This window comes from Bicyclus anynana, chromosome 9 (assembly GCF_947172395.1).
Source record: "Bicyclus anynana chromosome 9, ilBicAnyn1.1, whole genome shotgun sequence".
Classification (NCBI taxonomy): domain Eukaryota; kingdom Metazoa; phylum Arthropoda; class Insecta; order Lepidoptera; family Nymphalidae; genus Bicyclus; species Bicyclus anynana.
The window spans coordinates 3,731,330-3,803,418 of record NC_069091.1 but is presented as its reverse complement, the minus strand read 5'-3'; the positions used below and the strand labels follow the sequence as shown (position 1 = coordinate 3,803,418).

Below are 72,089 nucleotides of genomic sequence, written 5' to 3'. Positions count from 1 at the left end.
GAAATATCGCTGTAAATACGATACGATTCTTTTTGGAAGTCGGTTAAAATTCTTGTCACCAATGCCAAGCTGAACAAAAGTTTTATGAGCTTGCACATTAAAGTGCATAAAATCCGCCATTTTGATTTTTTAAGAACTAAGTTACCCAGTGACACTCGGCCTATCTAGACGAGTCTAATGACATATCATTTATCAGTATGTGTGCTTGGCAAATTTGTTCGTAACACTCCCGAAGGTCGGCGCGGTCCGGGAGGGGGGTAACGATGCCCAGCGCGTACGACTTCACACCCGCGCAGTCCTTTCCTCCCGTCGCCCGCATACAACAACAAGTCATAACATTCAAACACATACTCCTCCTTTGGGCTTCGCCGCAGTCGGGTAACAAAACACAAATGATCCGAGCACAGTCACACAATACATTGTACAAGCAGTCGAGGTTTTAATACAAGCTTATCGTACCTACTGTATCGTGATTCATGAACCGCGTATAGCTACATATTTCAATCGTGTCAATCACTTTCCTTTACTCTATTCACTTTATTTACTAATCCAGATACCTACCTTTATTCTGGAGATAAAAGGAAATACCTTATCCATTAAAAAATACAAGATTATGTACCTACCTACTAATAAGTAAATTTATTTTAAAGTTAACCTTTCAGAGTTTCCAGGTAACTTAAAAAAAGTTATCTCTGGATGGGATAATTTTGAATTCATGCATCCAAAAACGGCACAGTATTTCCTACTGGTCATAATTAAAAAAATCTAATACTATTAATACACTTTACTCTGTTAATACACCGTGCGTTCGTTCGTCACCGCGGCACAGTCGCGACTGTCTTCACCCTACGATCACCCCATGTTCAAGGAGCGTAGGTATAGCTCGCGTTTCGACCTCTAGTATGAAGTCCAACTACTGGTTGTAATATCTTTTCTGTGGCGATAGATAGAAAGCAAAATAATGATGGAAAAAACAATCTATACTAATATTATAAAGCTGAGGAATTTGTTTGTTTGAACGCGCTATTCTCAGGAACTACTGGTTCGATGTGAAAAATTATTTTACTGTTAGATAGGCCATTTATCGAGGAAGGCTATAAGCTATTATTACCGTACTTCTACGAGAACGGGAACCACGCGGGTGAAACGTGGCGTCAGCTAGTTAAAATTAAAAAAAAATATTTATGAGAATGTTGTAAATGAGTAAAATAATATATTTTGTAAGACAAACTTATAGCGTCAATCTTTTACCCGAGTTATCAAACAAAGTTCAGGAAAATCATTGAAAACTACTATAAATAAAGTACTATAATATTTTCATGTAACAAATCTTAATTCAAAAGGTTTCAGTGCCCTGAATTTTATTACTGTCAACAATATTCAATAACAAAAAGTATTTTGTGCAATCGAATACTGTTGAGTAAACTTCTGTAAAGTTTTCGTGTTGTAGTAGGTAAAATGAGCGCTATTTCCAAAATTCCTGTTATTATAAAATTGTAGGTAGGGTCGTCGTCATCAACCCATATTCGGCTCACTGCTGAGCTCGAGTCTCCTCTCAGAATGAGAGGGGTAAGGCCAATAGTCCACCACGCTGGCTCAATGCGGATTGGCAGACTTCACATACGCAGAGAATTAAGATAGTTCTCTGGTATGCAAGTTTCCTCACGATGTTTTCCTTCACCAATTGTGACACGTTATATATAATTTCTTAAAATGCACACAACTGAAAGTTGGAGGTGCATGCCCCGGACCGGATTCGAACCCACACCCTCAGGAATCGGAGGCAGAGGTCATATCCACTGGGCTATCATGACTCTTAGGTAGGTAGGGTATAGTATGGTAATATCAAATACTTTAATATTTAAAAACATACAAAGTATGTTGTAATATAATAACTTTTGGAAATAAGATTAAAATGTCTTCGCCTCTGCCAAATATGGTCCAATATATTTTTCTGCAAATCGAAAGCTCGTAAGGACGGCCAATGAAGCGTATACCAAGTCGTTTCATGCTGCATGCTTCCATATTTCCATGTTTATGGAGATACCGATATTGGAAAGCGAAATTTTAGGTATCTGGCTAGACGGTCACTCTAAATCTATTGATTATTATTTATTTGCAAGAAGATACTTGCATGTTTTTATCTATTATCTGTATATAATAATTTATAATATTAAAAAAATTACTTTTTTGAGTCTAAGAAATCAACAAAATAATATTGAGAACGTGTGATAAAATCTGTAAGGTCCAATCAGACACAAAAAAATACGGTCCAATAATGAAAAGTTACCTAAAGTTTGGATAGTAACAGCCAATTTAGAGCCAAAGACTAGAATAATTTATTTAGACAGTTAATGCAATTACAATTACAATGGGAAGATTAAAATTAGTTGAGCTTTTTTAAATTTGTTCAATTTTGTGGTGAAATCAAAAGTAGAGTCTATTAAAATCAATGTACTCGTACGAGTACCTATATAGTAAAGCGACATTTAGGTCGTGAAAATTACGTCGTCCTGAAATATACCTTATTTATTGAAGCCCGAATATGTCACATGTCAGTGTACGGGAGGGGTCAACAGTGAATATGCCAGAACCTACTAGCGTCAAATTCGAGCGTCAAAAATAAGGCCAGAGACAGTTGCTATCAGCTATAACCAGAACCTAATAAGAACTAACTGAATCTTATTAATTATAGATACGGTGATTATAAAAATAAACCAAATATCTGAACTTTGGAAAAATATATTTAAAAAATTGAAGCTTTAAAAAAAACAAAAAAATAGTATTTTAAAAGTTAACTACTGTACTGTCTGTATGTTCTTGCTTCTCTCCGGATAAGTTTAGGTAAAGTTTAGAGCAACATAATATTATAGATTTTCTCTTAACAAGAATGTAAGCAAAAAAGATAGGTACATACAAACATACCTAATAATATTCTATTATTTCAAGTTGCCAATGCGGGTTGAAAGGCAACTACGAGTATTAGTTGCCTAATTATTACTTTTGCCTTTGCTTATGTTAATTATATTAAAATATTTTAAAAATCATAGTTTAATGCAAAATATAGACGTGCGCTGATAACGTCATAAATCGAAGCGTTATATTTTTTTTATTAAAAGTTGAAACATATTTCTTCAAAAGTTTGACGCTGACGCTTGTGCAGTGCAAAACAATTCGCTTTGTTGAACGTTGCGGTTCGTGGCCCTCAGAACACGTCGCAGTATATAACAAGTTAATGATAATCTGGAACAGTTGGCCTTATTCGGTTTAACGTTTAATAAATAATAAAATTAACATGGCATTCACAAAGCTCGTTCTAGATGTAGAGACACATCATCATCACCATCATCATCATCATCATCATCATCATCATTTGCAGTTGATGGACGTCCACTGCTGGAAATGGGCATGGCCTTCCGAAAAAGGTGTCGAGTGGCCAGCATCCAGCGGCTCTCAGCAACCCGCTTGATGTCCTCGGTCCACCTAGTAAGGGGTCAACCAACACTGCGATTTCCTGTGCGGGGTCGCCATTCCTGCACCTTGAGACTCCAATGTCCATCGGCTGTTTGAATTATGTACCCTGCCCATTGCTTAGTGACACGCTGAGTTATGTCAGTGACTTTGATTCCTGTGCGGATCTTCTCATTTCTGATTCGATCACGCAGAGAAAGTCCAAGTATGTAGAGACACTAACTATTAAATAGTGCTAAGTGTAATTTGTTTACTAATGTAATAAATAATTGTACTTCAGATGATCTTTTTAAATATCTTAAGGTTAAAAGACTTTAAGGGTTTGTGGATATCACCTCTTTTTCTCCTGTCCATCTTATTTTTTTGGACCATTGCTCGCGCGGTTGCCGTAATTTCTTGGACGTATCTTATTATAAGGTAAAAGGAACATTCAAAATTTACAATAAGTGATCATTTGAGATTTTTATAAGTGAACATTATAGTCAGCATCTGTAATTGTGCCGGTTTCAGAATGACGGCGGTCTTACCTTGATTGATTCGACGGTTTTACGTGAAGAATAGGAAAATCTTGCCTCGTATTTGTTATTTAATTTCATTAAAGCTTAGTTAGGCTTTGTTCAGAAATTTATAACAAATCTATTATAAATCTAAGTCACTGGCAATACACAAGTATATTTCTACCAAACTAGTTCTAATGGATTTTTATTGGGTCATTTGTCACCCGTGGAAAGGTCCTATAAATTATACTATACAATCTGTCACCGCATTGAGGCATTAGGGTGACGGTTCATCAGTAGGGGATTGTATTGCTAATGCTAACATGAATGAAATTCATCCATCAAGCGTAATCAGCCGCATTACCGGGACAGGGGAGAGTCACAGGGGACATACGATTAGACAGGGGACGACACAAAACATTTAAGCGGTTTCATGTGTTTACGAGAGTTATGGTTAAATCTGTGAAATTAATGTTTATTATGAAATATTGTGGCCTTATGAAGAGTGCTTTATAAATATGTTATTAACGTCTCTTGAGGCTGATCGAGTGTGCGTTAAGAGAATATAAGTTTTTGAATTTGTGGAGTCCTTGAGAAACGTAACAATGATAGTTTATCAATTTGTGTATGTATATGGTTGCGAATTTCAAATATTTACGTATGACCAAGAAAAAACTTAATGTAAAATAATTACAAAAGTTTGAGTAGGTATCTATACCTATTACAGTAATTTCATACCAGATTTCTAAATTATATCTCAGAATACGTTCTTGTCCTAATTATGTCATTGCGCTACGAAAACATTAATCTATACTTTTAATAAATCTGTAGAGAGGTCAATTCTGTACATGAAATATATTTTCCAAATAACTATCCGGGGGTGATTAGTGATCGATACTGATGCCAAAAATGCCATCAGTAATTTTTTTGTCTGTCTGTGATGAAAAGTAACTCTTTTAATTTGTTTTGATAACCACATTTCTCATTTCACGCAAATTTCAAAATAGTTTACAGCAACGTAGTATATTGGCCAAAAGTAGCGGAAATAGTTCTAGGAAATTAACTCTACCGCGGAGGGCGTCCTATGCTATACTGATTATTACAGCTTAATACATAGTCTTTTGCTTTATTAATAGCCTATCTTGTAATTACACGAAGATATTCCCCCTGGTATGTCGGATCTGTAATTTGTAATCAAGCAATTAAATATACATTATCTATCCTGATTGACGGTTCAATTCTAATATTAAACCAACTATTAAACCTATAATATAAATAGAAATTAATGTATATAAATAAGTCCAGAGTAACACGTAAAATGTTTGTTATTAACGAACATAACTGGTTTTACATTTTACTGGTAATCTAAAAAACGGTAAAAATATCAAAATATTATTAAAGATATATATAATAATTGAAAGCCGTGATAGCCCAGTGGATATAACCTCTGCCTCTGATTTCGGAGGGTGTGGGTTCGAATCCGGTCCGGGGCATGCACCTCCAACTTTTCAGTTGTGTGCATTTTAAGAAATTAAATATCACGTGTCTCAATTGGTGAAGGAAAACATCATGAGAAAACCTGCATAACAGAGAATTATCTTAATTCTCTGCGTGTGCTAAGTCTGCCAATCCGCATTGGGTCAGCGTGGTGGACTATTGGCCAAACCCCTCTCATTCTGAGAGGAGACTCGAGCTCAGCAGTGAGTCGAATATGGGTTGATGGCGACGACGACGATATCTAAATAAATGACGACTATGCAAAATGTTTGCTTTTATCAGGTACAGAACAAAAAACCAGCTATAGTCAGACTTTCGTAATTTTATAGAAGTTCAAAGTTTGTCTAGCCAAGCAAGCCAAATATAAAGTTTGGCAGGTTAGAGAAGATCCAAGTACTTACCCTTAAAAATATTTTAGATAGCTGCTTCATTTCAAAAGTACCACAAATAAAATAAATGCGGGTAAGTTTTTATCACAAAAATACGATCGTAATTCAAAATTTATCCTGCCCTATTGGACATAAATAAATAGAAACAATCTTCTATAGTTGTATATTGTATGAAAATGTGGGCTTAATCGATACTAAGCTTTTTGAGTTTTTGAAGTGACGGCAACCCTGGATATTTTTATAATATAGGTACAAAATTTTGATAAAATACCTGAATATCAGCATAATCTATATTAATATTATAAATGCGAAAATAAGTCTGTCTGTCTGTTACCTTTCAGTCTAAAATCGTTGGCTCAACGGATCAAGATGAATTTTAGACGTAAATTTTGGTATAATGGTAATTGGGACCTTGGAGCAAAACATAGGTTAATTTTTGACCCTAATGGAAAGTCCTTCATTTTTGGAAATACAGTTCACATTCATAAATCATCAAAAAATACGAAATAAGTACAGTGTGATTCAAAAATTTTTAATATTCAACTCCTAAAGTGATGAAATAGTAGTAATATATACCAGCAAAAAGACAAAATTTGGAATCGGGAGACCATATAATTTTAAGTAACTAAGTACATAAATATGAAACTTTCCCACGGTTACTCCAAAGGTTGACACAGTAATGTTTGCAAAGTATTTGACTGGAGCACTTTGTACGTGTGCAAAACTTTATTTGCTCGGGTAAGTATAGCTGGTTAAACTGAGTATCTTTGCATTTACTAACTTTGTTCTAAGTTATACGATAATGGTGCAGTTGAAATAGAAATTTGATAAGATGTAGTAGGTACCTACTATTATTAACTAGAACTTTATATGGACCTCGTACCTAACTCTTGAATACGCTAGACGTACGAGGTCAACTGACCTCAAACGAGGCAATAGGCGGGGTATATAGTTCGAAGAGATGGACTTTGGGGTTTCAAGATGGTAAAAAGGGCCTATCAATCCACCTACCACTTACAAGTTTGTTTTATTTTATTATTTTTTACAAGCCGTTGACTACAATCTCACCTAATGATGAGTGATGATGCAATTTAAGATGGAAGCGGGCTAACTTGTTAGGAGGAGGATGAAAATCCACACCCCTTTCGGTTTCTACACGACATCGTACCGGAACGCTAAATCTTGGCGGTACGTCTTTGGCGGTAGGGTGCTAACTAGCCACGGCCGAGACCTCCCACCAGCCAGACCTGGACCAATTAAGAAAACCTCAATCGACCCAGTCGGGTATCGAACCCAGGACCTCCGTCATGTAAATCTACCGCGCACGCCACTGCGCCACTGAGGCCGTCATAGGTGGACTAATTCGAGCTTGAACCTAGGATCTTTTTATCTAAAACCACATAGGTCACTAAACCAACGTTTAATATATTAATATAACATAACATACACGCTTCTGTGCAATGTATACAACTAATTACATAACATTAACTGCTTTGATTACAAGCTAATTGATAATCCACGAGATACATATCAAACGATAATTATAATACCCCGGTTTGGTGTATAGAACATATGTTTTGGTTCGCAATTTACCTGATTAATCACATTACAAAGTTCGTGTAATCTCTAGATTTCCCTGGCATCTCGGGTACATATTATAATATTCTCAGTATGTATGTATATCTACATACTCATACCAACCGAGCGGTGATAATTTTTTCTGTAAGGTCGCATTTTTGTATTCTAAATTACCATATAAATATCCTACTAATATTATAAACGCGAAAGTTTGTATGAATGTTTGTTACTCTTTAACGCTGCAATTACTAAACCGATTTGTCTGAAATTTGGAACGTAAATAGATTTTACTTTGGATTAACATATAGGCTAGTCTTCATCCCGGAAAATTTGTGAAATTTGTGAAAAACTAAATTGATTCCCGAGAGATTTGTGAAAAACTAAATTTCACGCGGTCGAAGTCGCGGTTGTGCGCTAGTACTGCATAGAAGGTTGAAGTACTCAATATAAGTAAATAAAGTAAATAAATATACTTAAACAATACACATCACTATCTAGCCCCAAAGTAAGCATACAGAGTAGCTTGTGTTATGGGTGCTAAGATAGTTTATATTATAATATTAATATACAATTATAGACTAGATATAAATACTTATACATATAATGTATAAATACACACAGACACTGAAAAACACCCATGCTCATCACACAAATATTTTCCAGTTGTGGGAATCGAACCCACGGCCGTGGATGCAGAAAGCAGGAACACTACCCACTGCGCCACGCAGCCGTCATATATAACCTTAAATATAACCTTAGTTTTAAGTTTTTGTCTTTCATGTATGTCATGTTTCATAACAACATAACCTAATGTTTCGAAAATGCTTGTAACTAAGCCAATTTGAAAAAATAAATTTTAATTTTGAATTTTGAATTTGTTTGAATTAAGACCAGACTAGCAGACAGAGCCTTGTTCACTGTAATTGTTACTTCCAAAACATTATCAACTATTTTTTTACTTTACAAGTTAGCCCTTGACTACAATTTCACCTGATGGGAAGTGATGATGCAATATAAGATGGACGCGGACTAACTTGTTAGGAGGAGGATGAAAATCCACACCCCTTTCAGTTTCTACACGAAGTCGTACCGGAACGCTAAACCGCTTAGCGGTACGTCTTTGTCGGTAGGGTAACTAGCCACGGCTGAAGCCTCCCACCAGCTACTTTTAACTCAAAGTTATTTAATCTAGTTGTAAAAAAGAGTAAATTATTGCACGCTAGTTAGCAAATAACCTGTAAAAACGGGTAGTTAAAAATACATTTAAGATAACTAACAATATTACGTCACAATTTTTAAGCTGAAAACAACGTGAAAATGTTTATGTAGAGAGATTTTAAAATGTCGGTGACTTAAGGCTAAAAAGCCGTGCCGGGCATAAATTTGTTTTGCGCATTAGTGAAGCCGAGGACATGGGCGTACACAGTTGCACTTTGCATTTCAATGCATCGTGTTACAGAATTCATAATAACAAAATTTGTACGATCCTAACTACGACTAACGAATGTTAAACAAAGTCGATTACGATTTTTGACGTGACAACGTCTTATAATTCGATGTAGCCGGCTGCACACTCGAAATAAGATGACGTCATGTGTCGTTCCCTCGCTCTATCTGGTCTATGAAGATTATTAAACAGTATTTTAGAAAAACAAACATTTTCTTTTGAAAAATGCAACCATTCCATCAGTATTTTCTTATGACGTTGTCACGTTCAACTATCATCAGTAAACCGGCTTTAAAGACAACTTATTTTTAGTTATGAAGACAATTTTAATGCTGCTATTGAAAAAGATGGCGTTATTTTGGGGAACTTCGAGATGTACATACGTGGGCAGGCCTACTTCTTTATAGGAGACACTTTGATTAAATGTATTGGAACAATGCGGGTTGGCGAGATTAAGGTAGTAAAATTTGTCTAACTAACAGGAATGACGACTTACCGTGTTCCTCGAGACATCTGAGTATACTGTCAACTTGAATTAAAGTAAAGCTAAATATTTAATAACCCTTTTTTATTTTGAATGATTTATATTTTACAAACGGATCCCTAAATCAAAAATGTTGGTAAAAGACTTATAACTTTCAAAGATAACCCGCACTATCAAATAAACGAGTAAAAAAAAATCATTCCCACTTTTAATGTAGGGACGGTAACCTAAAAAAAATACTTTTCAACATTTTATTTCACGACTTTGTCCAAATTCTTAATGTACATACAATCACGCTGATTTCAGCTTTCTAATATTAATAGTCTCTGCGCTAAAATCGCGGACGGACGGACGGACAGACTGACATGACCAAACTATTGCATGCATGCATTTTCTACTTTCATTTCTAATTTGTTTGTTGGTAAACAGTGCACACGGAGTATGGTTTTAGTATAAAACTTAATATTTCCTTAAAATCGGCAAATATACATTTTATTTGTGCTACGGTGAGATGTGTGGAGGCGACAGCACCAGAGTACTGAATTAAATATACGACACGCCTCATGTTTTCATCAGCTGCTTCAGCTAAATATTTGACAAAGCTAAAAATGCCAACTTTAGAGTAAATTTAATTTACTCTAAAGTTGGCATTTAGTTTAATACTAATTCGTTAACAGTTTCTTAATGCTTACTAATTAAATACTTTTGTCCAGTCCAGTAGTACTTAGTACTTAATGTCTATTAGTAATACATCTCTATTAGTAGCACAGTAGTACTTAATGTTTATATTTAAACAAACTCAAAATCAATCTTTTTTTATTGGATTAAAAATCTGTAAATATTCATTGACATTATTTCGATGGATCCATAAATTAGAGTTAAAATACAAATTGGCAACTTTTATGATACGTATTTCACATATGCAACTGTCCAGCCATTTTATATAATGGGGATGATGACTAGGTTTGAATATATTGATTTTTATGATGCATTCGGGTAAATAAGGTCAATGTTTTATAATTAAAATTAAATTATTAAAATTTATATATAAATAGCAAAGATTGTCTGGATATTTGCAAAATAAATGAGATTTTAAAATTTCAAAATCTATTAAAAATCATTTATCGTAGTTACATGAAAATTCATACAGTTTTAGCTTCCTTACATTAAATGTGACAATTATTTAAAATGTGGACTATAAACATAAACGCACAAATAACAAAGATATTAGTAATTTTGTTTCAACGCACATACAAATCTAACGATCATTTCATCACCTACGACGTTATTAGTTCGTGCCATTTTGTATGGAGCGTTTTTCAGGGATCCGCGGCAGCGTCGCAAATCTGACCCTTTAAATCCCTGTAGCTCCGAAAGTAATGATCGCAAATACCCTGTTCATTTTACAAAATTGCTTTACTATTAGCATACTCTTAATTTATATACAATTTAAAAAACTGTCATCATCCCTATTGTCCTTCCGCATATTCTACGACAGTTAAGAACCGAATTATTTGTTAAGTATTTCAGAGGAAGAAAAAGACATTGTCTTTTATTTCATTGACGTCATTCTCCGGTGGAAGGTATGGAGCCGACAGCTGCGGGTAGCTCGTGAATATATCAAGTGACATCTTCACGTTTTATCAACCCTGCAATGCGGCCGAACGATGAATTTGCTGAGAAAGGATGAAATACTATAGTAGTTAGTGTTCTAGATGAATTTCCGTCGCATTTTTAAATGACGTGAAAGTAATTGATGTCAGAGTATTCTGAGGGCCTAGTGGCAGTTTGATACTGTTACTATCGCGTTAACGTAAACGCGAATTTTTAAGGAATTGAAACAGCGCCATCTAGTGGCACTACTGCACAACTTTTTCAATTCAATATAAATTCGCGTTTACGTTAACGCGATAGTAAAACAATGAAAATATTGAAAACTCCCTCTAGGCACACTGCACGATTAGGAAAATAATATTCTTTGGATGCATTGCAAAACGTTTTCGTTTCTCATGCCGCACTTTCGCAACAACAAGAATCAATCCAGCTTTCACAATCTTTGCACCTTGCGCTTTTCCTTGCAATATGGCTTTAACTATCTTGAACTGAAGACAAGTCTTATCTTTCCTAAAAATGCCTATATATTCTTGTAGCTTCTAGGAAAGCGTTTTCCATCAAATACTGCATTCCGTACTACTATGTTTAACGTTGTACTGTCGATTAAAAGTAATAAAAAAAATTGTTTTCATTTAATAAGTATATTACAGTCATAGCCAATAGAAAGCACTATATCACAGTTCCATCATTTGTAATTTTCTTTTGCAATAGGTTTATTTTTAACGATATCTCAAATTCTCAAATCAGGAAGTATTTTGGTCTGCAATTATATGGTGTAAATCATCATCATCATATAAATATTTATTATAATTATCCAATGATATTAAATACATTATCATTGGGATAAATTATATATAATTAAACTCGGGATAAGAATTCACAAAATGTAAGAGAATTTTTAAATCCGGTGCTTCTTATCTTTTGAACAATAATGAAATGTCGTGAAACTTAGAGGTAGTAGATAAGGAGTTTGTCTAAACTTAACAATATTGTTTAATAATATTTGATGTTAAAATAAAATAACAAAATACAAATTTCACGCCGACAAAGTCGCTAACGTATACTAGTTCATAATATGTTTAGGGGTAACGAGGGACGATGGAGTGTCAGCCAATCTAAAGATTGCCACTGTAAATCAATGGGATTGGACGCCTTCACTGGCCGATATATCACTTGTATCCAAACTTTCGATACCCTAGCATATTGTATAGCAGTATGACGCAAGTAAGCTCCTCTCTTATAAATGGACTAGCTGACGCCGCGCGGTTTTACCCGCTTGATTTCCGTTCCCGTAGAAATACGGGCATAATATATAACCTATAGCCTTCCTCGATAAATGGGCTATCTAACACTAAAAGAGTTTTTCAAATCCTGAGATTCCTAGTGCCTGAGATTAGCGCGTTCAATCACAAAAACAAACTCTTCAGCTTTATAATATTAGTATAGATCTAAGGAAAAGAGGAAATATTTTAGTAAACTTTGTTTTAGGTGGGTAAGGTGTCATTGAAAATAGCTTTGACAGGTTCTGTCTTTATTAAATATATACCATTTATTTATTATTTAAGAATAGATTTACAATTTTCAATATTGTCACAGCGATAAAAACAACACAAATCTCTTCCTCATTCTCAGCTTAAATTTTCTTTGTTCTACCCATTTTTGTTGTTTTTTTTCTTTTTGCAAGTGCCCGAAGATCTTCTTATATTTTTAAATCCCATCTTCTCACCGCCTTTTTAGTATGAACAAGACAAGGCATTACGGTTAAAAGCTTATATAAAATTTTCATGAAATTCCACCGGTTCAAGGAAACAGGATATCTTGAGCTTATGCTAAGTTCCTCTGTCCCAATTTTTTTAATAAAAGCATACGAAAAGTTTTATACAAAGACTGTGTGGATACGGTTCCTTACACTTATGTGTGCTCATGTTTGCCCTACTTTGTCCTGAATTTTAAGTGAAAGCGGCATGTTCTGAATAATTGAATTTATACTAAAAAAAATAACAACATGGTATGAGGTCTTTGATGTTTCTTTCATGGGTTTCATAATTAAATTATAAGATAACCTAAATTATTCGGCTCACTGCTGAGCTCGAGTCTCCTCTCATAATGAGAGGGATTAGGCCAATAGTCCACCATGCTGGCCCAATGCGGATTGGCAGACTTCACACATGCAGAGAATTAAGAAAATTTCTTCACCGTTCACCTTTCAACGTTTGAGACACGTGATATTTAATTTCTTAAAATGCACACAACTGAAAAAGAGGTTCATGCCCCGGACAGGATTCGGACCCACACCCTCCAGAATCGGAGGCAGACGTCATATCCACTGGGCTATCACGCCCTGATGATTAATATACATAAACAATATTTGCCTAAATCTAACAAATTAAACTAAGTTATTAAAATATTATCTGGTTGTAAATAATATATAGAGCAAATTAAATCAGCGAACATTTTTTTAATTCTTTATTCTCTACAAATTAACCCTTGATTACAATCTCACCTGGTATGTGATAATACAATCTAAGATAGAAGCGGGCTAACTTGTTATGAGGTGGATAAAAATCACACCCCTTTTGATTTCTACACGACATCGTATTGAAACGCTAAATCGCTTGGCGGTACGTCTTTTACTACTACGCCACGGAAGCCGTCAAAGAAAAAAAACGTAAAAACGTTACTGACAAGTAAAAAACAATGTAGTTATTTTGAGTTTTAACAACACTGAAAGCAGTTAATTTTAATGTTTAGTTATCATCAGCCTATTTTGACAGCCGACTTCAGTGACAGGTCATCCTCTAGAAAAGAGGATATGGAGCTTAGACCCACCACGTTGTTCCAATGCGGGTTGGCAGGTTTAGGGTGATCATGTGAAATCCTGTAACGACCACTATTATAATTATGTTAATAATTACGACCGAGGTCAAAAGTTTAACAAGCTCTACGAAGCACGGGGCTGTAAATTCTGGCTGATTTTTTTTTCTACGATTTTTTTAGAGGAATAACAAAAACCCTAAAGTTCAAAGATTGATCAGGAAAAAATCAAGGATCATCATGATGAGCCAGACATGCTAAATCTATACTAATATTATAAAGCTAAAGAGTTTGTTTGTTTGAACGCGCTAATCTACCTACAATTCCGATTTGTAAAATTCTTGTAGTATTAGATAGCCTATTTATCGAGGAAAGCTATATATTATCCCCGTACGGGAATGGGAACCACGCGGATGAAACTGCGGGGCGTCAGCTAATAATATAGCAGTTGTTATTTTATTATAAACAAGAATACAATATTACATCAATTCTTATTACGTTAAAATATTTCAGTTTGAAATAAAAATTAGCTTACCAAGTAAACGATACCGTAAAACCTTCTCCTTTTACAATGGCATCTCAATATCAAGTGATAATCAAATTCACGGCTCAACCGATAGCTTTGAATATCAGGTGGGATGGTGGCTCCGTTAAAATCGCACGCTCCGAATATATTTCGTGACGGAAGACTATCTATGTGCATTATGCTGATATACGTTCCCTAGAACTGGTTAGTGATGGCTTAGTTATATTTTTGATAGCTGACGCCGCACCGTTTCACTCGCGTGGTTCCCGTTCCCGTAGAAATATGGGGATAGCCTATAGCCATCCTCGATAAATGGGCTATCTAACACTGAAATATTTTTTCAAATTGGACCAGTAGATCTTGAGATTAGCGCGTTCAATCAAACAAACAAACAAACTCTTCAGCTTTATAATATTAGTATAGAACCTTGTCGAGTATAGGTAAATACATATACATGTTATGTTTACGTACCTAATCTAGAAAATGGATTGGAAGATGAGAATTCAATTATCGTATTTAGATAAGGTATTTACTTTGATTATATAATCAAAGGGTATTTATTTCTTTAATACAAAATAATATGGTTTTGAAAAATTTTAAGCCAATTTAGCGCCAAGTAAGTACTAATAAAGATGCGCTTAGACAATAATATGATATGATAGATATGGCACGCATTTTTTCAAGCTATTTGTTTAACAGGGGAGGTAAGGGAAATAGTAGTCATTAAATACGTTATCATTGGCTGGTGGGAGGCTTCGGCCGTGGCTAGTTACCACCCTACCGGCAAAGACGTACCGCCAAGCGATTTAGCGTTCCGGTACGATGCCGTGTAGAAACCGAAAGGGGTGTGGATTTTCATCCTCCTCCTAACAAGTTAGCCCGCTTTCATCTTAGACTGCATCATCACTTACCATCAGGTGAGATTGTAGTCAAGGGCTAACTTGTAAAGAATAAAAAAAAAAATACTATTCTTAAAAAAATGCACATTATGAAACAGTTGCACGGTTGTTAAGATGTCAATAAAAACATAGTGTTTCGTGTGTTATAATTTTGTGACAGGGGCCTACAAACTCAGAGAGTGGATGAAATCGTGGGCGTTCGCTAGTTTTATTTATATGTATTGATGATAAGTATACCAACAGATATACCGCTTCCAATGTCTAATACATCTATGTCGTAAGCATTTCATATCGTTGTAGGCACGCGTTGGCATTTCCTGAACCCCCCTCCCCTTGCCCTCCTACGTGACGCGCTCTCACTGAAATATTTTTACTATTCATCGCCTTAAGAAGCATTAAAATGCTTGCTATGAGCGGCCATTTTTTTCAAACGTTTTCCACGAACGTTTTTCCTCATACATCTCATGTGCAAGGTTAGCACTACAATATTTTTTATCGTCTTTCATAACATTATCATATACCCTCAATTACAGATCTGGTCTGAATTCATATCACTTGTGTCTAAATTCTTCAAACCAACCTTAAAAAAATAACTAAAAAGGTCTTAGAGCTCTCAGACAAGTAGATACACCGAAACTCATGGAGGAGATAAAAGATAAGATAGAATCTTGGAGATGAACTTTTTAATAAACAGTGCAAAATTAAGCTTTTGAAGCACAGAAAAAAACATATACTTAGGTAAACATGGAGTGCTATGAACATATAGCAAATAGCTATGACTTTATTGAACATCGAATTGAAACAGAAACGTACTTCGGTAATTACAAAAAAGTTATACAGAAGCAAAAACATTCATCGGGAGTAGCGAAAAATTGAGCACTTTGGCACATTTGGGGCGTAAAGAGAATTTCCCGACGTAAAAGCTGCGAAAATGGAAGGTTTTAAAATTTAGGAAGCCTATTTGGGTCAATTAGTTGAAATTAACTGTGCCGTATAAGCAAGCTTTTGGATTGTGAGCCTTTCGTGGTCAATTTTAACTGTTTAACTCAATGATGTTAAATACTGTTATCATTGGTTTAACTCATCTTCCGTTATCCGCAAGTCGAGTAACTTTAGTTTATATGTTTGTGTTTTTATGTTTTATTCATCAACATTTTAGATGTTTTTAAAGATAATCATTTACACGGAATCCTTACAGTTTTGTCATGTCCTTCTTTCCGTCCGTCCTCAGTTAAGCTCATGTTAAGTACCAGAAAGCTGTAACTTATAGACTGAGAACAAGTGACAGTCAGACTTTCGTCATTTTTTAAAAGCTGAAAATTTGTAAACAGGTTTACTTAGATAAGAGAGAGAGGGGTGCGGTATCGCGCCAATGGCATGTAGCGGCGTTCAGTGTCGGCGTTTAGTGGCAAGTGCTGGCCGAAAGAAGCGAACAGCGACGATTGTAGTGTGGCGACCACCGTCGCCAACCGTGTGCGGGGGCCCTTAGAGTCAATTATAGGTTTCAGTGACATACAAAAACTTACTATTATTTATTCAAGTAGCAACCATAAACTACACAACGTAACAGCAGTTACAATGTTTGGTAGCGCCGCAAAATGTATATTTAGTAAATTATTGCATACTCTGTAACCTTCGCTACGAGCACATTCCATTAGAATATGGAAAAATATGGAAAACCGCCGTCTTACCTACTATGTTGCTAACTGCAGTTGGATTTTTTTTATCATAAGTAAAGTCCGACTGCGGTTTTGCAATTTAGTTTTTACTAGTATAGGAGAAAAATTTGTGGTCATGGACGTGGATATCAAAATAAAAAGACTTGCAAATTCGAGTTAATTTCGTAATTATAAAATTTTATTAGTTGAAATAAATGTAACTACTGGCAAACCAACAGGCTCATCTGCTTTCTATTTCTGCTATAAAACATCAACACGGATCTTTAGTCCAGATCATATTCTTTTAATTACTTTTAATTTAATAAATGCATTGGGTACTAATTGATCTGCATTTATCCTACGTTAGTAAATGTATCAGGTAACATTATTCTTCAACAAACTGCTTTTATACCTAAAAAGATCTTTCCGCCTCCTATAATATCGAGGCTTAGACCCATAGCAGGCTTCAGTGGCAATATCAGCTGTTGTTTGTAATAAAGACGAAAGTATATACGGGGTGTAGCACCACCATTTTTCAGTCTCTTTGCACAATTTTTCAGATTTTTCATTTCAAATGCAAATCATTTTAATCAATAGATGCTGAAAGTTCAATTTAAATAATCAATGAGATACATTATTGCAATAATAATTATTATTTTTTTTATGCGTTATTGCAAATAACGCCGTTATCAACCGTTTATTTTATACTAGAGATAGGAATTGTCTTAATTTAATTTAGTCGATTATTAAAAAGCGAAAGTTATTTAGACACATTAATATTTTGCGGTGATTTTGTAGGCACATAACTTAACTATAGTATAAAAGAACCATTGGTCGTAAAAACAAAATTAAGTTCTTAACGCGAAGCCCACTCTTAGTTCTTATCTTGAAATTACTCATATCAATGGTCGTAGACCAACATCGGTAAAGGAGTTAGGCAGTAGACGCATGCGTACAACTGACGTGTATCGCGCGCTCTTATGGCCTCGCAGTTTAGATCGCTTGCGTTCCCGCTTAGCCGTGTTGAGCGCTCGGGGCCCCCTCTATATACGTCAAAACAACCAATTGATTTATACGTACACACAAACAACCAATAAAAAAAATGAAATGTTAAGACGAAACTTTGTTGGACTTCGAGCGAACTTTCTATGATGTGACTTCAGTGTTTAGGTAGGTGGAGTTTTATTTATTTGTAAATTCATATCAATCTGTCTTAGCAAAGTGACATAAGATGAATGATCGCAAATATTAGAGGTCTTTGTGGTTGTATTAAACGCGTAGTCAGCGTGACTAGTACGCGCCTAATGGATCCGCTTTATGTACTGCCTAAATAAAATATGGGTGTTATGAATCCCTGTTACGATTTACGAACCTCTGCAATGTGTGACAGTGAGTAGGAGTTATTACTTAAGTTGACCGCACTTTTTTTACTATATAACAAAATAATATTCAAGGTTTTATCGATATAGATGAAATGTCATAGTATAAATATTTGAAAAATAATGGTAATACTCTTAGAATTTATTACGTTTCCGGTAATGTTTATTAATAAACTGCTATTTAGTATATTATTTCGATAAAATAAATTACTTAGTCCTTTTAAACATTTATTTTTTTCGAATATTTGTCGTGACAGGTACTAAGAGCGATATTTAATTAAATTCTAGTAACAGCTGATGCTAAGATAATCTACTTTTAAATACATTTTCAGTAGAGTGGATCAAAATGAAACAAACAACACGTCAGAATAGATTGATTACTTAATCTTGACTCAACGGCTAAGCCGAGCTAGATGAAACCTTGCAAAGCGATTATAGTATCAAATTGATTCATTGGTGTATTATAGCTTATTATTATCCTAATTTTCCACGGAAAAGGATCTACGAGTATGAAATCACAAGGCGTTAGCTTTATAATTTTATCATTATTAGGTGATGACCGTCTCGTACCTGACTTGAAAGATAAGTGACCTCTATGTATGGACCAGGGTTGTTTGCTGATACATAATTTTGTCACATGCAGATTTTTTATTTTATGTTATTTTCCTAAAATGTGCTAATTTTTACTGATGTGTTTGTGCATCCTTTCCGTGAATAATTCTTCTTACATATTATATTACAGAATGCATAATCTTGTTCAACTAATTTAAAATATTGCTATATTTCACTTTTTAACGTAGGAGACATTTTAAAAGCAACTAGTAACAACAGGTCATAAAACAAGACACTATAGTATGCGCATTATCATCTGAGTCGTCCGGTCATAAAAGTCAAAAAAGATAGGAATGTGCAGCGCGCCTACCTGCGCACCCTAATTATCGATAAACGGCTACCTGCGCACGTGCTAATGATGAGTCAATAATGATTTGGACGATTCTGATTGGTCGGTTTCTAATGTAATTGCATTGCGTATTTTTTTTGCTATAAATGTGTTTACTGCAATTAAATAAATACATTCATGTGTTACTCGTTGCGCACTATGGATACTAATATATAATAAATTTGGCAGAAGACGAAGATTCTGATGATGAAGACTCAGATGAAGATTAATTTTATTTAGTTAATAATTATATAATATGAAATATGTATTATATTAAATCAAATATTGTTAATTTTTTTAATTTTGTGAACAAGATACGATAATAAACTTTACTTATCGATAATATGTCTTTCATTGTTACACCCTTCACTAGACGGCTCCATAAGACCCATAAGTGCAAGCGAGATAGATATAGAGAAATGATTTATGGCCCTAAGACTCAGTTGTTAATGCTATTAGTATAGCACTAAGTAGTAATTGTTGACAATAATCACAATTGTTTAGAATGAATGAACAATAGCGCATTTTGATTGGACAAAACTCGCAAGTGACAGCGACACGAGACGTTAACTCTGCCCACCAAGGGGCATGTTGCAACAAGCAACGAACAATGCGGATGATGATTCTGATGCTGATGTTTAAAATGAAGCTGATGATCAGCTGATAATCGCAATAATCCTGGTATGGACTTCCCTACCACTACGGTTAAAACCGTTTGTTTATATTTATTACCGCTAGAAAATTGTCGTTTTACTAATTCAACTAGACTACGATAGAATGAGAACCCGTAGTATCCAGACCTAGCTCATTTTGAAAGCTGATATCTTATCAGCCTATGCTCCTACTATAGGTAAGTACAGTAGCCGATTATGGAGTTAAGACCGTCGTTGTTTTTAGAAGGAAGAACTACCTATGGTAGGAGCATTGGGTGACAAACTTACAGCCTTCACAGAATGAGGAATGTCTAGTTATCACAGGCTCTCAGTTCACGAGTAAAATCAAAATCATTGTAAATTAACATCAAACGATAAATGTTTATTCACACGAATAAGTTCGAGTATGTAATGTAGGTAGACGAAATATCTCTTGGATAGAGTAAATATTTATCAAGTTTCTGTATTAAACCACTATTTTCCTGTTCTAAATTATCATCTCATTTTCAACTAACCTACACGTTTTGCTTAACTGTTAAAGAATATTTAATACAGTGTATACATAAAATTAACGAATTTTCTTTCTTTATTTCTCACATAGATACATTACAGACCCTCGGTCTCTACACTCAGCTGCTGAGCTGCTTATATTTCTTACACTACTGTAAAAATAAATAGTTTTATATGGGCCCCTTATAAAGGCTTTGAGGTCACTCAGTGGGTGACTGAGCGATCTATGCTAGTAGTATTTTGGCTGGTGATAGGCTTTGGCTAGTTACCACCCTACCGGCAAAGCCGTACCGCCAAGAGATTTAGCGTTCCTCCACGATGTCGTGTAGAAACCGAAAGGGGTGTGGATTTTCATCCTCCTCCTAACAAGTAAAAACGCTAGACTGCACCAATTTGCGATATAGAGCATTCATTAACAACCTATATAAATAGCGCTTACGCGGTGTATCATGAAGTTTGCGTTGCGCACAGATTCTATGAACTTCGTTGAAAAAACATTAGTGTGAACAGTCGGTTATACCTAGTTATAGTTCTCAAACAATAGACCAGCAATGAATTCATCAAGGAGCGGAATCTATGTTTTATTCATGACCTTTATTCATTTTACTTTGCAAATTTATGCCAAAAGTTGTTTCTACCTTTTACGCTACCTATCTACTTCAGAAACATTGTATTTAACTCTATAAAATACGAATGTATGGTAAAGATACATTTCCGCACTAGAACTAGATCTCCACCCATCATCATCCTGTTTTGATGTCCCACGACAAGGCCAAGCCTCCCTCTTTACAAGATATGAGATATGGAGCTTGGAACCACAACGCTGCTCTAATGTAGGTCGACGGGATTCGTTATCCGATAAGCTAAACATAGGAGCAACGAGTAATATTTTACAAGTATCGCCCACAGAATAAAAAAATATTCTTTAACGTTAAAATAATCCAGTCTCAAGTTAGGCCAACAATAAAAGAATTAATTGATTTTCTTTTCTAGAAATTCCCAATATCAATCGGGAATCGAGACAGACGGTAGATTAGATTAGATTCGCGTGCCTCAAAGAGCACACTAGCAAGATCGTGGGCGTCCGTTAGTACGTACAAATATTCAACTTTAAAGCTATAAGATCTATACAAGCGTTGAAACGGCTTAAGCCACCTTTTGTGGTAAGAAGGTAATGCCCCAAAGATTTAGCCGTAAGCTTTCCGGATTTAAAGCCTCCTCTATATGACAAACAGCGCTATTTATCAGCAAGGGCCTTTGCTAGTTAGTCATTTACATAAGGCTAAATCGGTGTCAGGCATAAGGGTAGGATTTGGATTAAAATTTACGTTACTTAATACCCTGAAATCTGACAAAGTTTTTGGGTAGGTACTAGGACCTACCTACTTACTTATGTCATTAGCAAGTTTTGAAAATACATACAAAGGAAAATGTTGTTTATTATTATTAATAGATGAGATAATTAATGTTGTAAGCAATATCATCTGATCTTAACTGTAACATAGGATGGGTTTATTTCCTTTTTTCATAATCAAAAACTTGGGTTTGGTCTTTGTGGTTCTTTCTTTGTGTTGTTTTCAAGAGTTCAAATTTCTTCTATTGTCAACTATTTTAAATTTCTGTAATCTAAAAGGTAGGACTGTGACTAACTTGTTGTGACTACATTGTACACTCTTCTACAAATATAATTCTACAATGGGATTAAATATTAAGTCTTTTGTTTACATAAAATAGTTTTAGATGTTCCATTACGCCGTTATACTGCCAGGCTAACCTTTAATTCGTCGAAATCAATCAAAAGCTCAAAATCAATCAAATCGAAATGGGTGATGGTGACAAATCATGTTAATATCTTAGATTTAAAATAAAGCAAGGCAATGAAGCAATAATATTAAACAAGTTGAAGCAACTTTTTAAACCAAATTATAGAATTTAAAACAAACAGATCAATCAGTATTCACTATTCACAAAACGATAATAAACAGGGCACTCAATCACTATAACATCTACATTATTCTAAAAGTACCTTTATCTATGGAAGAAAATAAGCAATAACTAAGCCACCCAGATAATGTATGAGGGTTGTTCATAATAATGAGGGCATACATTGAGCTAAAGATATTTATCGCAGTATACATCTGTGCCATAGAAATAGTTCAGACATTTTTATTCGAGTCGTGTACAACGCTATTCAAAGATTTTGTATTATGTATTGTATTTATTGTAATTATATAGTTTTATACTGTTCATATAACTATAGTCATATTAAATGCTAAACAGTTTGCTTGTTTGAATATCTTAATCATAATCATCATCTCCTTTTCCCTTATACTTTTTTTTTCTGTTTTGGTAAAAAAAACTCCTGAGTATATATTTATTTGAATCAGATCTTTTATTCGGCTTTTGAAATAGATTCTCTTGTCTTTAGGAATATTTATCCTATTACAAAATTTAAAAGAAAGAATTGAAAATATTTTTCATTTAATATTAATTTTAGTGTTGTTTGTAAATACATAACAATTTTTTTTTTCCAAAGCAAAATTATTGTATTTGTGATAATGAAAACTGATGATCGTTTTAGTATTGTAAATTTTGTATACAACAGCCTCAAATAGTGACTGAAGGCTTTAATTAAACCACTGGCGTAGGTTTCCAGCAAGGATGTTTTCTCCTTCCCAACTCCCTTTACGTTGTATCTTGCCCGGGACGATAAATTGTATAAGGTCATATTTCAAAACTTAAAGTATATGCCGAAGGTATTCAGTATCACCCGGTTTTCCTCCCAAATCGTTGAGTTTAATACAGTCTTGCTTATTATAGCGAACAGCGTTAAATTTTCATATGTAAGCTGAGAGTTGAGAGCCTAAGATAGCTTGAACTTTAAATTTAATTAAAGCTGTAGTTTTGTCAGCCCAGTCCAGTCTCTGTTACTCGTAAGGTGGTCTTTATAAAAAAACTTAATGTTAAGAAATTATTACCTAATTCTGACTTTGGTTTACCAATAACCCAGACTTATTCCAAGCGGTTTCATACTCAAATTAGGCTTTGGTCTTTGCCGTTATTTTTTTGGGTTGCTTTAAAGTTTTTTTTTTACAAATATTAGCCATTCAATTTCAATTTAAAGTAATAAATAACATTTATAACATGTTCCCTCGAAATAAACGAAAAGACTGTGGTAGAAGTTGGTAAGACAAGTCCAAAAGTCGGGGATCAAACTTTAGACCTCTCAGGATCCAGCCCCTTTACCATAGAGATATTGAGGCTTAGATTACAACAAAAGTTACGGTAAACATAAACAAAGCTAAACAAAATTCACAGTCACGTGGCGCGATGCCAACAATGCAAACTGCAATTCCGCGCTACACAGCCTCGGTGATCTTAACGATAAGGCTGGTTTTGTTTTAAATTATACAAAAGGCTGCTTTATTATTGTTTCATTTATTTATTACTAGAACATTCATCATTAACAATCCTTATTTGGCTCACTGTTAAGCACGAGTCTTCTCTTAGAATGCAAGGAGTTAGGCTAATAGTCCACGCTGGCTCAATGCGGATTAGCATACTTTACATATTTAGAGAATTAAGAGAATTCTCAGGTATGCAGGTCTCCTCACTATGTTTTTCCTTTAACTTTCGTGATATTTAATTTCTTAAAAGGCACAAAACTGAATATTTGGAGGTGCCCCTTCAAATCACGTCACGTCACGTCACGGCTCTACTAGACTGTATTCAAAAGTCTAGTATTTAATAAATGCCTTGTAATGTTACTTATTGAGTGATTCAAATGCTAAAAATTGTTAGGTGTTGCGGGTCTATAGGTTATTAGACTAAGTCTAAGCTCGGATGGAATAAAATCTATACTTATATTATAGAAGTCGAAGTCGAAGAGATTGTTTGTTTGTTTGTTTGAACGCTAATCTCTGGATCTACAGCTCCGATTTAAAAAATTATTTCAGTGTTAGATAGCCCATTTATCGGAAAAGGCTTTAAGTTTTATATTATCTCCATATTATTACGGGAACGGGAACCACGCGTGTGAAACCGCGTGGCGTCAGCTAGTATAACTATATTTTATGTCATTTCCTGTAGTTCCTTTGTAATTTTTTTAGGTAAATTAGTGCCTGCTTTTTCTTGAACTTTTAAAATTATGTTAGCACTAATTTAGCGTTTGTGTAATTATCATCCAAAAGGCTGCTTTAGCTAACACAAAGTACAAAATTGAGCGCAGAGAGCCTGCAAAAAGTGTCGCAAACCGCTGTCTTAATTAAATAACTCCCGATGGGGATTGTTGCGGTTTTATTCCATTAGGTAAATTATAGTCGCTAAAATAATATTACCTATTCGTTCTACTTTGACTTAATTTACGGTCCTGAAAATGCCGTTACTGTGAAATTCATTCTATTAAGAATCATGAGATACTACGTAATCAAGAGAATATTCGCCAAGTCAGCTGCATACTTGAAGATAAAAATTTGCCTAGATTATGATCAAATTATATGAAACATTTTTGAATTATACCTACATCTGAGCGAGTGTAAATCAGTAAAATAACTCATCAAAGCCTTTCCATCAAAATCAAAATCAAATGAAAATTATTTTAGGTATTTCAAGTAAAGACTAACTTTAAGCTATTTAAAGTGAGACTATTTTAAGGACTATATATAATAGGGACTACCACCGGTTCTAAAAGCAAGTACTGCTGAGAAGAGCTGGTAATAAACTGAGCATCTTTACACCATACAACATACTGCAAACGCCCGCGACTTCGTCCGCCCTTAAACCTCCTTAATCCGATACTATCGCAAAATTTATTACATTAATACAAAAGCTTCGGTCTGGTCTAGTGGCTTCGGCTGTGGCTGCTTTCGATTCTACTCGCAAAAATATTCGACGCTAACCAAATGAATGAAATAAAATTAATACGTCATCATCTAATAATAATAATAATAAAGCCGCTTTATTTCCCATAAACCTTAAACCTTATTATAATATATACATTTTGTAGTTTTTACTTAAACTATGTTAGAAATACTAAATAATGATCATTAATATTTGTGTTAATTTTTTTTTTATTATTATAGGAATCCCTTTGATCCTCCTCCAATTTCTTCCATTCATCTCTTTCCTGCGCTATTTTAATCCAGTTATCGAGATTATGTCATCTGCCCATTGCTTCTGTGGTCATCATCTAATCGTCATTAATAACAGACAGATAATATCGCAGTTAAGAAACAAGTCTAGAGTCTCAATAGCTCAACGGTAAGAGCGGTAGAATTCATCATTGAGGGGTGGTGGTTTGATCTCCGCCCCGTTGGCCTATTGTCGTACCCACTCCAGTCTTAAAAAAAAGTTGTCTTCAATTGAAATATAAAGAAATTCTTATAAAAAAGTTAAGTAAAACGTGGAATAATAAAAACTAAAGTGGTTCCACAGATAGTACACATTTAGTATGGAAAATGGAAAAAATTAGATAGGCACGACAACACGAGTCGCCAGACATCTTTGCCATGTCAGCGGCGAAAAATTAAGCTGCCAACTTTAAATTATAAGTTATGATGAGAATATTTTACCGAATGGCATTTTATTTTTGGCATCCAATTTTCTCAGTTCACGATTGTGACGTAAAAAATAATTTTCGGCTGTTATAACACAGCTTTCGTGCGTAGGGATTTGTTTGTAAATTACGTTTTATGGACTTGTAATCTCGAGTTTGGTTTGAATAACACGCTTGAAATACCTGTCAGTTAAAATTTTTCGTCAATTAAAACAAAAGCCTGTGGTAAATCTGAACCTTTGAATTAACTAACGTTAATTATAGGTCACCACCACCATTAACTTCACTTATTGCGTCACCACTTAAAAGATGTAATTTTTCACTTTTTTAAACATTTTTTTTATTGTGAAAAGATTACAATAGAAAACATATAACACAATAGAAAACATATAACATAAAACATATTCCCAAATGGAATCACACTTTTTCATTTTCCATAGTTTAATAAAAAAATATATAAGAACTTCATAAATTGTCAATTATATTTTATCAATAAAAATACTCCCAACATTTAAGTGAAACATAAATTTCACAGTCAAGAGTTGTAGATAACATTATTAAGTGAATATCTGGTTGCTAACTTAGTATTAAATTCAAATTACCAAGGAGAATGCTATCAGCAGCAAATCAGTGTTATTGCTAATAGCTATGATATTCTACCTATCGTGAGGGTAGTCTAACAATTAGTATGGTGATGCGCCACAGTTATAGATAGTTAATTGTTTGTACGTGACTTTCGCTAGTGTTGTGTGTTATTCACATCCTTGAATAACTCCCTTTTTTTTCTTAAGTAGGGGATAAAATCCTCATGGACACTCATATGGGTAGTGCTGGACTTCTACCCGCTAAAAACCCCTCCTACCTTCAGAACGCTGGTGTACCTGCCATTCGGCCTACCACCAACGTCGCAGTCTGTTCTGTTGGTTCAGTGTGCTCGTGGCGTTCGAGCCGTCCACATCTTTTGTTGTGTAACTCTTTATGGGTTACTTAGGATAGGCGGGGTGAGTGACTTGAGTGGAAAAGGGGAGTGTTAGATATCTGTCAAAGGCGCCTTTAACCCTACACACATCGTTCAAGAGTGCGTGACTCCACTCAAGGTCATTCTCTGCCATTCTAGGGTCTTATTTTGGTTACAGTTTAATTTGTTACTTAAGTTGTCCTGACAAATTTTGTGAATCATAAACCTTTGTTCGACATTAGTTTTCTTATTTTTGTAATCACTTTTGAGTCTGCTAAAATTTCTCACTTTCCGAGTTCCTTTTCATCTTTGAATAACTCCCTGCATTAATATAAAATATTACAATAAGAAGTAACGTTTAAGTGTATCAGCGAAACTATCGTTTAAAAACTTGGCTCAAAACAAATTAAGATTTTTTTTGAAAATTCGTTGTTATGAAATACACAGTAAAACGTGAGTCATCAAAAATTATAAGAAGAGTTAAACCTATATTGTAGAGCATAATTTAAGAAGAGAAACAAAGTAAACTCAACCTATACTGCGGCATTGTGGTAGGGTGCAATCCGGCCCTACCGGCCCTGGAGTATGGAATAATTAATATTAATTTCTTACCATCTCATCATCATTGAGTTGTTATAATATTTAAAATAAGCTGATAATAAAAAATATTCTTTACAATTTACTGCATAAAGTTCACATTTATTCTCCAATACTTAAAGAAATTCTTGCAAAGTTGTATAGAAAACATTTTCAATTTCGTATCGTCAAGAAATCGAATAGAAACGATATTGAATATTTTAGTATTTCCATTTGAATGTGCGCAAGGATTGCACCTCCGCAACTAGGATATCATGTTTTCTTATTTCGTTCATTCAAATTTATAATTTGACTAGCTGTAGCCGCACGGTTTCACCCGCGTGGTTCCCGTTCCCGTGAGAATACAGGGATAATATATAGCCTATAGCCTTCCTCGATAAATGGGCTATGTAACACTGAAAACATTTTTAAAATCGGACCAGTAGTTCCTGAGATTAGCCCGTTCAATCAAACAAACAAACAAACTCATCAGTATATAGATACCTAGTGTTACTTTACCGCAAACTACTAGTATTTAATATATTATGTAGTTTTATCATAATTGGAATATTATTTCTACAAGTAATGATCAGCGGCAGGACATAGGACATCATACTAATAAATGAGGGCATTATGATTTAGATATGATGTATAATATATTGATAATGACATAAATACTATAAATAGGAGCAAATATACAGATGTCCCGTAATTAATGAATAAAACGTAAGTAAATAAAGTGAAATTGTTAAAGTTAATAAAATAAACTATATTGAAATATCTTGTGGCCCCCAAAGTTATTCAAACAAAATTAAATTCGAGATACGTAGATAGATACTTTATCTGGCAATAACTCAAGATGTTTTTACGAACTTGTAAGATTTATATGTTTTCCTATTCATGACTGACTTCGTCTGTAAAAGTTGGTCTCTATCAAATTTTAAAATAACAATAGTCTATTTTATAAAAAAACTAGCGACCTCAGGTTTATTTTAACTTTGAGGTTTCAACAGACTTAATATTTAGTTACTTACGACTAGGTACTAAATCACATAATAATCCGTATACTATTTAGGACGGCAGACAAAGCTCTAGACCGTTTTGTTTGGAAGTCTATGCAAAAGGCCTGTATCCAGCAGTTGACGTCCATCGACTTTTAATGATGATGATGATGAAACAAAGTTGGTTTTTGGTCTTGCTTTTAAAATTAATTTGATCTAATATTTTGTATAACGACGTGTCTTTCTTGAAAAAGAAGAAAATTAAAATAATTAATTTTACACAGCTACAAAATATTTTACACCAATAACATTGCATGACATATTTAGTACTAAAAAATATCTTTACGAAATAAATATAATCATACAAAAATAGCTCAATCACTCAAAAACTGTACTTAAATACCAAGGAATACTCAACTTAAATAAAAAAAAAATTACATGCGTTAGACACTTACACATAAAAGATATGCATAAAAATATCAACCCATTATGCTATCTATCTTCCTTTTGTCTTCTTCTCTCAAGCAAAAACAAAACAATGCCTCTTTTGTGACCGAATGGCACAAATATGATGGATCATACGACCGAGTTGTAAGTGTAATCGAATGAGAAATAACATTCTTTGAACATTTGACTTTACGATTGAAGGATTGGCTTTTAACTGCCAACCTAAAAGAGGGTATGTTTATCTTTGTGTCTATCTATCTTCGGGATTGAGACTCTGACACGGTTGGATCATTTGGTAGTAGTTTTTTCGTAGATAGCTAATTTTGTGAAGAGAATCCTATATTATGTACCATTTAAATTGGATAAGCCAAACCACAAATACATATTTTACTATCGTGAAAGGAAATTTTTTTAAAGCATTGAAACAGAGCGATTATATACTAAAAAGATCAGGCTCTTTCATTAGAAGGTTTTCTTTTACGTTCCTTCTCAAGTTCCCCTTAAGTACTCCCCCTTAAGTTGGTGCTTGAGGACACTACTCTAGTAAACTGCACGTTGTTATGTTGTCTTTTTATTTTATTCTAAAATACCTAAACCTTATCAATTTCTGCTATAAAGCTTTTCATGCCTATTTTAGTTATATTATTGTTAAATGGCACTAAGAAGATTTTTAAAGGATTGTATGTAAACTCAAAAAATCGAAGTTGATAATAATTATGTAGAGAATTTTAAAGTACACTAAATGCACTAAATGTAGCACACAATTATTTTTTATAAAATACGGCTAAAACTCACGTCATATCACTAAATTTAGCGCACATTTTGTACTTACTAACTAGCTTAAAAAATTAATTAGATAGATTATTATTACAAGAATATTTACACAGTAAACAATAGCCAACATTGTTTACAAAGTTTCGTTCAACAAATAAAATCTGGGTTCAAACACAACCAACTAGGAATGCAATACACATCCAATCCGCACGAGTACAAAATAAAATCGCCCCTGACAAAGGACATGATAATAGAACATTAAGAAGGCCAGTCCCATCCATTACTGTACCACTTGGCCTTTCCATGAGACGAGCGTAACTTTTTCATTGCACGCCAACAACAAAGCGGATCGGCGAGGCGATCATGTGAACGAGGTTTCACATTGTGCCATTATTATACCGTGTAGCAAATTGAATAAAAGCCGGATACATTCCCGGCCCATTGCGCAAATTACTCAGAATGGACTTGAACTGTAACGTAACGCTGATATACCCGTACTATCTATGCGGCTCATATATTTGTAAAACGGCATTTTTGCGCAATAACGTTTCTTTTGCGACGGTTACACTTAATGTAGGGACAATGCAGTCCAAATTTTGGTTTAACAGTGACGTCGTAGCGTGCCTTAAGGCTAGTTTGTCGAGCGAGTCGAGCCTTATTATAACGTACAAACAGCGTAAGCAGTTTTTATGTTCGACGGCTGCTGCAGCGTTGTATTTCAAGCATTCGCAGCCCACTTTATTCTTAAGTAATCGTAACTATATTTTTCATTTGTATCTTATCATATTCAACTTAAATTCTATAAATAATGCTTTGAGTTTCTTGATTTTGTTTCATTAAGTTCCCTGACAGAAGACGCGCATAAATTCATTTAATTTAATTCCAATCCAAATAAACAACCTACAATGTTTTTATTCGAAAGTAGTGTAGGTACCCTGGTAAACCAAAGTGTTAGATGCGTGCTCCGTGGTTGCTTAGTAGGTACATTCAATTTGTGAAATAATTAAAAAAAATATTGGCGTCAACGTGTTGCTATGGTTACTTTCCGTACGTCGCTAACATCCGAAAATGTGTTACTGCGCAGTTTAATAATAATAATAATAATAATTTGCTTTATTAAGGATAAAAATCCACATACAAAAGTATAATAATTTAAATATACGCCGTAAATTAAATTAAACTAAAATATTAAAATGACACGGTATGATATCTTATAATTAATGAGAAATAAAAATAATTCGTAACAAAATTGCACGTCATCTTATAACTAATTTTACCTACTTTTTATTTGCGTCCCGGTGAACACGTCGCCAATGGTCAGATATCGTTTAAGATATAGGCCGCGTAATTTACCTTATTCTGTACCATTCAGCAAATTACTCAGAATGAACTTGAACTGTAACATAGCGCTGATATCTTGGCGGTAGACAGTAAAGTTACTGCGCATATAACATTTAACGCAACGCAACGCAAGCTTCTGTATTTCTGTATTACAATTCTTGAATTTCTCGAGTAGTATTGACATAGTATGTACAAAATTCGATGTAAATAATGTTAGGAGTTTATTCTCAGACTAGCGGACGCCCGCGACTTCGTCCGCGTGGAATTTAGTTTTTCACAAATTCCTCGGGAACCATTGATTTTTCCGGAATAAAAGTAGCCTACGTGTTAATACAGGCTATAGTATATCTTAATACCAAATATCTAATTCGGTTCAGTAGTCGAGGCGTGAAAGAGTAACAAACATTCCTATAATCAAAATCATCAGTTTTCGCAAATATCGGGAAACTATGAATTTTTCGCGATAAAAAGTCGTAAATGTGTTAATCCAGAGAAAAATCTATTTTCATTTCAAATTTCAGCCAAATCGCTTCAGCAGTAGCGGCATTAAAGAGTAAAAACATTCAAACATCCATATTTCCAAATTCCCCCTACGCCCTCTGGTATGCGAAGCAGGTGGTTGCATGGATAGCAGCCAGTTGTTAACCGAAATCTCAAAAGAAATCTCATTGATCTCATAGTCATCATGTCATGGGACACTAGAGAAATCGAGGAAAACTTTCGAAAATTATAAGAATGACTAGCGTGTTAACATTTTCACTAAGCAATTAAATCACTACAAATTAATGGAGGCCTAGAGTGGATCTGATGATAAAGCCGAAGCACAGACGACAACTCTTCAACAATTTACATCAGTTACCTAGTGTTTGGGCTTGATTAATTTCTATCGATGAGAACTTTACATCTAGATGGCTTGTGAATGTTATTAGGAGTCTAGTGATGAAGACAAAGTACAGTTAAGGGAACTCTACAACGGTTTACAATAGCTACTTTGTGATTGGACTTGATTTACTTTTATTGATAATGTGATGTTATTTTTAGTTTAGTGGGTACGTATTTAAAGTCGGTTGAATTGTTTTAATTATTTTTTTTACCTACTGTACATTAAATAGAACAACAAAGAACATAATATTAACATATTTTTAATATACATATGCCTTGTAGTTCAAGGCAATTTAACTTCTAAGCGTACCTATTGTTCATGCTCCCATTTCTTGCCTTTCATAAACTTTTACGTATAATAAAAAAAAGAAACCCTATTCCGGTCATTTGTGGAATAGCCTTATGCCTATTCAAAAGCCTTCCAAATGCTGTTATGGTCGAAACTTTGTGAAATAAATACGTTCTGAGAGATCAAGTGGTGATTCTATAGGGCAACTTGACTCCCTTTGAAACAATGAAAATAATAATTAACGAGATATTCTACGAGGTCTGACTGCGCTGACATTATTTAAACTCGTCGCAATTTGTAATCATAATTTGTTTTACTTAATTTTGATGCAATTTCTTTTTTAATATAGTTAGTTAATAAGTATACATAGATAGTCATGTTTGTTTTATGTAATAAGTATGTAAAATTTTAGTTAAAATACTTATCTACTTAAAAGTATACTTATAGCCCGTGATCCGTGGAACAAATTTACATGTGATTGCTATCAAGCTACAGCAAGAAGCCGTGATAACCCAGTGGATATGACCTCTGCCTCCAATTCTGGAGGGTGTGGGTTCGAATCCGGTCCGGGGCATGCACCTCCAACTTTTCAGTTGTGTGCATTTTAAGTAATTTATTCTTGGGGTAATAGGCCAGCAGGCTAATTCACTATCTTTGACGTATGCTGGTTGACATATAGGCAATTGAAATTCCATGTAACAAATGACATCAAACGCCTACTCGTGGATGACATATTATACAGAAGGTAAGTCATATCTAAATTGATTTAATGTTTTTAATAGGTTGATAATAAAGACCAAAATAGTGAATAGGCAAATTGATAAACTTTCATTCAACTATTGTGTTTTGCCATTTAAATCCGTTTCTGATATCAACTTGTATCCAATAAGTAAAATTTTGTTAAAATATTGCTGTCAAGCTTTAATGATTGTATGAAACACGGACTGTTTAGCGGAAATATGGCTACAACACAGAGGGCCTAGTAGCAGTTTGGTACAGTTACTATCGCGTTAACGTAAACACGAAAAGGAATGGAAACAGCGCCATCTAGTGACACTACTTGCACAACTGTTTCAATTCCATATAAATTCGCGTTTACGTTAACGCGATAGTAATAGTAAGAAAATATTGAAAACTCCCACTAGGTACTCTGTTACTAAAATGAAACTACCGGCATACATGTACTTACATAGGTGCACGTCAATTTAAATTTAATCTTCATTTGCCAACAAATTGGAATAAAGTGCAAGCTAGCATTAAAAAAAATACGCTATAAATATGTGGCATCGTACAGACCTCACAATAAAAGAGGAATTTTTGTGGGGCTTACCAAATCGGGCCATTTCCGCCACGACATCGACTTTATCTTCGAGCAAATAGAACGAGGTCACTGAGCTAACGTGAATTCCCTCGCGGTTCGCCCGTGCTCAGGGTGAGGTAACCTAAAAACAGGCAGCCAGTCATTATTGAACTAAGTGTGTAATAGATGGGTGACAGACTTTGAAAATCCAAACAAATGAACTTAAAGGTCGGGGCTAATTTGAAAGACACCGCTCGTAAGACCCGCACGTCTTCTATCAACTTTCTTAGTCAAGTTAGTCTTGGCAAGTTTGTTGATGACACTCCCATGATATGCGGGCGACGGGGGGAAGAGTGCGCGGGTTTGAAATCGTGCGTGCGGGGAAGTGAAGTGCATCAGTCGTGGGTTTTCGTTCATAGCTACACACCGCCCGGCCTGCGCGGACCATCAGGAGTGTTACGAACGAAGTTGCCAATAATATTAAAAAGGCGAAAGTTTGTGTCTAATGTGTGTCAGAGCAAGTGTATATGTTAGTTCCTTCTTTACGACAACTTACTTATATTCAACTAGCAGACGCAATGCGGTTTCACCCGCGTAATTCCCGTCCCGTAGGATTACAGGGATAAAATATAGCCTATGGTAGTGGTTTCGTGGGTGAGCTCTGTCACAAACTTTTATTACTATAATAAAGCCAAACTTAGTCTGCAATGTTTATCGACAAATAAATTTAAAATAAACAAAATTTAAAATAAATTAGATATATGATTTTATTGTTGATGAACATGGCACATCCAGTATGGCTTTAAATTATGTAGTAGTTATACTAGTAAGTAATTACTACTAGTTATCATTTAAATATAGCTATCATATATATTACGTCAATGTCATATATGTTTTCACTGAAAACATTTCATTAAATAACAATCTCACAATAAAAATATTATCATAATTCAAAATAATATAAATTTCCTATGACTTTTATTGCGTTACTTCTCAAAATGACAAATTACTCACAGAAAATGTATTTTAATGAATCGTTTTTATAACTCATTTTTAAACTCAGAAATTATACTGATGAAATAATTTTGTTATTAATTTATAGTGTCATTTATCGTATTAAGTAGCGAATTTAATTATTCATGATGTTGTTAAGAATGCGGGTAGTTTAATTTATTCAACCATGGCCTTGACACGGTACCGCGAATTCGGCCATAAACATAATGATATTACTTTTTCATTTTATTTCTACATGACGAATGTTGGTTTCGTGACACGAGCATTACGAGGCTATTTTGTACACAGTCAAAGTAACGGAATATCTTTTATTTATTTACAGCCTAAACCCGACCATGCGTCGTTGTGGCGACGGATGTGTGGCTGTGGTGCCTAGGGTATCTTATTTTTATTTATTTAACATCTAGCGTACCCGACACACGTCCAGTTAGATCGTTAGCTTACAATAAATAATGAAGAACTTATGCTGTTTTTATTTAAAACCTACAATTAATTGGTGGAAAGATGATCGTAAATATAATATAACAATGTTGATGAGCGTTAAATTTTAAGATATGTTAAATAAAAGACTATACCGTCACATTCCAAGATAATTATTTCATATTATACTAAAGTGTTTAAAATTTATCTCCCAAGATTTGATTCACACATAGGCTAATAGGGCAAAGTTAATGTTTGTCAAAAATTGTTTTTTTTCAAACTGTTTTAAAATCATAATAATTGATAGAGTAAGTAAAGATCCCAAGTAAGTTCGACCTTCAACCATCTGCTTATCGGATGTTAATTATATTTCATAGAATAAACGTATTAATCAAAGGTTCTTGGACTAAAAGAACAATCTCGATCGAGGCACCAATTTTACCAAACAAAACAAAAAAACCTAACTCAAAAAAGATTCGCTTACTATATTTACTATATTACACAGATAAACACATTAAACTTACCTTTAATACCCTTTGTTTTCGCTAAGGGTTATAAATACAAAAGAAATCATATTATACGGCATTAAGCTCCGCTAATCTATGCTCGCCTCTGCTAATTACAGCAATTAATATTAATGGTGCGAACGAACACATTCTGTAATCTACGGAAAATAGAAAATCGTTTTATAATATTATTATATTACACTTAAGTGGCAAGACGTGCGCGTAATAACAGTGATATCGCATAGTTTGCAGAATATGTATAATATAATATTTCTCGAATATCTATCGATATTGATAAGAATATTAGATATTGTATATTTAACCTCTCAATAACGCCGCAACTTCTGAACCGATTTGGATGACATTTGGAATGGAAATAGATTGTACTCTGGATTAACACATAAGCTACTTCTCATCCGGGAAAATTCCCGTGGGATTTGTGAAAAACTAAATTTCACGCCGACGAAGTCGCGGGCGTCATCTAGTTATTTAATATGTTTAAATATTTCGTATTTATATACTCGTATTGAATTAGAATGAATGTTACAAAATTATAAGTAAGATTGGATAGGGATATGACTAAAAGCTTTACTTTACTACGTAGTAATTTATGAAATTGTATTTTTATTGTCCACTAAAAATGTGATAGACTGAAATACAACAAAGCTTTTAGAAAGCATTCCACCATTTTTAATTTCAAACAAAAGTATTAGGACTGAAGCGAATCGAATTAACTAATAATGCCCTAAAATTGGAATTCCCGTCATTGGATCCATTGTGACATTCTGTCCAATTGTTTGCCTCCAATTTAATATAATGGACACAATCCTTGAGGACTAATTTAATGAAATATTTGTGAACCAATCGAGATCTCTTAATTGAAATAATTGTTTGACAAAAGTGACCTTTGTTTCATAACTTACTTTGTTTTTTACAAGCAGATAATACACATGTTACTTTATACCATTTTCTTAATATACACCTTGTACAGAAAATATTATAATGTTTTTATACAAGTTTTATTATTTTTTTCATAATTTTAACTAAATGATTATCATATATCTGGTAAAGCTAAATAATAGGTGACTTACTATAATATAGTAAAAAAAAATCTTTTCTTTTCATTGTTAATTAACTCAATTTGGCTTGTAGTTGTCGCTTGGTTAAGATTTTTTTTTTATTCTTTACAAGTTAGCCCTTGACTACAATCTCACCTGATGGTAAGTGATGATGTAATCTTAGATTGAAACAGGCTATCTTGTTAGGAGGAGGATGAAAATCCACACTCCTTTCGGTTTCTACACGACATCGTACTGGAACGCTAAATCGCTTACTAAATAAATAAAATAAATAGCTTACTTTTGTCTTTAAACTATAACTATGAAACTAAGCCTGTAGGTGTAAAAAACGTGATTTATTTTTTATGTAGTAAAATATCTTTTAAACCACACGAAAACCTATTTTAAACGATCTAATCTTTACAGATAGGTAGACCGGACATTATGGGCCAAGCGGCGAGCGTGAAGTCGGCTTTATGGATATCTCTTCTGCATGGATGCCTTTTTCTCATCGGTACGTATGACTTTATGTAATATGCTCATTAGATGGGCCAGGGCCTCGCATCGTTACGAGAGATAATATTTCAACGAAGTTCCAACGAATTTCCTAAAAAGTTACAGTTAGGAGCACATAATATGTAACTTAACAGTAAAATAATTATAGATAAAATCAAAGATTTAGAAAATTGCTTGTTTCTCATTAATATTGCGCTGCTGAAAGAGATAAGTTACCCTAAACATATCCACGTAGAGCCGTGATAGCTATAAAGTGTTTTAAAAAAATCTTCTATCAAATAATGACAATACCAAAGTGCGAGAGATATCTGCAAAGTTCGACCAACTCGCTACCGTGACCTTATTGTATCCTTGCCAAATAAAGGCAAGATCCGATTTCCTTTGAAGAGAATTATATTTTGTTGTAAATCATACGCCATCGCATTGTGTCTGTTTATTCTATTTCTCTCTGATACTACATAAAGACAATAATGTATCCTACTAATATTATAAACGAGAAAGTTTGTATGACTGTTTGTTTGGATATTTGTTACTCTATAACGCCGCAACCTATTTGGTTGAAATTTGAAATGACGATAAATAATACCCTGGATTAACACATACTTTTAATCTCGATAAAATACATAGTTTTTCCAACTTTTTTAACCCAAAACAGAGGCTACGCTTACTTTGGGCTGGATGGATAGTGATGTACGGATAGATTAGGTATATTTAACGGACGTCACGTTAAATTCAGTTTTTCTCAAATCCTGCGGGAACCATGGATTTCCGGGATAAAAAGTAGCCTATATATTTATCAATAACTTTCTCTATTTTCCAGTGAAAGTCCCAATAAACTCAGCTCAGCCTTTACAAAGATTTGCCCAGGCAAACAGACAGGAAGACCGATAACATTTAAAAAAAAGCTTGATTGTGTTTTAGTATCTGTATACATGAAAATCCAGTAATCAAGTACTGAACCGATTGGATGTATGATGGATTTTGGATTGATTTGAATATAATTTTGAATGGAAATAGATGTTACTGTGGATTTACGTAAAGGCTACTTTTAATCCCGGAAAAATCCATGGTTCCCGAGGGATTTGTGAAAAACTAATTTTCACACGGACGAAGTCGTGGGCGTCCACTAATAGGTATATATAATAATAATCTATAATATAAAAATGAATCGCAAAATGCGTTGGTAAGCGCGTAACACAACAACGCCTGGACCAATTTGGCCATTTTTTTTAAATGTTCGTTAAAGTTCTAGGATGGTTTTTACGGCGAGAAAAATTCGAATAATTGCCGGAAAAACCATAAAAATAGCCCTTTTCTTTGTCCCATACAAATGTTTTCTAACTAAAAAGTAGTCAATTTGAGCTTTATTGTTATTGTATAAAGTTCATAACTATCAATGTTTAGTGATCGATACTGATGCTAAAAATGCAATCAGTAAAATTTTCATCTGTCTGTCTGTATGCTCGTTGTAGAAACAAAAACTACTCGACGGATTTTAACGAAACTTGGTACAATTGTTCTTCATACTCCTGGACAGGTTATAATATACTTTTCATTACGCTACAATCAGTAGGAGCAGAGCAGTGAAAGGAAATGTTGGGAAAACGGGAGAAGTTACTCCATTATTTAAGCTTCCGTCGCGTGTGCGGCCTTAATGGGTAGGGGTAGGGGTAGGGTAGGGTAGGGGTAGTTGAAAGTTTACATCGAGTTTCACACGGACGAAGTCGCGGGCGTCCGCTAGTGATAATTAGAAAAGTCAATAAAAACATGAAATTAAAAGAAGATTAGCCTTAAACACGTACAATCAAACGTAGTCCATGGCTTATTGTGTTCTTGCCAAACAAAAGCGATGTCCGATGTTCTTTCATGGAGCGATGTTTTGTACTCCATCATACTTTCTTGCATTGTATGTATTTATTTCTTGACGCTCCACTGGTTCTGAATGAAACGATATAATAAAGATAAGATCCGGAATAAAGCTGAGTGAAGGCAGGATTTGTCTTCAACGGAACATTATTATTTCCTCTTTTTTTTGATGCAGCGGTGCGAGAGTCACAGGAGTTTGTAAAGAATTTGAAATGATTTGCTTATTTTATTTCAAATAGGGAATATTTGTCTTTTTACCCGACTACGGCGAATGGTGATGATTTTGGCAATTTATGTTTGTATGTATGATCCACCGTATTGGAGACCTGGACGATCAAGTCAGCTGATCGGCATCGCATAGACTGGAGTACTGGAGAAGTATGCTTTGTATTCCGTGGACAGCACAGAGAACCAATGTACAGGTGCTAAAACAACTTAACATCTCGAATAAGCCGTCCACCAACTGTATTCAGAGGATCCTCGAGTACTTCGGCCACATTGCCAGGAGAGAAGGAGATAACTTAGAGAAATTAGTGATTACTGGCAAAGTGAAAGGAAAGAGATCTCGCGGACGTAGCCCGATGCCGTTGGTACAACCAAATCCGCGTCACTCTCCACACCAAGGTACACGAAGCTCTGTAAGTCGCGAAAAGCAAAGCCGCAAGGTTGACATCGTCAAGAAGCAAGGGGTCACGACCCTCAGTAATGGGAAATACGACGCAAGGAAGGAAGGAATGGAAAGGAAGAAATCCACCGTAATGCCTAAACTATTGAACCGATTTCAATGATGTGAGGTGTTACAAGATTTGTAATAATAGCTCGGGTGACATAGGCTACCTAAATTTTATCAATTTATTTTACGACTACCTTGGCAACTTTTGTACCTATTTGGATTTCTCGATTTTTATCTGTATAAACTCTTGTTTTAAATCCTTTTTTGACATAGTCGGATTATAGTTTTAAACTTAATTTCTTTTCCTATTTTCTTGCGAAAAATTGAAGATTCCTTAAAACTTCGAAACCAAAACGTCTTCTGAGATACTGACGAAAAAATTTCCCTACTTGATTTGTTGAAGGTTTAAAAAATTAAACCCTGCAACCCAACAACCTTGGTCCAATCTCCACGGTTGCCTACCGTAGGTACTAACGAAAAATACAATTTGAGCACCTTCTAGGCAAACACGCTTCATCTTAGACCTCATCATTGCTTACCATCAGGCATGATTGTAGTCAAGCGCAAGCCATATACAACATGAAAAATATTTAAATCAAGAAAATCTGTCTATCACAAACTTTTAATTTATAATACCTTCTTTAAAACTTCACATTTTACAGGCCCAGGGTTTACTAGAAAAAAAAAACTTTCACCGTTACCGTAAATAATAAACATTTTATTGCAGTGTAAGGCCGAGGCCCCATTAGTGCGTTGCGCTGCGTTGCGTCGCGTCATCGCAACGGAACAACGCATTGTATGCCACACCTGTGTTGCGTTGACGCTGCGCCAACGCAACGCAAGAGGGTATGCACGCCGACGCAGCTGCGTCTCAGTTCAGCCTTTGCAATGGATAGATACAAACGTGTTCTTTTGTTGCTTTTATTACGGCACCGCCGAAATAAACGTAGAAATCATAGAAGATTCTGGATATCTCCTTTGATAGCATTAAGAAATAGTGATGGTCAGTTTTTTATGCAGGAATATAGGGAGTTGTTATTAGATGAAAATACATTTTTTAATTTTTTTAGAATGAGTGTGGCCAGCTTTAATAATTTGGTTGAAACCTTAAAACCACATATAAAAAAGCAATATACCAAATTCAGGAACCCTTTAGAACCAATTGAAATGATTGGTATTACATTGAGGTAAGTAATTCAAATATCATAATACTCGTAATGTTAATCAGTTATTAATTTATTATCTTTAAAAACAGTTTAATTTAAGTATTACTATTAGGTAACAAAGCAAAGTTATAATCTTCTTCTTGACTATCATCAGTAAAATTATTAATCGTAGTGTTGGTTGAGTAGGTAGCTTCGAATTCATCTGTTCGATACGATGATGGCGATGGTGACTGGGCATGTTGTCCAGTTTGATATCCGCGTGACTGCAATGGTGTTGCTTGATACTGTTGTCCAGTTTGATATCCGCGTGACTGCCATGTTGTTGATTGAGTCTGTTCCCCGAACCGAATTTCGGTAATGATATTTATAACTTTGCTTTGGAATGTCAAAGTTTGTAATTCCGTAAAGCTGTCCAAAGAAGGCAAAATTCCTTTGAAAAATGATAAGTGGCGGTTTTCTTTCTCTTGCAACGCTTTTAATGCTTGCGCCTCGAAATCATCTATTGCTTGGTTTGATCTCTTACGGCTTGCAGGCACGTAGCGAGAAGGACCTGGGGGTAACGAGGACATTTCTTTTGTAGGAAATGGAGAAGATGATGCTGTGTTTTCATTTCGTTCCGTTTCTTCAGACACCATTTCAAGGCTACTATCAGTTTTATTTTGGGCAACTTTCATCAAAAACAGCAACTGATTGTAATAATGATATTTCTTCAATTGTTTTGCCCCTGATCCAGACGAACTGTTTTCTTTTATTTTTTTTACGTATCGAAAAAAGTTGTCCTTCACGCTTCTCCATTTTTTCACAACCTCGTTACCTGCAAAGAAAGAAAAAAATGTGTAAGTACCTAACTTGTCTACACTGACCAATCTAAATGGGCCACCCTGTTTATTTTTTTGTGTTTCTATTTCAGGTACTTAGGCAGCGGAAATTCGATAAACGACTTGCATTTCAAATTTAAACGTGGAAGAGCAACAATTTCTAGAACTATTTCGTCAGTTTGTCAAGCTATATGGAAATATGTTCGACCACTGTACATAGAAGAGATCACAGTAGAAAAACTACAAAATATTGCATTAGATTTTGATCTCAAAGCTAACTTTCCTCATTGCTTCGGGGCAATTGATGGGAAACATATACGTTTAATAAAACCAGACAAAAGTGGCTCTCTGTTTTATAATTATAAAAAATATTTTTCAATTGTTTTGCTGGCGGTTGTTGACTCAAATTATAAGTTTGTTTTTGTCGACGTGGGTGCATATGGTAAGGAAAGTGATTCTACTATTTTTAGAAATTCGACACTGTACAAGATTTTAATGAGAAATGAATTACCATTGCCTGATCCTCAACCACTTGGAAATGATCATAATAACGAGCCACCCATCCCTTATGTACTCGTCGGTGATGAAGCTTTTGGTTTAAGTAAGCATGTTATGCGCCCATACGGCGGATCCAATCTCAATGTGAAACAAAGAGTTTATAATTATCGCCTTAGCAGAGCACGTAGATACGTGGAATGTGCATTTGGGATCATGGCAAATAAATGGCGCATTTTACATAGGCCAATTGATACGTCATATGATTTAACTATTAATATTGCGAAAGCATGTTGTGTTTTACACAATTTTGTTATACAACACGATGGGTTAAAACAACAAGACAATATGGCAATAAGTAGGTTCTCACAATTGAGACCCCATAGCAATGAAGAATCATTAGCCGAAAATTTTATCAGAGATCAATTTGCTAATTACTTTATGAGTCCAGAAGGGGCTTTACCATGGCAGTTGAAAAAGATATAAATTAACTTATGTATTGAATTTACAAATAATATAATAAATAACAACTCACCAATTTTGTTCTTTTTTTGGTCCTCAAACTCCTCGTAATCTTGAAATATTTTTTTACAAACAGCTACCCATTCATTCGCTTTACGAAATTTATCACTGTAATGTTCGTGTGATTTATCCCATATAATGGGTCTTTCTTGGACCAAGGATATGAGAAAATCTATATCAATATCCTGCTCACTCATGGTAAAATAGAAAATGTCGTTACGCTCGTCTAGCTTTCTCCTCTAGCAGTGCATCACTGTCCGTCGTCGCAGCGGAGCTCCGACAACGCAGCGCATCACCCTCCCTCCCGCTATAGTCTCTTGTCCGTCGATCCGTTGAAACGTCGCGCGCGACGACGCAACGGTCTAATGGGGCATGTCATAAAAAATGTATGGAAAACGACGCAGCGACGACGCTGCGACGACGCAACGCAGCGCAACGCACTAATGGGGCCTCGCTCTAACGCAAATATTTTACTTGCCATTTTAACACAAACTGTCATAACTTCCGTGTCAGCTGTTCCGCATCACTAAACTCATATTTATTGAAAACATGCAAAGCCAAAAAAATATATCTACCAGTGTTCAGCTTTTTTTCTGCTAACATTATTTATTTATTTTTGCATTGATAGAATATGGAATTTTAAAATAAAGCCTCCACGCTTATATTTGGATACCCTCACCAATGATTATTTTATACTAAAGATATGTTACGTACCTACAAAATCACCGCCAAAGTGATCCGAATTTAGCGACTCCACTAAGCGCATACATGCACAAAATAGTGTTTACTTACATTATATATTTATGTATCAATAGGTTTTACACTTCCTAGACACATTACTCGACATTGTAGATAATATTTAGGTATTACGTGTTTATATAACTTTCGTTGTTCAATAAGTAACTAAGTGAAATTAAGACAATAACGAGTATATGCACATTTTTCTATAAAATAGAAAGTTGAGAGCCGCTGGAAGCTTTTCGTAGTAAATGCCTTCCTAGTGATGTTAAAGTGGTGGGTTCACAACTAAAACCATGTCATCTTTTTATACTATCACAAATTTAAATAAAAATTTAACACATAGCGGAAGTCATGGATGAGTATTCCTACTTATTTTTTACGTTAAGCTCTTAAGCCGTTCCAGCATAAAGGCCTTTCCGTAAACCGCACTTTCCTCTTGGGAAAGAAATGAAATTGGTTTGCTTCCATAATAAACAAGAAAATAAGCTAATTTCACTTCTGCGCAGTAAAATATTTCCCTTTGTCTTGGGGAAAGTTTTAATATTTAAGACGCATGTCGACATGTCGTCAACATGTCCTTTTTTACATAATAAAATGTACCGAGTTATGAACACGCTTGTTGAAGGAAACTCTTTGTTCTTTGAGTGCTTTTCATTGTAACTTTTAGCATGAAACGAGTTTAACTTACTTTATATTAGCACAGAAAGTGGAATACTATTTTATATTACGGAAAACTGACACGGTTTCTATTTAAGTTAATATGAAACTTTATGATTTAAATGTCCTTTTATGTTGCCTCGTTGGTCCAATGGTTAGCTAATGAGGATGCGCATATTAAAGTCCTGAGTTTAAGCCCTGGGTGGACTTATTCTTCTTTTCAATAAAAATTAAGTGTGGGGGACACTTCACATCCCCGTTGCCAGCTTATCACCTTCAGCCGTGGTATCATTAATTTCTTGAATTGATCGTTTCAGGAATCGAATATTTTAGTGCCTACCTAACTCCTTATCCTATCTCGTCCCTCCTATACGGCTCTTTATTCGTGGGCGGTTAAAATAAAATGATAATGACTATGATGATGAACGTTGTCATTGTGGAGCTGCAAGTGCAAACGTTCTACAAAGGCTGAAAAAAAATTTATAAAAATAAAAACGATATTTATATATTTTTTAAATACTTTCGGTTGACCTCAGACGTCAGTTGGCAAAAAGACACCTAATGATGATTGTGGTTGGTCCACTATTTTCAAGATCGCAGCCGTAAGACAAGGGTGGCGACCTCACAAACTTGGTTTTAGCTTTCCATTGACACATCAAAAATATAACTTTTTAATGGACTATAGTATGCGCGTTATCATCTGAGTCGTCCGGTCATAAAAGTCAAAAAAGATAGGAATGTGCAGCGCGCCTACCTGCGCACCCTAATTATCGATAAACGGCTACCTGCGCACGTGCTAATGATGAGTCAATAATGATTTGGACGATTCTGATTGGTCGGTTTCTAATGTAATTGCATTGCGTATTTTTTTTGCTATAAAAGCTCTAATTAGAGATCACGCGCCGCTTATAATAAATTTGGCAGAAGACGAAGATTCTGATGATGAAGACTCAGATGAAGATTAATTTTATTTAGTTAATAATTATATAATATGAAATATGTATTATATTAAATCAAATATTGTTAATTTTTTTAATTTTGTGAACAAGATACGATAATAAACTTTACTTATCGATAATATGTCTTTCATTGTTACACCCTTCACTAGACGGCTCCATAAGACCCATAAGTGCAAGCGAGATAGATATAGAGAAATGATTTATGGCCCTAAGACTCAGTTGTTAACGCGCGTACTATAGGTGTCTTTAGGCGATATACATCATCATTCAACTTCAAAGCATTTTTTTATAGATTTAGTTAAGAACTTCCTCGAAAAAACAAAATTTGTTTTCCCCGACTTGACTTCAAGATCCGCATCTGATCAACTAGACAAAACCTTTAAAACAAGGAGCATCGCTCCATCTGAAATGATAAACATTTCAGCACAGAGGTCTTCACTTTGAATAAATAAATAAATAAAACATTATTCCATTCATTGTTGCTGTTATGAAAAAGGAAATGCCGGATAAATAAACGTCGCCCGCTTACAGAATTTCGCCGGCATCTGTCGAATTGAATGCTAAAATTGTGCAGTGTTGCTTTGGACTACAATACAATCGCAGTTTGAGAGTGTTGTACGTATTATGTAAATATCAGTTCAGTTTATTGACAAAACGTTTTAAACTGCAAATCATAATATTATGTTCACAATATTTTCTCAATGGAATGGCTTACTAAATATGAGTAGATCTGAGAGCGATCTAACATAGCTTATTTTTACAAAGATAAAACCTAAGGTTTCAGTAGCTTTAGTTGGCGGCCTCCGTGTTCTCCGTGGAGGTTCTGGGTTCGATCTCCGGCTGGGCCGATTGAGATTTTCTTAATAAGTCCAGGTCTGGCTGGTGGAAAGCTTCAGCCGTGACTACTTACCACCCTACCGACAAAGACGTACCGCCAAACGATTTAGCGTTCCGGTACGATGTCGTATAGAAACCAAAAAGTGGTGTGGATTTTCATCCTCCTCCTAACAAGTTACCCCGCTTCCATCTTAGACTGCATCTTCACTTACCATCACATGAGATTGTAGTCAAGGGCAAACTTGAAAAAAATACAAAAAAAAAGCTTCTTATGTGCTTTAAACGCAGGTAGGTAGCTTTGTGACACCTATCTTTATAATATAAAAATAAATTAAAAAACATAAAACTACAAATTAAACAAATTGTATATCATCGTTCATAGTTTGAGTAACATTATTATACAATAAGAAATGCGAAAATATAAATAGAAGGGTGTAAATAGAGGTTGAAAGTTGAAGTTTACTTCTATTTTCACGCGGACGAAGTCGCGGGTATCCGCTAGTAAATATTATAATCATAATAATATCATTGCCGCCAAGGGACACGTCAGCTCGTCCACGCTAGCTAATTAAAAGTTTCGTTATTAGATTCATTAATGTTGATTTATGCAATTATGTTACTTATCTACTCCCCTCATGTTATGGGTTGAAATTTTTGTCAATTGCACACATTTTACCAATGCGGAGTTATGCCCGTTTTAAATCTTTATCAGCCAATTTAAATGGTCCCCTACAAGACCAGACCCTTCTCATAGTAAAGGGGATTTAGAGCTAAAACCCACAACGCTGCTTAAATGTGAGTAGGTTAGCTAACGAGTGATAATATTGGGTAATCTATAACGATCACTATCAGAATATTTTAATAATTACCGGTACTGACGGCTTAACGAACTCTCCGAGTAGTTAGACCCATCTCCAGGCTTAATGTGATAATTTTATATTGATATCAATATCATAGCCCTGACCCTGACAAACCCTGGACTTGACACTAGGATCAGTAACCAAAGCCAAATAGACTAACATTGGATAAACTTACTGTTTTTCTTTTTTCTTTACTAATTAGCCCTTGACTGCAATCTCACCTGATGGTAACTGATAATGCAATCTAAAATGGAAGCAGGCTAACTGAGGAGGATGAAAATCTACACCCTTTCCGGTTTCTACCCTACATCGTACCGGAACACTAAATCGCTTGGCGGTAAGGTAGTAAGCCTCCCACCAGCCAGACCTGGATCAATTAAGAAATCCCAATCTGTCCAGCCGGTGATCGAACCCAGGACCTCTTGCAAATCCACCGTGCATACCGTCAAAAAACTCGAAGACATAAATCTTGATAACAATACTGACATCTGTTCATTTTCTTTAGCGGATTCCGGTACAGAAGGCCCTTTAGACGAAACAACAGTGGATATATCATCAAGGAAGTTCCGAGCGGAGTTCCTCCAGGAATGGCACAATACACCAGATGCTCCGTACTTCGATCCCAATACACCGAGGAATATAACCGGCCTTGTGGGACACCCAGTTAAACTGCTATGCCGAGTCAAGAATTTACAAAACAGAACCGTGAGTATTCTATCTCGCCACCTTATCCATGCGAGCAATATCCTTAACTAATAGTTTAAAAAACTTAAGAACACGCTTGATAACCATATCATGGGGGTGCATTTCAAATATCTAGTCCGCCATCTTGAACGTTCGCCATATTGGATTCAATCACGTGACTATTTTTTCGTATTTCTGACAGCAAACCCTTTAATTTGATATCCATATCATGTGTGTAGGGTGGATTTCAAACAGCCAGTCCGACATCTTGGGGAGGCCGCCATATTGGATTTGTAATGACGTTTCTTAGCCAATCATGTATTGTCATCAGAACTCAGAGCGTGTGTAAACAAAATTTCATCCTAATCGAAGACCGGGAAGTGGATCAAATTAAGATTCTAATATTTTCTTACATACATACTTTACAAATGAAGGTATTATAAGTGTGTTAAATACTAATAAATCCTAATTGAAATAAAGAAATTGTGTTAATACTTTTATTTTTTTCAATGTAATACCGATTCACGTAAAAATTAAATATTAACGCTGTTCGTTCACTTTACTACAATTAAACACAACACTCTTTTTAACTAACTTTTATTACTCACTTCACAATATATATAGAAACTAATATTAAGTATCAACCACGCGGTGGGCTTATTCGTTCAACTTATATGATATCGAATTGGAACAATGGTAGCGTGAGTTAGACGACTACTAACGCCATCTATCGGCGGTCATGACAACTTTTATCGATTTAAACATTCCGCCCATCAAGGACTTGTCCTTTAAATAAACATACATTAATAAGATGAAACAAACTAAAATTCACCAAATTCAAAGAAAGTGATCTAAATGATTTTGCAAATTAAGGTTAACAATAATTACTTACAAAGAAACAAACACAGTGATTCAATACAAGCTTAATCAATGCAAATAAAGTTAGAATAATAGATGTTAAGCCATAATGAAAAATTTGGGTAACAATGAACAATGTTAAGTAATTGGTTAATCTTGAACTTATAACAATATGAATGTAAGCACAAATATCAATAATGTAACAAGTTAGCTACCGCCCACCGTGACAATTATTAAGATAATTAACTTTAAACTAAGTCTAAGGTAAGAAACATAGTTTACTGACAGGTCTTTTAAGAAAAATATTTTTACACTTAATAGTTACTACTCTAGTTATGTTGTCCTTGCCAGTATGTTTCTCTACAATTTTCCTAGGACCCATTTGGCCAGAGGGATGTTATCTTCTTTAACGATTACAACGTCATCTATTTCGTCTGTAGTTATTATAGGTTTTATTTTGTGTCTTTCTTTCTTTGATAATTTTAAAATTCTTTTACACATTGATAGAATTCTTAGTGCTTTTGATAACGATGAAAATGTAATCCATAGAAATTTATCTTCTGTTTCTTTTATTGCTACATAAGTCTTCATAGGTTTCTCTTCTTTGTGTGTATTAAATTTTGTTTTGTTACATTCGAGTTCTCTACTGTGAAGCCATTGCGGATCTTTCCACCAAAGTTCATGATCTGTCGTTACGTGACTCCATCGTTCATAATCAACAATGTTAATAATTTCGGATACTCGATTACTAACAAACGTTGTCCAGCGATTCGGCAAACCTCGTAGCCATGCCAACACCACAGTCGAGTCAGTCCAAGCAAATGTGTTATTTATACTTATGTCTAACACTTGGGATACTTCGTATAATAACTTCGCAGCCAAAAGTGCACCGCAAAGTTCTAATCTCGGAATAGATACCTCTTTCTCTATTGGTGCAACCTTCGTCTTGGCTGTAACCAAACTCACATGAACATTACCTTCTATGTCCACTGTTCTCAGATAAATAACTGCTGCATAAGCTGATTTAGATGCATCAGCAAACGCATGTAACTCTCGATGTGAATTATCTGTCAGCTTCATCCATCTAGGAATTTTAACATTTTTGAGGTTGACTAAATCTGTCCTAAAGTTTAACCAGTCAGTTAAGAGATTTTCAGGTAATGTGTCATCCCAATCTAAATTTGCTTGCCATAACCTTTGTATGTAAATTTTGGCCTTGACTATAACAGGTGCGATCCATCCCATTGGATCGTACAATCTAGCTATCTCTGAAAGAATTATTCTCTTAGTAATCTCATCGTTTGTGTTTTGTAAATTTATTTCAAATTCAAAATCATCTACTGTTCGGTTCCAAATAATGCCCAAAACCTTTAATGTATCGTTAGCCTTGATTTTTATTGATTGATCAGAACTAGTTGTTTCTTCACTCGCGTATTTTAGAAAGTTTTCACTATTACTACTCCATTTCTGAAGTTGAAAGCCTGATCCATGTAGTAGATTGTTCATTTCATTATACATCAATTTAAATTCTTTTTCAGTTTTACATGTAGTCATCAGATCGTCTACATAAAAATCTTCTCTTTCAGCAGCCATTTGATATTTATATCTTTCATCTTTAGCTATCTGTTGTAAACACTTTACTGCGAAATAGGATGCAAAAGCAGTTCCAAAAGTCAGGGTGAGTACCTTGTAATGTTGTATTGGCTGATTAGGATCAGGTCTCCAGAGTATACGCTGATATTTTGTGTCATCATCATGTACTCTGACTTGACGATACGTTTTAACTATAGCAATTTTTCCACATCGCCATCTCATCAACAAATGGTTCAAGTCTTGTTGCAATTTTCGACTTTTTATTAGACTGTCATTCAATGAGACACTATTCACATCCTTTTGGGTAGCAAAAACTATTCTTGCTTTTGTCGTGTCCTTGTCTTCCTTGACTACTGCGTGATGTGATAGGTAAACTGTTGTAGAATCTGCTTTTTCTTCATTACTTTCTATTAACTTCATATAATTTAGTGTAATATATTCTTTCATAACTTTCTGATGTTCTTCATAATGATTCGGATTCTTTAGTAACTTTTTCTCATTATTATAAAATCTTTTCAAAGCTAACTCTCTAAACTGTCCTTCTTCACATTCAGGTTTATCTATTTTGAACGGCAGTCTCACAACGTACCGCCCATCGTTATCTCTCGTAGTAGTTGATTGAAATAAATTTTCACATTTGATTTCTTCATTCGTAAGCTTCTTTTGGAAAATGTTATTTGGTTCTGTCTCTAGTTCCCAAAATTGTTTCACGAAATTGTCTTCTCTAAATTTAAGGTGCATGTTAACTACTCTTTTATACTTTGTATTTGTATCTCTCGAAATTCTTCCTGATATAATCCATCCAAAGATTGTGTTTTGTGCAATTAAATTATCTTTTGGATGTTTGATCATGCCCTCAATTAATATCTCACTATATGCTTCTGCCCCAAGCAAAATTTCAATTTTATTGGAAGTAGCATAGTCTGGATCAGCAAGAAATCTATCTTCTATTTCTAGGTGATCAGATGATTTAAGATTGCTCGACGGAAGTGACCATGAAAATGATTTCAGCACATATGCATCTACTTGGATTGAATTTGCTGGATTCTGACGTGATTCGACATGTAACGAAACCATGTACTTAATTCTCGTTTCGCCAGGCCCCAAACCTGACACCCAACCATTGACTGGTGAGCGCTTAAGTCCAAGCAGTTGAGTTGTAGCTTCCGAGATGAATGAGGCCTGTGAGCCCTGATCTAACAATGCTCTGATGTGGTGCTCACAGCCGTTTCGATCTCTTGTTTTCAAACGCGCAGTTGCAAGTAGGACTTCGCTAGGTTGATGCTTCTCAGTCGAGAAGCTTGAAATAATTCTCCTTTCGGTTCCCAACGAAGTTGATGGTTGCGTTTGATGGTGGGTTGAATTAGTTTCTTGATTTAAGTTCTCATCAGTACTAAAAGAAACATCAGTCTCTTTGTTGTTGTGTAAGAGTGTGTGATGACGTCTACCACATTTTTGACATGATTTTGATAGTCTACAGTTCTTTACTGAATGAGTCGGCGCCAAGCAGTTAAAACACAGCCGCTTAGCCTGTACAAAGTCTTGTCTCTCTTTTGACTGTTGCATTCCAAATTTCTTACAGGCATAAAGATAGTGATTCCCTTCACATAATGCACAAATTGGATCCTTAACCGTTTTGGTTTTGTCAAGAACTGAAGTGTGAAAGGATTTAGATTTGGATACTTGATTGCCTTGACTAGAAGCCTTAGCTTTACTGGTATCTATCATTTCTAATGCTCGGAATCTGGTCTCTAGGAATTCGGCAAGTTGACTCCATTTAGGCAGTTCATCAGATGCAAAATTGCTCATTTGGATTTCCCATTGTTTGTGAGATTCGGTATCTAACTTGGAAATCACTAGATATATCAGGACTGCGTCCCAAGAATTAATATCAATGCCTAAATTCTTCAGCTGCTTAAGACAACTCAATGTTGTGTCAAGAATAAGTTTAAGTGCATTAGCCGACTCATGACTCATTTGTTTAATGGAGAATAGTGTCTTCAGTGTGGCGTTACAATTGAATCTTTTATTATCGTATCGCCTTTTCAATAATGTCCACGCTTCCTCGTAGTTTGCATCAGTAATGGTTAAATTTCGTAATAAAACTTCAGGTTCTCCACTTAGACAACTCTTTAAATAATGAAGTTTCTGAACGCTTTGTAACCTTCTGTTAGTGTGAATTAAACTCTCGAATAAATCATGAAAAGATTGCCATTCACAATATTTTCCATTAAATGAGGGTAGTTTGATTAATGGCAAATGTACTTCGTTATGCGTTGAACACGACCCGACATTAGGCATAGCAACGTTAACATTTTCTATTGTAGACTTAAATTGCTCGAGTTTAGTTTTTAATAATGATTTGTAGGTAGTGTAAAATTCCTCAAATTGTTCGTATAAATCTTCAGTAAAATATGATAATTCCCTTTTGATCTCTTTAGTTGCTTGAGCCACAATTTCTCGATGATCTGACTTAAATTCACTCCATAATGTATCTGCAGACTCTAATCTCGATTCTGTATAAGATTTTGTTAACCTCTCTTTAGGTGATTTTTTAAAATTTCTTTCCGATTTTATTAAGTTTTCAAAACGATCTTCTTGAACAAGTATTAATGACTGCATCTTTATTTTCAAATGTTAACACCACTAATTTAATTTAAAAACAAAGCTCGTTTATGTAAAGTTCAATTATAAAGAATGTCCAAATAACTTATAGTTCAATGATACTGTTGTCACTAAAATGTCCAGTTAACAAAACATGAAAAAAGTTCAAACACATTTAATTGATTGCTTCTTAATTATTCACAAGTGAAATTATTATATTTGTTCACAAGAGAAGTTTTTCTAAGTCCATACACGTATAAAATTTCAAAGTCTTTTTGAAGCGAAATTTTTCTAAGTTGATGCACGTATAAATTTTTCTAAGTCTTTTTTAAACGAAATTTTTCTAAGTCAATACAGGTATGAATTTTCTAAGTCTTTTTTACAAACACTCGCGATTGCACTAAGTCTTTTTCACTGATTTTATTTTCTAAGTTCTTTTACTCACAGTTTATCCCGGGTTTCGGCACCATAATGTTCGTTCACTTTACTACAATTAAACACAACACTCTTTTTAACTAACTTTTATTACTCACTTCACAATATATATAGAAACTAATATTAAGTATCAACCACGCGGTGGGCTTATTCGTTCAACTTATATGATATCGAATTGGAACAATGGTAGCGTGAGTTAGACGACTACTAACGCCATCTATCGGCGGTCATGACAACTTTTATCGATTTAAACAAACGCCTTCCGAAAAAATATACATGAAATAATGAAAATCCCATCCAAACTAATTCAGTTTTTTTTTTAAAGTACAATGTAACATTTATATATAAATAAAAATAAGCAAGCTGTTTACTGCATTCTAATCTTCGACATTGATCATGTAACCTTTGAAAGACGTGTAATGCTTTTATTTTATAAAAAATATAGATTATTGATTGTAAATTACAAGATTAACACAGTTAGATACGAGGACAGATGAAGCTAATTAAAACATTGTAAATACTGACAGAAATGAGTAAATTAAGTTTTTCAATTCTCACTCAACTCTACTCAAAACAAGAATACTTTTTAATAATTATACAATACATTGAATGAGCTATTTACATGCAAAACTGAAGTTGCAGCTCTACTAACATAATTCAGGGACAACTTCAAACTTGTCATAATTAAAAAAAAAATCAAGTGCGTGTTGAGGCATGCGCTATGTAGAGGTTCCGTAGTTATTTATCATAATATTTTCAAATGTCATCAACTGTTACTTCGAATGAAATAAAGGTTTTTGTTACGTTTTGTAATTTAAAATATAATGTAATTAAAATTATAATAAATAACGATCTATTTCTGCTGTACATAAATATATTTAAAGCTTCACATAAATAATAATTAACTACTCAAAAATATTCAGATTAAAAAATCTTTGGAATATATTTTTAAACTAATGTCAACAAACAAAATAAAAATACCTGCTACATACCATTTTGAGGTTTCACCAAGACTAATGGACTTGGATATCAATTTTTTTTTACAAGTTAAAATTAAAAGTTTTAAAAATCTCCATGAGATCATAAAATTAACTAGAATAAGGAATATACTTTGATGCCATAAATTATTTCCACGTTGTATGACGTGTTGCAACGAAATGACCTGGATCAAAGAAAATTATTGTCTTACTTTAAATAAAAAAACCGCACCAATATTTGTTTATTTTAAGTAAATTAAGTTTACAAGCACTTTTAAAACGTCAAGTTTAACTATTTGTAAAGTATTCCATTATGTGCTGCTGTGATAGAAAACTATATCGACAAATTGATACTTTACTACGGAGCCCTAAGTACCGCTATCACGTAAGAGACACAAGAGACTTGACCTAATAAAAATCATCCAATAACGCAATCAACAAGGCCAATATAATATTTGTGTCATTATTTTTATTTCACGAGGCGAACAATTTAGTGTTCCGTATAACGATCAAAGCGACTGTTCCATTTTCGCTGGGAAACGTTGTTATTAAAAAATGTAAAATAGGTATCTAAACAGCGTAAAATAAATAGACGTCTAAACCTTACTAAACGCATTCTAGAAAATTATACAACTGTGTACGTAATTAAAATTTAATTTTTGCCGGAATTTATATATTTCAGCTATTGGTTTGATCTGGCAAACGAAGACATGATTTCACGTATCTTATTATCCCAGAACAATTAACAAATCATTTTTTCTTAACTTAGGAAGATAGGCTGCCAAACGAAAGAATCTAAAAAGTCTGACTATTGTCCACGCTTCAAATCAACCAAATCACCGATAAGGATTAAACTCAAGAGTTTTGAAAAGTGATGTAATTTTCCACGATTACAAGTTCAGGCATACAATAGAAAAGTTTTAATGACATTTGTGGCGTTATATTCCACGTTCTTTTGCGTTTAAATTTTGTTTTTCATGCTTGAAATATGTCAGATATTCTAATGTGTTCATTTCGTAGAAAATTAAAAATATTTTATCTCGGAATTTTACTTCTATCATATTTTTTTTTAATGTCAGAAACTGATTAAAAATGTAATAAATATATGCATATTCTTGTGCTTCACTTTGCAGAAGTACTGACAAATATTAGGTATCAGCGACATTTATAGCGTTATTTATAGCATACTTAAATATTCAGCAAGTACTCCAACAAAGATAACAGTTAGAGTTTTGATGAATTTCACTCGTAAAATTTTACTTTGCATATTATCCGCATTCCTGCGCGTCGTCGGGCAAAGTTTCCCAAAGTAATTGTAATTTATTCAAAAGTTTGTATGTTTCTTTGATGTTTTTTCGAAGTGTATCGAAGAGTCGTTTTAAATAATGTCACTTTCGAATTCAGTACTTACGAATATGAGGTTTTCGTTTCAAATAAATAACCTTTATTCCTCGAATGCAAATAAACAGGCTTACCGTGGGAATAAATTAATATTTTTTTTCAAATGTTTTATTAATAAAGTAATTTTGTTTTTTTTTTCAAACTAAACCACAGTGAATGTGTTAGGATTTGAAGAAGAAGAAGAAATACTTTATTGCACACAAAAATACAGTTATAAGATTTGATACTAGATAGATCGACTAGCGAAAAGCGAACCCAAGAAGTTTAAGGCGTTTTACATAAATTGTTAATAATTAGAATTAACTACAATTTTTAGGTTTTAAATATTACTGTTTTCAATTCATATTCTCTTACTTGACTGAATATATCAAAAGATTAGTAACTAGATATTGTAAAAGATTTATTTTGTAATTATTTTTTACCATGAAACAGAGAATTCTGTTTTGAACTATTTTTGAAAATATGCATTACGATTTAATGATTTAAAGTAGGAGAATAATAATAATAAATAAGTGCATGTTAGTTAAAAAATGTAAGTGCCGTATTGTGCCAAATGCTCTTAATATATTTATATAAACAAATAAAAAGGTATATATTAAACTTAAAATGATAATAGAGATACTTTATAAAGTCTTAAAAGAACTTTATTCTCCTTTCATAAAAGTAAATAGGTGTTCTCAGTCGTAGGTACTATAGGATATTTAAATACTCACACGTTGAAGCTTTTATAAAATACGGCATTAAAAAAAACATTCATATAAAAACTTCTTAAAATAATATTACTGCTACTTGGGCAAACTTTAACCGTCAACGTAAAACAAAGTGAATTATATGCTAAATATAATAATTTTATGAAAGAAACTCGCTGAAACGATTCTCCTCGTGTTTCATAAAATACTTTGGGACACTTTGGCAACATTTGAATACCCGTCAGTTATATTCTTATTTAATAAACTTCAGGCATCTACTGTGCTTCAGGTATGTCTTAGTGAGTATATTTACCCGATACTGGCTTTTATTATTATTTTTTGTCTACATGTTTGTACTGACTTGGTGATTTGACAACAAATCGCACACGATTTCACAAGTAAGTACGGTATTCAACTATAGAGTTTGGAATACTGTGGCTTTGAAAGGTAGCAGGTTTCAAGGGCTCATACTAGACGATGGAGTCAGTCCATTAGACTTTGGCCTTTTGTAGGGACTTCCAAACATCACGATGATGAGCCGCCTGCATCCAGCGAATCCCTGCGACTCGCTTGATGTAATAAGTCCACCTGGTGTGGAGGGTCGACCAACACTGCGCTATCTAGTGCAGTGTCACCATTCCAGCACCATGAGACCCCAACGTCTATCGGCTCTTTGAACTATGTATAAAGCATATAGCGTATTTTTTTAAACATTTTTGAGGCAAAATGATACTAATATGAGAACCGCAGCGGCAACCTTTCGAAATACTCCGTTAAAGATATCTAAAGCATCGGGCGTCATTTTATTCTAAATATTCGAATAATTTACGACCTATGTAAGGTACGGTCTTTAATAGAGTCTGAAAATATTTACTGTCGGTAAAGTTATAGTATTATCAATAGGCCCACTTTATTGCGCAGTTCGGACCCTACGCGATTGCCATCGCCCAAGCTTATCATAAATATAAAACCCCTAGAACCGATAACCCTAAACTTTTTATGTTTACCTAAAAATTATGTTTTGGGCACCGTTGAAGCAATGCTTATGATGACATATTTGGGTTTCTCGTTTAATAGAGTTTAGATTTGAATTAAATGCTGTCTTATAATATACTTAATTAAGACCTATTGTCTTAGTCTTAGTGACTTCAAATCTGGTAGGGGAGTTTAGCCCTGATGTCAGCATTTTTAAAAGCAATTTGGATTTGGGTGACCGTATCCAAACTAAAAAGAAACATTATCATTATTTTTAGAACAATGAAGCATATATTTTAGCACTTTATACACTTTTTAAGGAGTTCTTTACATCATTCATTATATCCTAATCTCGGAGGAGATGTGGGTAGCATATAAAAAATTTTTTTTTTTTTTTAAATTTTTGGTAAACATCCAGCTACCATTAGTTCAATTCACATTTTGTTCAATTTACATACGAGTACCATTTACCACTTATCAATAACATCATAACAGTTAGTGACTGTGTGAAATAAAATAAACGTTTCCAATAATTTTATTTTCGATTTTCGATTTCGATTCGATTGTAGTTAAGGGCTAACTGATAAAGAATTTTAAAAAATATAAAAAAAAAAGTCTTAGATTTTTCTAACTTTATGGCGGATGAATTTTAGATTTTTCTTATCTTTCTATTTTCTTATACTACCCTGGTATATTTTAGTTTGGTTTATAAATCAAACCAAAGAAACTTTTTTTAAATAAGTAGAAAATGAAAATTAGTTGATCTTAATAATTTTGTGACATCAGAACATGTACGGAACACAAAACAAGCGTAAGCACTTTAACATGCAAACGAAACGGTTAACATAAAAGCAATTTCTGCAAAGTTTTCGAGCACTAACTCGACTCAAAGGGAAATTACTGTCTCAGTAGGAGCTCTTAACTAACGAGTTATGCTGAACCTCTAATCGCCTTGACAGCAAGAAATCTCATTTTACTGAATATCTAAAGTACTAAGATAATAATTTATACAGAAAACTTTTAACATTAACATAAACATTTTCATTTCCCAATCAGAGCTTTTACCGTATTGATCCAATTGTTAAACATTGTAACTTTGGATCACGAGTTCCTAGGTTCTTTTTTTTAAAGAAAAGAATATTTGCCATATCTTTTTTTAATATGACCAATATTCCCATTCCCCTCCAACTAGTCGGGAAAGACTCTATTAGGAGTGGGTGCGATAACAGACTATTACTGGGCGGGGATCGAACCACCACCCCTTGGTGATGAGTTCGACCACTCTTACCGTTGAGCTCTTGAGGCTCTAGTTTCGAGTTCTGAGTTGGGCTGAGTCAAATATTGGAGTTGTTGTTGACAAGTTGGTGTTTCACCCTAGTGTCTCGAAGAGAAGCTGTCGGTCCCAATCACTATCATTACCTTCTTAGAGTTATTGTTGCAAAATCAAAAATTATCACCCTAAACCCGATAACCCACATTGGAGCGACGTAGGAGCTCTAAGCTCCATATCTCCCCTTTTTTGTAAAGTACCGTAAAAAGGCAGATGAAGGTGATGATAGTGGCCGTCTAAATAAAACTACCATTTACCAACCAGAGCATGCGGTAGGTCTAATAATGGAAACATAACCTACTAGTCATCATTATCAATCCATATTCGGCTCTCTGCTGAGCTCGAGTCTCCTCTAAGAATGAAAGGGGTTAGGTCAATAGTCCACCACGCTGGCCCAATGCGGATAGCCTAGTAGACTATTCTAATATGGGTGATGATTATGATAGTTATAGTCCGAATAAAAATGATTATCGTAATAATAAAAATATTCTATAGGTATCGTGGGTACGTCACCGTGACATCCACTTGCTGACAGTGGGTCGCTACACCTATACTTCGGACCAACGCTTCGAAGCGCAGCACAGGCCCCGGTCCGAGGAGTGGGCACTCAGGATACGAAGTCCACAGCGCAGGGACTCCGGACAATACGAATGCCAGATTTCCACTACACCGCCCATTGGTCACGCGGTATTTCTAAATATTGTAGGTAAGTAGTAATATACAAAGAAAATATTTACAAAAACGTTTTATTTAAGACTAACGAACGTCTCCGATTTTCTAAAACAATAAATGCTCAGCGTCATGGCTTTTCTTCACTGCTACAACGCGCTATTTTTTTTATATTTCGCTATTTGGTCTTTCTGTGACTGCGACAACGCGTTATGCGCGTTTTCATCAAAGCCATAACACGAATTTCGCCATGTGGATGTTTTACTGGTCACAGTAAAACAACGAGTTGTGAGCTATTTTTCCGCTCACTGCGCGTTTTCGATCTTGAGCGTAACATATATACTAAATAAAGTGGTGCACCATAAATATTTTAAGCTACAAAAATTAACTCAAAAACCGTTTTTTTTATATTTATAGCAAAATTATAAATTTAAATTAGATTTCCTAAAATGGTGCGTATCTTAGTATTAAAACACTCGTGTCACTATTACAAAACTCACTTCGTTCGTTTTATAAAATGCACTCTCATTTTGATAACCCCTATTATGCAAACTATTCCTGATATACTATTAAATCATAGTAATACAGAAACTAATCCTCTTCCGTCTGTACAGAACCAGAAACAACGATATCAAGCGGCGCTGAATTATTTATACAAGCGGGGTCGACTATCAATCTTACTTGTACAGTTCGGCATACGCCCGAACCACCCATCTCAATTACGTGGACTCACAGAGACCAGGTTAGTTTAATATTAAGATAGGGAAATACCCCAAGCATCACCATGACCAGAGGTCCGGCCTATATTTAGGTCAGAGTATCAGTATTAGCATTCAACGTGGAAGTACTGTCAGCCTGTATAAAAAAGCCAAGCTCGATGTGAAATGTTTATCAATATTCTATTTGATTGCTTATTTTATACCTAGTCTAGTAATTTTATATCTAAAATTCCTAAATTATTAACAATAAATTTAATAATCCAACAATTAGGTATAGTTAATATCTTTTCAATAACATTTTATAAAAAAAAAACAATACATAATTTTAAATAAATTGGGTATGAAATGACATGTGTTTCCTACCTTCATTTTTAATTTATTTGTTGATAAACATACTAAATTGAGTTTGGCTTTAGTTGTCATCGATTAGATGAAATGACGCCGAAGAGTTTGCATTTAATTTCAATTTAGTTGTATCTAGTTTTTTTTTCTCGCTTAGTTTGTGATTTGTATTTTTATAGTAAAGTACGGTGGGCGACTAAGCGGTTCTAACAATGTGGCTTTGAGAAGTAGTAAATTTCAATAAAAGTATAAAACGTATTTTTTTATATTTTCTACTACCTATATTGAGAAATTATGTAGGTACCCAGTCGCCAGAAATTTAGCTCTTAGCCCGAAAGTTGATTTTTATTTATCACAAGATAATTGTCGAGTATAATGTAAAGGCAAAAGGTATTGAAATTCTTTTGTAAGACTTGTAGCAAATTGTTTTCTCCTTAGTACATTTGAAAGAACCTTTTGTATTTATATTTATAAAATATAAAGGCGTTGGCAAAGTACGCTTTAGGTATTATAAAATAATTGCGAGATTTAAGCATTCAAATAATTAATCCTTTGATTTTAACTTGAAATAAACCCCTAGAGTATCTGGAAATTCTTGTTAATTAATAAGGGCCAACCCTCGCACAGGTATTCAAAGGTATTCCAAATCAATTGTTTAAGTTGAAGCTGTATTATCCAGATACAAGTAATTATAAGTTTTTAGGAAGCTGTATTTGATTCATCATCATCATTATCAACCCATATTCGACTCACTGCTCGAGTCTCCTCTCAGAATGAGAGGGGTTAGGCCAAATAGTCCACCACGTGGGCCCAATGCGGATTGGCAGACTTCACATACGCAGAGAATTAAGAATATTCTCTGGTATGCAGGTTCCCTCACGATGTTTTTCCTTTGTTTGAGTTTGAGACTGAAAAGTTGGAGGTGTATGCCCCGGACCGGATTCGAAACTACGCCCTCAGAATCAAAGGCAGAGGTCATATCCACTGGGCTATCACGGCTCTACTCAACTGGGTTATCACGGCTCTGTATCTGATTACCTACATACTAATATTGCAACTGCATGATTGGTCCCGACTAGCTGGTTCAGCTACGGACAATGAGGTCCAGTGTTCGAATCCTGGGTCAGCCCAACAACAAAAGATTTTATTATATAAAGAGGTTATTGGGATTGTTCTTACATGAAAAATCTTAATAGTAGCCTCGAGTTGGGAGGTTTGCGGTGTTAGTACACCCCCGTGCCTCGGAGAGCACGTAAAGCCGTCGGTCCTGATCTCTCACCGGTCGTGTCGGTTTCCCATCGGATTTCGAGAGTGAGGGAAGACTTAAAAAACTTAGACTTAAAAAAACATCCAAGCTACTAGAATACTAAAAATAATAATGTTGCAAGTCCTCAAATAATAATTATAATATATATGTAATAAATAAATGCAAAATTGGTCATTCATCACGAAATCCAGAAAACCGTTTGATGTACCAAGATGAAATTTGGCAGGGACGTAGATTGTAGGTGTCCACTAAGAACGGACTTTGCGATAGGGCTGGATTAAGGAGGTCTAAATGTGGACGAAGTTGCGGGCGTCCGCTAGTACTATATGAACGGAAAATTACTCCTCTAAACTAAGCGAAGAAAAACATATCAAAGAAAAACTCAGTGAATAAATCCATGTTATTAAAACCTACAGAGAACCAACGGGGCGGCTTAAGCCCCCAACCCACATTGTCCAGAAGTCTTTGACCTTTTCTAATATAAACCTGAGCGGGTTCTATGATATAGGCTCGATTGACCACAGATTGTACGAGTAGTTAGGTGTTTGTTTGTGTTATTTTTACTGAGTTGCTGAAAAAGGTGTGTTTACCTAGGCTATTCATTTTTTTTTTATTATTTACAAGTTAGCCCTTGACTTAACTTGTTACGCGTAGGTTGAAAGTCCATACCCATTTCGTTTTCTACACGACATCGTACTGGAACGCAAAATCGGCGGTACGTCTTAGTAACTAGTCACGCCCGCAACCAGACCAATTTAGGAAACCTCAATCGGCCCACTCAGGGATCGAACCCAGAAGCTCCGTTATATAAAACCCACGGAAGCCGTCAAAATGTCATATGTGGAAGAAAAATAACTAAATTTATGCTACAGCCCTACTCGATATGTACCTACTGTGTATATGTAATGTTGAAAAAATTTCATAATTTATTTATTTTAAACTATGTTTTGTTTTTTTTTTATAATATTATTCAAAATATATTAACAATATCTAATTGTCCTAAGCTTACTGATCGATCGGTAATCTTGAGATATTATTTATTGATTATACTACAGCTCTACCTAATGTTTACATGTTTACATACTCGATGTTTCGAGTATTGTCTCAAGATCAAGAATCAAAGCCAAATTGCAAAAGGATGAGTGTTAGTAACATTACTTATAACATTTTCTACACAGATAATTAACTTCGACTCAGCGCGTGGCGGTATATCACTAGTGACTGAGAAAGGCCTGAAGAGCACGAGCAGGTTACTAGTTCAAAAAGCCAAAGGTGCCGACGCGGGTGTCTATACGTGCGCACCGAATAACGCTCCTCCTGCATTGATCAGGGTTCACGTGTTATCAGGTATGATAATCACACTAATATTATAAAGGCGAAAGTTTTTGTGTGTGAAAGAGTGTATGTTTGTTCCTCCTTGGCATTGCGGCTACAAAAGCGATTGAAGTTTGGAATAGAAATAGATTTTACTCTGGATTAACACAGTCATATTATGCTACTTTTCGTCCCAGAAGGCTAAAGTGATTTGGCTGAAGTTTGGAATGGAAATAGATTTTACTCTGAATTAACACATAGGCTACTTTTCATCTCCGAAAATTTCATGGCTTCCACGGGATTTGTGAGAAACTACGCAGATGAAGTCGCGGGGGTCTGCTAGTCATCATCATCATCATCATCATATCAGCCGATGGACGTCCACTGCAGGACATAGGCCTTTTGTAGGGACTTCCAAACATCACGATACTGAGCCGCCTGCATCCAGCGAATCCCTGCGACTCGCTTGATGTCGTCAGTCCACCTGGTGGGGGGTCGGCCAACACTGCGCTTACTAGTGCGGGGTCGCCATTCCAGCACTTTGGGACCCCAACGTCCATCGGCTCTTCGAACTATGTGCCCCGCCCATTGCCACTTCAGCTTCGCAACTCGTTGAGCTATGTCGGTGACTTTGGTTCTTCTGCGGATCTCCTCATTTCTGATTCGATCACGCAGAGATACTCCTAACATAGCTCGTTCCATCGCCCTCTGTGTGACTCTAAGCCTTCTTATGAGGCCCATAGTTAGCGACCAAGTCTCGGAACCATAGGTCATCACTGGCAACACGCACTGTTCGAAGACTTTTGTCTTCAGGCACTGAGGAATTTCGGACGAAAAGATGTCGCGAAGCTTCCCGAATGCAGCCCAGCCGAGTTGGATTCGACGGTTCACCTCTTTCTCGAAATTGGACCTACCTAACTGGATCATATGTCCTAGGTATATGTATTCGTCTACAATTTCGAGTGCAGCGTTCTCAACTATAACTGGGTGGAGCGATACATGAGCATTACACATTATTTTTGTTTTGCCCATGTTCATTTTCAGGCCCACCTGTTGAGAAACGCTGCTGAGGTCATTGAGCATGGTACTAAGGTCATCCAGAGTCTGTGCCATGATGACTACATCATCCGCGAACCGCAGTTGAGTGATGTACTCGCCATTGATGTTGATGCCAAGTCCGCTCCAGTCCAGAAGCTTAAAGACGTCTTCCAGTGCGGCGGTAAATAGCTTCGGAGAGATCACATCTCCCTGACGCACTCCTCGCTGCAACTGGATTGGCCTCGTAGTCTGATCCTGAATACGGACTGACATAGTGGCGTTTTCGTACAAGCACTTCAACGCTTGGATATACCTGTAATCAATTCGGCATCTCTGCAATGACCTTAGCACAGCCCAGGTTTCCACCGAATCGAAGGCTTTCTCATAGTCCACAAACGCTAAGCAAAGTGGCTGGTTATACTCGTGAGTCTTCTGTATAACCTGCCGCAGCGTATGCATGTGGTCTGCTAGTATTATATTGAAAAGTAAAAGTAATATGTATACATACCATTACCTATCTTCATTCCAAATTTCACATAAATCTATTTTGCGTGAAAGAGTGGAAACAATCATCAATACCATTAAGATTATTGCACACCCAGATCTAAAGGGAACTAACTCTAAAATTTAACTTTTTGAGTTATGCCACCCTCGAATTTCTCAATAAAATTTCTATTCGGATTTCCAAACACTACAGTTTTGAATCATGTGCAATTAGCGACTTCGTGTAACACATTTGGTGTTGTCTTTTAACTTAGTTTGACGTCGTCTTAGGCCTCATTCACACGAGAGTTAAAAAAGCGATGCGCTAAAACCCAGCATTGGCAGGCGTAGCGTATAGTATGAAGTTAAAATGGGGTCTATTTCCAACGCACAAAATTTAAAAAGCTACACTGCTCGATAAAAAGGCGTGTGAACATACTCGTATACTTGGGAATACATTTGTTGTATTTGAACGCATTTTTAACGTCCGTTAAAAATACTCTCGTGTGAACGACGGCTTAGCGACCGACTTCAAATTACAAATGAAATGAAAATAATATTACAAACTGACTTTCTTTTTTATTTCTAGGTGAACATCCTGCAGCCATGCAGCAAGGCTGTGCAAAATCCTCCCTTGACTTCATAGTGTCAATAATGTGCACATCACTAGCGGTGTTTCTAGTGTTTTTTACCGATCATTTACATTTTGGAACGTGAATAGAAATATCTAAAACGTGACGGAGTATTTTTGAAATAATGAATTAATCAATAAAATTGTTTGATTGGTTATACCAAGAAACATTCTTTATATTTACCAATTTATGGTAAACATAATTATGCTATCTCATAATACCTTTACATTCGGATACCCCGTAAAATTCTAATTTATACTAATTTATTTAACTAAGTAGAGCTACAAAATACCTTATTGTGTATTATTTAATTATTCTAACATTTATATCATTAATTAAGCGCAAAGTTAAATTATTATATTTATTATACAATAAACTAAAAGTTATGACAATATATGCTATTCACTCACTCTCTATTATCTCTTTTGGTCATTTATGTCTATATTCTTTTAAACTGTCATTTTATTGAACAAAAAAAATATATTGTTATTTATTGTTTGGTTAATTGATGTATACATAATATTTTAGGTCAAGCAATGTGTAGCAAATAAAATAAAAAATGTAAATAAAATAAATAATGTAAATGAAATAAATGAGTGTTCAATTTATGTACTGTAAATAGTAAATTTAAATTTTGTCAATGTAAGTCGACCCAACAGATAAAAGTTATTGTCCTAGGTAGAATACGTCAATCAAAGAAATTGTCAGGTAGTACTTTTTTAAATAAATTAAAATACATTGTAAAAAAGTTTTTGTATAGGATGGTTTGAGATGTATAATATATGACTTTATTGTATAATTATATAAATTAATTAAATTAATGTAATTATGGATATATATATAATACATTACACCACACAAATTTTATAAAGGCAAAAGCTTTTCAGTCTGTTACCTAAACAAAAGTTTAAAAAAAATGTAAAATTGAAAGTTTTAATAAAAAAAAATCTTTGTTCCCGCCGGTGACCGTTAGTTTTATGTATATTTCACATTTTTCATCATTATAATCTTCACATTTTCTGAGTTTATAAAAAAGCATTACCTATACGAATAAAATAAAAAAAAATTTCTATAACATTACCTATACGAATAAAAAAAACCATTTGGTGGATTAAAATGAAATATTGCTAAAAATAATGTTCCGAGTTGATATTGTAACCTATGACAATGCAAATATTTTTGTATATTCAGCCAAATTTTGCAAAATATCTTAAACATCGACAGCTGATAATAAATGGGCGAGAAAAGAAAACGCGTTAACGAACTGAGATAAACGAAAACCGATAAATCACAATCCAATTACCACGACTTGATGTAACGGCGGGATAAAAAAACTGTTCTCAGTTAATATTCGCTTTCCCCTCTACTTAAGATATACCGGACTGAATTTCCTTTCAATCTCGAATTTTCCAGACAGTTAATCAATAACTAGGAATCTTGGTATTATCTGTATCGCGAAGTATAAATAAATGGTTTTCTATTACACGTAGTCAGAATAAAGAAAAGAAAGAACAATATCTTATAGACAACAGTCCCGTGGCACAGAAAACATATGCCCGTGGAAAAAATTAATTGGTAATTTTGACAACCAGCAGGCCAATTCACTAACTTTGACATAAGCTATTTGACATATACGAAATTTCACTCGGTGTCTACTGGTGGATGTCCTACAGTAGGTAGATTTTTTTTTATTCTTTTACAAGTTAGCCCTTGACTACAATCTCACCTGATGGTAAGTGATGATGCAGTCTAAGATGGAAGAGGGCTAACTTGTTAGGAGGAGGCTGAAAATCCACACCCCTTCCGGTTTTTACACGGCATCGTACTGGAACGCTAAATCGCTTGGCGGTACGTCTTTGCCGGTAGGGTAGTAACAAGCCACCTGGCCTGGCCTGACTTGAACAAATTAAGAAAATCTCAATCTGTCCAGACGGGGATCGAACCCAGGACCTCCGTTTTGTTAATCCACCGCTCATAGCACTGCGCCACGGAGGCCGTCAAAACTTTAGATGACTTTAATCAATTGATGTAATGTTTATTTTAATAGGTTGATAATAAAGATCAAAATAGTGAATAGGCCTACAGGAGAGCTGTTTAGAAAGATACAGGGCACAAAATAATAGCAATCAGTACTATTCTGTCACTTGTAAGCTGTCTAAGTGCAAGTGAGAATTCAAAAGCACAAGTTGTGATATTTTGGTTATATGTATAGTTTTCTTCGGCATTCATCACCATCGATAGAAAGACTATATTATTATTATTATATTTGTATCATTAGTAATAATATGACTATTGCATGTATACCACTAAACAGTTGCCTAAGGTCTGCTAAGAAATATTTTAGTTCATTGCTGCCCTTATAAGTTGTATTGTGCAATCTTCAATTTGCGCAATTTTATTCTTTAAAGTACGCCCCTAATTGGAGGTACAGATCTTAATAATGTTATGTCTGCATAGACCCTTATTTATATCATAAACAATGTAGAATAATTTATAACAAGCTACAAAATCACGTCAATTAATTTAGGATTATTATTAATCATGATTGTGTTACCGTTTGAAATGTATAAAATGTTGAAACATTGATAAATTAATTCTAATATTAAATAAAATTTTATTTATGAAATAATTTTATTGTTTTCTTTTTCGATTTCCATGCTCTCATCTTTTCATCACTTTGTTGTTTGTTTTAATAAACTTTCCGTACTGGAAATTAGGTAATTAAATGAGTTTTAAGATGAATAATTATTATAAATTCAAAACCATTGTTGGGTCGCTCACTGCATAGAAGGTAATTGACTGCCTAAACATGGACTAGGAGAAGGTGACCTCTATGATCCAAAAATCTGACCACCGACCTTCAGTAATAAAGAGGCACTCAAAAAAGAAGACAAAATAGATATATATCTTATTCGAATCAAAAAAACATAATTATGCTACGCTTTCATTCTTATATACCTATTTTAAGTAATTATGAACAAATCGCTTGAACTTTGTCTAACCGCAAAGATAACAAAGAAGAAGCCAATACACATTTTGCTTTTGCAAATTGCTAATCCTTTTTTAATATCTCTGTTTTATTTTTTTATTACATTGTAATTGACTCAATGATTAAACTATGACATGGTTCTATGGGGTTTGTGTAATGATGTATCTACCTATCAAAAGTGGTAAAATTAGTCTAAAATTATCAAGAACTAGCGTACGCCCGCGACTTCGTCCGTGTGGAATTTAGTTTTTTACAAATCCCGCGGGAACCACTGATTTTTCCGGGATGAAGAGTAGCCTGTGTTAATCCAGAGTAAAATATATTTCCATTCCAAATTTCAGCCAAATCGCTTCAGTAGCCGCAGCGTAAAAGAGGAACAAACATACTTACACACCAAACTTTCGCCTTTATAATATTAGTGTGATAGTGAGATTAACCAACTAACTTTGATTGAATTTGATTATGTAATCTAGTATCTACGTCTTGTACTATTATGTACACAGGGTGTCAGTAGGTATACAGATAGTTAAGTCATATAGGGCCTAGAATTTGATAACACAAACAAAATATTATACGATATTTATAATATTTTCGTAATGTTTTTATTTAGCAACTGCGCAAATCTTATCTTAAAAGCAAAACTCAGTAAATAAATGTATTACAAACATTAAGGAAATATATTAGACAAAATTATTTACATTTAAAGGCGTTAATTAAATAAGTAAAAGTGTAAATAAAAACGGCATTAAACCGTAAAATTGGCATAAATTATCACTTTAATGAACACCCATTAATTCCCTCAGTGTCTGAATCGAATACCTCCGTTGAAATGTGAGCCTTTTCTTAAATATATAAAGGTGAGCTAGCAATTAATTACGTGCTGTTTAAACGAAAATTTTACTTTGTTAATGAGCTTGCTATTAATTTGTTTTATTACATTATTTAGTAAACGTTTACAGCACTTCGGTAAATTAACTCTGTTAAACTAAATAGAAAACGGCGAATTTTAAAATTTATTTTATATGTTCAAGGGTAGAATAAAGAAGACAGTGATTCTTGTGACAGCGCGTATTATGAGGAGGTTCCTCACAATACGGTTGATTGATTTTTATTTTTTTAATTTTTAATAGTATTTTGTGGTATATTTAGTACTAGCTGACGCCGCGCGTTTTCACCCGCATGATCCACGTTCCCGTTACAATACGAAGATATTATATAGCATAAAGCTTCCTCGATAAATGGGCTATCAACACTGAAAGAATTTTTCAAATCGGATCAGTAGTTCCTGAAATTAGCGCGTTTAACCAAACGAACAAACAAACTCGTAGATTATATTAAATAAATAAATAAAAAGCCTTTTATTTCGCACATAAGTAAGCACATATACATAGTGTTAATAAAATTTATAAAATTAAATTACAATTTTTAAATTTTTGTAAGTACAAACTCAAACTTGAGTTTGAGTAAAGTAACTACTTTAATACTTATTTATAAAGTTTAAAAAATTTAGTGCGAACCCCTCTATTTGAGGGTGAAGGCCTCCTCCAGAGATGACCTACTCTCTATCTGTGGCTTTTTTCCTCCACTGTTTTCCAGCCGTCCTTTCAATGTCGTCTGCCCATCTACTTCTAGGTCTTCCTCTTTTTCTAGCACTTACAGGCCCTGTCCATGCCGTTAGCCGAGAAGTCCATCTATCGTCATTCATTCTTGCTACATGGCCCGCCCATCTCCATTTCAATCTCATAGAATAGTTTAGTGCGTCTATTACTCCTGTTTTTTCTCTTATAGTAGAGTTGCGAATTTTTTGAATTTTTCGGATTTTCATCATACTTCGTTCCATGCTCCGTTGGCATGAATTTATTTTGTTCTTGACATTTCGCGTGAATTTCCATGTTTGACTGGCGTATGTGAGAGACGGTAAGAGACAGGTGCTCATGACATTTCTCTTAATTTTTGTTGGCATTTGACTTTTGAAAATTTCTTTAAGGCTCCAATATTTCTTCCATGTCCCTTTTATCCTTCTTTCAATTTCTTGCTCGTTACTTTTATTATCAAAAGAGAGTTGCTTGCCCAGATAAATGTACGAATCGACAAACTTTAATTTCATTTTTTAATGCATTTGTCATCAATTTTGTTTTTTTGAAGTTGATTTCTAGGCCAGACTGTCGGCTCGATTGTTGCAGCGTGTATATCATATGCTCTAGCTCTAGGCTGTTTTCAGAGAGCAAGACTAGATCGTCAGCGAATCTCAAATGGTTTATATAATTTCCGTTTATATTTAAGCCCATCGTATTCCAGTTTAACTTGTTTATAACGGTCTCTAGTACTGCAATGAAAATCGTTGGTGACAGCGGGTCCCCTTGTCTGGTTCCTCTTTTAATTGGAATTCTCCTGTTGACTCTAGCCTTACTCTACTGGTGTTGTTTTTATAAATGTTTTTTATCACTCTAATGTATTTGGCCTCTACATTTTGCGAGTACAGAGCTTCCCATATTGATGAATGGAGTATAGAGTCAAACGCTTTTTGGTAATCTATAAACGCTATGTAGAGTGGTCGTTGGAACTCTTGGTACTTCTAAATAAGTAGCTCTACCGAGTGAATGTGATCTACTGTAGAGTATCCTTTTCGAAAGCCTGCTTGTTCTATTGGCTGATGTGAATCAAGTGTAGAGATTATTCTATTTTTTATAACTGAAGAGAAAAGTTTATATAGCGACGGCAGAAGGCTTATGGGTCTGTAGTTGCTTATGTCGTTGGGATTGCCCTTTTTATATAACAATATAATATCTGATTCTGACCACTGCTGAGGCGTTATAGAGGTGTCTAGTATTTTATTGAAGAGAATCATCAGAGGTGTGGCAAGAATGGTATAAGCCGCTTTTATAGCTTCGTTATTTATTTTGTCCGGCCCTGGACTTTTCTCTGCTTTAAGGGCGCTTAATTTCTCTTATTATTTCTATTTCTTCTACTAGATTTATTTCCGTGGTGTTAATATGTTTTTCCTGAGACATATGAAAATGTTGAGTGCTTGCGTTTTCTATCTCTGGGGCATCATATAAGGTTTTGTAAAACGTAGTGGCTATATGGAGTATATTTTTTCTATTTTGTGTGACTCTATCTGCTTCGCTGAGACCCTCAATCCACGTCTTATGTGGTTTTAATGCTTTGTATGCTCTTTTTAAGCTTCTTGATGCATTGAGGTGTCTTTCTATGGTTTGGTGTCGGTGGTTATTGTAGTCATGTCTTATACACTTGCTTATAAGTTTGTAGAGAGCACACAGTTCGTTTTTCATTGATCTTGATTTAGGTTTGGTCTTTTGTAGGTCTATTCTACGCGTTATTATCCTTCTTGTGCGTTCAGATATAACACTACATTGTATCTTTTTATTGCTAGGTGAAACAGCCGTTTTTAGACTATTCTCAATAGCGTTTATTATTTTATTGTAATAAGTCTGGACTGTGTCGTCTTCATGATGGTTAAGAACCTCTTGATATGAGCTCAGTGTTTCTAAGTGTCTGGACGTTTCTGCAGTACTTTTCAAAGTGCTTTTCGGGCAACTTGAGTATTTGTTTCTTCTTTTTTTAATAGATTTTAAGTTATAAGTTGCTCTGACGCACCTGTGATCTGAAAGATACTGAATATTTAGTACTTCTATGTTTTGCGCTGATTTCTGTATGTTAGTAAGTATGTAGTCTAGTTCATTTTTGGTATTTCCATCGGGCGATCTCCATGTCCTCCATATGTAGATTATATTAACATTGTTAAAAATTAAAACAAGGACAAATAAATGAGAGCAAATTATTTATTATTTTGAAAACACAATCGTGTTTGTCTGTGTTTACAAAATTATAAATAATATATTCAATTTTATTTATATGATAATGTTATAGTCCCATTTTACTCACACCTACTCCACAAAAAAAAATATTAACTTTTCTGCCTAAGTAGTTCTTTATTCTTTATTCAATCTATGATTACGACAAGGCTTTTAATGAATACATTCAGTTTCAATTGTTTCGTTCGGCCAATTAATTTAATTTCTGTCCAATTAGTGACGCGTTTCCATAATTATTTGTTCAATCCATTGTATTTAACTATACACATTAATTAAAACAATATTAATTATGATAATTTTAAAATGTGGAAATCCCTACTAACGATCTATGTCCAGTGCTGGACGTTTATTGGTTGACTAGCGAACGACCGAGACTTCATCCAGGTGAAATACAGTTTCCACAAATCTTGCGGGAACCAGTCCTGATCTCGGAAGAATTCCGGGTTAAAGTAACCTTCCTTAGTGAGTCGTAATCTTCATGTGTGAGGGTTGTGACCACCTCCATCTCTAATCTTTGTCCTTAGGATGTTATGCCATTTATTTCTATCTCCCGCTACGCGAAGAGCATCGTAAACAGTTCGAATGTAGTGCGGACCAACGCATCGGGCTGCGCCCCCGCGGTCTTTTTACTTCCACCTTGCCAGTAATAACTATTTTTTACAGATTAT

At 34.6% G+C, this 72,089-nt stretch overlaps 3 protein-coding genes across 3 annotated transcripts; 2 read left to right on the top strand and 1 right to left on the bottom strand.

Annotated features, from left to right (window-relative positions):
• Positions 1–17,846: 17,846 nt before the first annotated feature.
• LOC112050183 (cell adhesion molecule DSCAM-like) lies at positions 17,847–67,233 on the top strand. Its single transcript, XM_024088376.2, has 7 exons — positions 17,847–18,044; positions 36,903–36,990; positions 47,092–47,291; positions 58,628–58,838; positions 59,416–59,543; positions 62,308–62,476; positions 64,554–67,233. The coding sequence occupies exons 2-7, from the start codon at positions 36,921–36,923 to the stop codon at positions 64,679–64,681; spliced, it is 906 nt and encodes a 301-aa protein (XP_023944144.1). The 5' UTR covers positions 17,847–18,044; positions 36,903–36,920; the 3' UTR covers positions 64,682–67,233.
• On the top strand, positions 40,255–42,548 carry LOC112050950 (uncharacterized). The gene is made up of 2 exons (XM_024089363.2): positions 40,255–40,718; positions 41,608–42,548. The coding sequence occupies exons 1-2, from the start codon at positions 40,330–40,332 to the stop codon at positions 42,494–42,496; spliced, it is 1,278 nt and encodes a 425-aa protein (XP_023945131.2). The 5' UTR covers positions 40,255–40,329; the 3' UTR covers positions 42,497–42,548.
• On the bottom strand, positions 40,747–43,003 carry LOC128198366 (uncharacterized). The gene is made up of 2 exons (XM_052883462.1): positions 42,546–43,003; positions 40,747–41,511 (listed from the first exon to the last, which is right to left on the bottom strand). The coding sequence occupies exons 1-2, from the start codon at positions 42,727–42,729 to the stop codon at positions 40,793–40,795; spliced, it is 903 nt and encodes a 300-aa protein (XP_052739422.1). The 5' UTR covers positions 42,730–43,003; the 3' UTR covers positions 40,747–40,792.
• Positions 67,234–72,089: the final 4,856 nt, after the last annotated feature.

What these genes read in the sequence shown, in the direction of transcription:
- LOC112050183 (XM_024088376.2), top strand. Translation starts at nt 36,921, where the DNA reads ATGGGCCAAGCGGCGAGCGTGAAGTCGGCTTTATGGATATCTCTTCTG. An exon ending in CGTGGACTCACAGAGACCAG is followed by an intron (nt 59,544 to 62,307) that starts GTTAGTTTAATA and finishes TTTTCTACACAG; the next exon opens with ATAATTAACTTCGACTCAGC. An exon ending in CAGGGTTCACGTGTTATCAG is followed by an intron (nt 62,477 to 64,553) that starts GTATGATAATCA and finishes TTTTATTTCTAG; the next exon opens with GTGAACATCCTGCAGCCATG.
- LOC112050950 (XM_024089363.2), top strand. Translation starts at nt 40,330, where the DNA reads ATGCCACACCTGTGTTGCGTTGACGCTGCGCCAACGCAACGCAAGAGG. An exon ending in ATGATTGGTATTACATTGAG is followed by an intron (nt 40,719 to 41,607) that starts GTAAGTAATTCA and finishes TTTCTATTTCAG; the next exon opens with GTACTTAGGCAGCGGAAATT.
- LOC128198366 (XM_052883462.1), bottom strand. Translation starts at nt 42,729, where the DNA reads ATGAGTGAGCAGGATATTGATATAGATTTTCTCATATCCTTGGTCCAA. An exon ending in CCAAAAAAAGAACAAAATTG is followed by an intron (nt 41,512 to 42,545) that starts GTGAGTTGTTAT and finishes CTTTCTTTGCAG; the next exon opens with GTAACGAGGTTGTGAAAAAA.